At 42.0% G+C, this 60,948-nt stretch overlaps 2 protein-coding genes across 2 annotated transcripts; both read right to left on the reverse strand.

The window, feature by feature from the left end:
* Positions 1 to 14,673: 14,673 nt before the first annotated feature.
* Positions 14,674 to 59,726, reverse strand: LOC101531427 (cytochrome b5 type B). Its single transcript, XM_004583984.4, has 5 exons — positions 59,461 to 59,726; positions 27,532 to 27,660; positions 25,960 to 25,989; positions 18,012 to 18,040; positions 14,674 to 15,796 (listed from the first exon to the last, which is right to left on the reverse strand). Exons 1-5 carry the CDS (start codon positions 59,620 to 59,622, stop codon positions 15,706 to 15,708), a joined length of 441 nt encoding a protein of 146 aa, XP_004584041.1. The 5' UTR covers positions 59,623 to 59,726; the 3' UTR covers positions 14,674 to 15,705.
* On the reverse strand, positions 18,899 to 19,599 carry LOC105941765 (cytochrome c oxidase subunit 7C, mitochondrial-like). Its single transcript, XM_036492571.2, has one exon. It carries the CDS (start codon positions 19,597 to 19,599, stop codon positions 19,423 to 19,425), a length of 177 nt encoding a protein of 58 aa, XP_036348464.2. The 3' UTR covers positions 18,899 to 19,422.
* Positions 59,727 to 60,948: the final 1,222 nt, after the last annotated feature.

Consider the following 60,948-nt stretch of genomic DNA (forward strand, 5'->3'; position numbering starts at 1 on the left):
GTGGTAGAAGGCCAGAGTCTCAACACACAAAATGTGAGCTTAGGGACACCCTCCATGGAATTAACTGGAATGCTTGTAGAGAACCTGTGGAGCCCTGATTCAGGGCAGATGTTTGGTCCTTAAAGGGCTGGTACTAGAACAGAGGAGAAGGCAAAAGAACAGAAAGGTCTTATCAAATGTTATTCAATCTAATCTCTGTAACAATCCAGTGAGGTAAGGTTGATGTCTCCATTTCACTGACAAAAGACTATGAGAATCAGCTTGGACCCAAAGCTTCTCACATTTGGAGCTGAATGTCTCTGTTGGGGATTGGGGTAGCATGTGCAGGAGGGGGCTAGGGTATGTGCGTTACATGATGTTTAGCAGCATCCTTGGCCTCCATGCACCAGACACCAATGGCATTCCTCCAATTCTATCAAGATTATCTCCAGAGGTTGCCAAATGTCCCCTGCGGGTTGAGAACCATTGAAACAGGCTGAGTAAATTGTGCAATACCACTCCCTCAGTGAGCCAGAACCAAGACTCCAACCCAGGCTGCTCTGACTCTGAAGCCTGTTTTCCTGGTCGTTGTCTCCTAAGCGATACTATCTAACTTACCTTGCAAGTACGTAGGATATAAGTGAGACAGAACCTTGAAGAGTTAGGTCAAACAGAAACAGGAGATTGTTTGGTCTGCATTGTTCAGGTACTCCTAGTCCATGAGCTGCTCAACAGAGTAGAGACATCTCTATTAAGAATTAGAATCATCAAAAAAAAAAAAAAAAAAAAAAAAGAATTAGAATCATCTTGTGCCTGGTCACCAACCAATTGTACTCCCCACTTAGCATCATAATGGGACCCCTTCCCATGTGGTCTCCCTCATGACTCTTGGTAGTCCCACATCTTGCCTTTAGAGTCCGATTCCACTCTGATAGTTTACAGTAACTTCCCTTAGTCAGGTTTCTTCTAGCAGAGCCAGGGTCATTTCTGTGGACACTGTGGTCCTCAAAGCTCCACACAGCCTTCTTCCACAAATGACTGATCAACACATTACACCTCTTCTGCTGTGAGATCTCAGGGACTCAGGCTGACTATGTTCACGGTGGCCTTCTTCTTGCCCTAGTTTCCTTGCAGTTAGTTTCTTGCCTGTAGTTTCCTTGTGGTGTAGCCTTCCATGGAGAACTTCTCTTTCTGAGAATGTCATTAGACAAAGGTCTCCAGGAACAGACTCTGACCTGTTTGTTTTTACTCTGGTTTTTAACATTAATCATGACTAGAACCTGAAAAGAACCATTGCCATTTGAAAGGCTTTGAGGCCTTTCCATGCAAACCAAAAGGGAAATTGTTGTGGCTGAGATAAGAGCAGGTTGGCCAGGCACTAGTGATATGAAAGCTTTGCTGTGGGCTCCTGGGTGTTTATCATGAAAGTACATTCCTCTAGCTTCACTTGGCTGCCGAAAAACACAACCGTGCTCCGCATCCTTCTGGTCCAGATGTAAATAATTTGTTTTGAGGTCTGATTACAATATAATATCATTACATAAGCTTTTAAAATTGAAGTACAACTTACAGGCACATATGTATACAAATCATAAGCATTCAGCTCGAAGGATTTATCCCAAAGTAAACACTCATTTAACCACCACCCAGATGGAGAAATTACCAGCATTCCAGAAGCCCCTCTTGGGCCCCTCCCAGGCACCAGCCCTACCCTCTCCTACAGGGAACCTCTATAATTTTGATCTTATGACCTCCATATTTTTATATATCTGATGGCCTAGATAATTATCTCTGGAGGCCAGAGTTAATCAGAAGCCGGCAGCATGATTTCCCTGTGAGTCATTTCTCTTAAGAATTTATTGGTGAGGATGCTTCCAGCTGCAAGTAATAGGAAACTCAGCTTGAAAGGTTTCCACCACAGGGAAAACTAGGGTCTCCTGCTGTGGGGCAGGCTTCAAGGTCCACTGGGTCAGCAGTAGATCGACCAAGAGCCATGTTCTTGCAATCACTGTACTTAGCTATCCTCGGTGTTGGTTTCATTCTTGGGCTGGCATCAGAATATCCATAGCAATTCTTTCCCATGCTTCTCTCTATAGAGAGGAAACACCTCCGAGAAGTCCCTCCACAGATGTCGGATTGGTGAAAACTGGGTCACATGTGTGACCAATCAGACCAGGGGGATGCGATGAGCTCCAGTGTCTGGGACTTATCTGGGCTGGGCTGGGTGTTAAGCCCATTCCAAAGCTCCCCATGGAAAGCCACATAATTCAATAGAATAAGCTTGAAAAAAAACCAATCTGGCTTACATGCTAAATGGTAACAAGGGTTAAAAAGAGTGGAGGTTTCTGGCTGAACATATAGTTGGTGAGTCAAGGTAAGAGGTAAAGTCTCTGTGAGAAAGAATAAATTGACAACAATAAAATAAACACAGCAGCTCTTGCCTTCTCTCCCTCTGTCTCCTCTTAACATCAAGATCCTTCCTCTCTGCTCTGCCTGTTTGGTTCCTGAGTCATAAACATATTTTTCAAAGTTACTGAGATAGAGTCTGTTACTGGTTAAGCACAGAACATAATGTTTTAGTATACACTTGGAACAAATCCTTCCCACCTCTTCACTAATCACCTGATAGACCTGATACATTGGGTATGCCACTGGGTGCTACAAGATGTGGGACTCACAGCTCAAAAACCTCAGATTCCTTCAGCCTCCTCAGTAACACCCAATAGCTACTCAGTCGTTCCACAGGTTTGAATATTGTCTCCGTTTCTCTGAAGGATACTGCAAATATGAGAGCTACACTTGTCTGTGTTTGAATATTCACCTTCTGAAGGTGCTGTGGTATGTATCATGACATTCCTTCCATCCGAGTGACAGTCACAACTATTCTTAGAACACTGGGTGAACTCCTATTAGAAGAAGGCTGTTACTCAAGAGCTGGGAAGGTCAGCTATGCTCATTAGTGGAAGGCAATCAAAAACAGTGCATAGAATGGCCATATTTTTGTGTTAAATGGTAAAATGCACACATCTGTAGATGATAGGACATCTAGTAAATGAATTTCAAAGGTCAGTTTTCTTTCTTTTTTTTTTGAAGATTTATTTTCATTGGAAAGTCAGATATACGGAGAAGAGACAAAACAGAGAGGAAGATCTTACATCCATTGATTTACTCCTCAAGTGACTGCAATGGCCAGAGATGCGCCGATCTAAATCCAGGAGCCAGGAGCTTCTTCCAGGTCTCCCATGCAGGTGCAAGGTCCCAAGTCTTTGGGCTGTCCTCAACTGCTTTTGCAGGGAGCTGGATGTAAGTGGTGCTGCTGGGATTAGAACCGGCGCCCATCTGGGATCCTGAGCATGCAAGGCAAGGACTTTAGCTGTTAGGCTACTGTGCCAGGCCTCAAAGGTCAGTTTTCATGGTATGTATGTATATAATATTTTACACACATATGTGCTATGGATACCAGTACTTTCATATTTTGATCAAGAAGATCTTCAGGGGCTGGTGTGGTGATGTAGTAAGCTAGACCTCTACCTGTGGTGTTGGCATTCCATATGGACATTGGTTCATGTCCTGACTGCTCCACTTCCTATCCAGCTCCCTGCTTACAGTTTGGGAAAAATGGTGGAGTATGTTGTGAACATTTGGGGAATGAATCAGAGTACAAAAGCTCTCTGTCTCTCCTCTCTGTTACTGCCTTTCAAATAAAAACAAATCTTTTAATTTTCTTTAAAAGATTTCCAATCAACTGAAACTGTTCCCAGCACCAAAGAGAAAGCGCAAACTCAAGGGCAGTTCCAGTCAGACAATCAAAAAGCTAGTGGATCCTTCAGGAAAATATTTACCACAAAATTGACATTCCTGAGGAAATTGTTTTTTCTGAGGAAATTTTTTTTCACAAGTGTTTCCAATAGTTTAACTGTACTATATATTTTAAGTTTTATTTATTTATTTGAAAGACATAGTGATAAGGCGAGGGTAAGACAGCTAGAGCTGGAACAAGCCAAAGCCAGGAGCCAGGAACCCCAGCTAGGTCTCCTACATGGGTAATGGCAATCCAAGAACTTGGGTTACTGTCAGCTAGCTCTGAGAATTAACAGTGGCAGGACTCTAGACTGAAAGTGGAAGAGCTGGACTCTGATATGGGATGTGCAAATCCCAAACTGAAGTGGATTAAAGAGAATCATAGTGTGCTGTGTCACTATGCCTGCCCTTAACTACACCACATCTATAAGGCAACATATCCCAAACAGAATGCATTCTATTATGTATAATTCTACTATGCAAAAATATGTCAATAACACACTTGATCTATTTTTTTTTAAAGATTCATTCATTTTTATTGGAAAGGCAGATATACACAGAGGAGAGACAGGAAGGTCTTTCGTCTGATGGTTCACTCCCCAAGTGGCTGCAACGGCTGGTGCTGCGCCGATCCGAAGCCAGGAGCCAGGAACGTCTTTCCAGGTCTCCCACATGGGTGCAGGATCCCAAAGCATTGGGCTGTCGTCAACTGTTTTCCCAGGCCACAAGCAGGGAGCTGGATGGGAAGTGGGGCTGCTGGGATTAGAACTGGCACCCATATGGGATCCCGGCACATTCAACGCGAGGACTTTAACTGCTAGGCCATGGCACCTGGCCCAACACACTTGATTTGTGTGAGCTTCAACCTCTGCATGTCTCAAGAAATGTAAAAATATTACATCTGAGCATCATCAGTCATTTTAGTTGCACTTAGAATATCCAACCGTCATTCAGTATCCCCTGGATGCTTGATTTTTCATTTTTATTTAGATTTCAGTTTTCTCCCAAGCAGAGCCAAGGGTCCTCTAGCAAGAACCATCAACATCTTGAGGAAATCTCTGTGGGCTGCACCTTTAAATGATCAAAGAGGCAGATTTTTAGAATGTTCTTTTTCACCATACCAGCAGAGGGCACATTTTTCACTGCTCTCAGCCCACTGACTACCCCAATCAAACAATGACCCTTGAGCACCAACTATGGATAGGGTGTTGTGCTGGGCACAGAATCATGCCCTCAAAGAAACTCTAATGTAACTGGGAAGACTAACACAAAATCCATTCAAGAGCAAAGAATGAAAGCACAGGAGTGTGTGACAAGCACTTAGAATGGAGAACTGATTTGGAGCAGATTGGAGTAATTTGAGATCTCAGGGGGAAACTGAAGCTTGGACTGGACTTTGAAGTCTGAGCAGGCCCACGTGGCAAACATGTGGTCCATATCCCAGCATTCTCTCCCTTTCTCTGGCAGACATTACTAATAAATGCCTGGGTGGTTCCACTTTCTTTTGAGCCCAAAACAACACAGTACTACAGGCAATCCAATCAATTGGGATCGGAAATCATGAAAAAACCCATTTGGCGGTAGGAACTAACTGGAAATAGGTGCTGGGCATTGGCTCATAGAAAAGGACTCTCAAGGGTACCAGAGCAAGGCAGAAATAGCTGAAAGTGGAAGTGGCTGAGTGAGAGCAGATTGTCAGAAAAAAACCCAATGGGTAACATTCAGTCAAATCATAGAGGATATCAAAAAGTAGGCAGTTCTTTAGTAAAGGATGTCTTTAAATAAAACAACTGCTTGGAAGGTAAGAGCTACAATGAAACAGACACCCTTAGATCTTAGACTATAAACCTGTGCCAGTCTAATCAGAGCGGTTTGGAACATGGTATAGAAAACTAACAAAATGCATATTCCATGACATCTAAATTCCAGAGCAAGATATTTAACAAATGAAAACAGCTAAGAATCCCTAGTACATTTTAAGAATAGCCATTAAAATAATACGAACAGTCTAGCACAATAGCCTCGTAGCCAAAGTCGTCACCTTGAAAGAGCCAGAATCGCATATGGGTGCCAATTCTAATCCCAGCAGCCCTGCTTCCCATCCAGCTCCCTGCTTGTGGCCTGGGAAAGCAGTCAAGGATGGCCCAAAGCCTTGGGACCCTGCACCCACGTGGGAGACCCAGAGGAGACTCCAGGCTCTTGGCCTTGGATTGGCGCAGCTCCAATTAGGTTCAACAAATTTGGTTCTATTCCTGGTTCCCAATTCCAGCTTCTTTCCAAGTGACAGTGCCAAGTTAAGTCCCTGTCACTCAAATCAAAGTACTGGATCAAGTTTTCAGCTCCTGGTTTGGTCTGATCCAACCTGAGCTGTTGAAGTCATTTGGGAAATGAAACTTTTTCAAAAAGGTTTTCCCAAAGGATGATTTTATGTGACCCAGAATAATTTCTCAATGAGAAATGGACTGTGGAACTCAATTCTCACTATACACCATCTAAAGTGAGGATAATAATGACATTCAGCTCATCATGCTGGATGGGCCTTAACTGTATTATGATACATATTCAGTACTCAGCACAAATGATACACCTTCACACATGTTTAAAGGACAGTTTCTAGAGCCAGACAGGCTGGGTGCAGATAACCACTCAGTATTTACTTTGCAACATTGGGCAAGTTAGATTGCTTTTATGCCTCAGTTTCTCTTTATATAAAACAGGGAAGATCAAGTATTTATCTCATAGGATTTTTTAAAAGATTTATTTATTTTTATTGCAAAGTCAGATATACAGAGAGGAGGAGAGACAGAGAAGAAGATCTTATGATTCACTCCCCAAGTGAGCGCAATGGCTGGTGCTGTGCCTATCTGGAGCCAGGAACCTCCTCCAGGTCTCCCACACAGGTGCAGGATCCCAAGGCTTTGGGCCGTCCTTGATTGCTTTCCCAGGCCACAAGCAGGGAGCTGGATGGGAAGTGGAGCTGCCAGGATTAGAACCGGCGCCCATATGGGATCCGGGTGCGTTCAAGGCGAGGACTTTAGCCACCAGGCCACTGTGCCGGGCCTATCTCATAGGATTTTTAAGAGGCCCAAACAGGCAATACAGCAGGGTGGGGTGGAGGAGTCTTCAGTGAGCAGCTAAGATGAAGTCTGGCACACTTGCATCCCATATGGGAATACCTTGATCTAGTCCTAGGTCTTCCACTTCCCACATAATTCTCTACTAATGCACTTCTGATAAGGCAGCAGGTGACAGCTCAAGTTGTTAGGTCTATATTACCCACTTAGAAGAACTGCATGGAATCCCGAGTAGCTGATTCAGCTTGGCCCAGCTCTGGTTGCTGCAGATATGAGCAGATCAAAGATCCCTGTCCCTCTGCCTTTCAAATGTAAAGTAAAAACAAGGATATATGAAAAAGCATCTAGTAGGCACATAATATCATTAACAGAGTGTATTAGCTCAATTAATTGTCAATTCAAATGTAGGCCTGACTCCCCAAGATCTGAATTTTTGGCCAGTGTGTTAACAACTTCATTTTTATTTTCTCAGCACAACAGGTTTACATCTGATTGAATTAAACAACATAGCAAGTTTTCTTCTGGGGGAAGACTGGAAGGTTTTGCCAGGTTCTGGCCCTTCAAATGATTTCTCTGCTCTGAACAATAGTTTTTGGAAAAAGAAGCAAGATTTGCTCATCTCAGGCCTGCTGTTCCTTTGTGCTAGAAGTTGAACAGACAAGGTCCCCTCAACAGGAGGTAACAGTCCTCTGATGCTGACAGCCACTAGGGCCATCTGCCTTGTATGCATGTAATGAAAGGAATCTTAAGTGTCCACAGGTCAAAGCTGAATCCCCCAACCTCATCTTTATCAATAACGTCAGCATTTTTATCTCCCCTTGTCAATTTGGACAAGTGTTGCATCTGATGACCCTTGAAGGCTCTAAGGGCCAGGTGGGTCTTGGCCTTGTCCTTTCTCTTCCCCAGCTCTGTTGTACAAATAGTTTTTGCAGTTACTTCTTCTGTTTACTCACAAACATCTGGAGAACTATTTCTTCAATGTTCAACTTTAGATTTGTTGAGCTTTCTTACACCGTGGATGCCACATGGGCTTCTCAGCAGTTGGTCAGCAACTTGTTCCTCATCTTTATTAGACATTCACATTAGAGCCATTGTAAGTTTGGTTCTGTGATCATATTTCCTCTCTTGAGCCAATCAGCGCAAATTATTGAAATTTAGTAATGCCACACTTGGTTTATTATGTTCGTTCACTATCAAATCACTGGATTTAAAAATCCTTTTTTTTTTTAACTTCCCTCTCCTCATACTCAGTTGTGCTGGTGACACTTAAGTGTTCTCTTGGGATTTCTCTTGACTGTACATCGAAGTGTACATTTATTTCATCCTTCTGCTTTCCACAATTAAATGTCGCTCTTTGTCTGTTTTTACTCCCTCATTTTTGTGGGATACAGCCCCTGGAGGCTCTCTAACGACGGAAACCTATGAGAATGTTTTTCTCTGTTTTTGCCTGTCTGAAATGATTTAGCTCTACACTGGAGCTCGATCTGAAGGCTGGCTGCTGCACTCCACTCTGGGTTAGATTTTCCTTCAGAAGGCAGCCTCTTGCTGCGTCTTGTTTACAGTGCTGCACTTGGGAAGCTTTGAAATCCACTTCCTGATTCTTTGTACATGACCTTTTTCTCCCTGGCAGTTTTCAGGGCAGCGGCTCTCTCAACCCTTCCCACACATCAGATTCCAGTGAAACAGACTGAACTGTGGCAGGGAGAGCCACTGCTACTTTTTTTTTTTCAAGTGTTCCAAGGTGGTTTCATGATAAAACCGCACTTTGTAGTCTTCCCCGAGGCCCAACATAATGCTAGGCCTTTAGAGGATGCTGAAGGCACTTCCTTCAGAGTGCTCTTCCTTGGTTAATACAGACAGTCACACCCACACCTTGGGATCATACCAGCTCTCCTTTGGAGCCTCCTCCTAGGCAAACCTGAGCAATGATTCCTCATGCCCTTGATGGGAACAGAAGCAGATCTTTGCACACTACCTGCTATTCAGTTGTCACTTTTTTCTTCTTCTTTTAAAGATTTATTTATTTATTATTGGAAACGCAAATTTACAGAGGTGAGACACATAGATCTGTCTGCTGGTTCACTCCCCAAGTGGCCGCAACTGAGTTAATCTGAAGCCAGGAGCCAGGAGCTTCTTCTGGGTCTCCTATGCAGGTGCAGGGTCCCTCAACTGCTTTTCCAGGCCACAAGCAGGGAGCTGGATGGAAGTGGAACAGAGGATAAAAAACTGGCGCCAATATGGTATCCTGGTGTATGCAATGTGAGGACTTTAGCACTAGGCTACCGCACCGGGCCCAGTTGTCACTTTTAGTCATTCATCTCTATGAGGAATTTGGACTGCACACAGATGAGGTCACCCACCCCCACCTCGATTCCCATTGTTCTTTTGGGTCCTGACCCTCATCAGGATCTTGAGGGCAGTTGTGCTTTCTGCATCCAACACTCGTTCATCACTGCTTCCTAAGTTTTTTTTTTTTTTTAACCTCTGTAAGCTTAAATAGGTTCCTGTATCTTATTCTATGACTAATAAATAATTGGAGGTGTCTTAAAGTGAAGAGTATTTCTTCTTTTCAAAGATACGGAGAGTGCTGACACAAAATAACAACAAAAAAGTGAATTTCTGCCCTAGGGGAGCTTAAGGATACTCAGAAACAAGTAGCATATATCTATTTAGCTGCTTATTATTAGATTTCAGCTGCAAATTATCAGCAGTGTGTCTCTTACCTTACATTTGTGAAACAGATATCACAGTCCTCTACCTCAGGCTTTGATGAATCAATCAAGATTTGTCAAGCACCTACTAAATAGTCATCATCAGGGAAGACTGCTGTGATAATGAACTCCTCTTAGTATCAAAGATTAAACATTAGATTCAAACACTGATAATAAGAATGGCACTACCCTTTCCTGCTCCTCCACCTGTAATTATGAAATACGCACACTCCGACGACGAATGATCTCATCAGCAACATCACGAATACAGACTATCAATGTCTTTTAAGGGCAATTACAAAATGGCTTAGTTCCCTTGTTTTATTAAATCACTAGAAATTTAATCTCAATGTTTGATTCTCCCCAGCAGTTTAGATATTTCCAAGAAAGACAATCCTGTGAAAACTGGCAATGAAGATAATAACACTTGCTTATTATCTTGCGCTGGCCTTTCTTTATCAAGATATTTCAGTTAAAACAAACCTCTCCTCTCCTCCGCGACCATTCCAAGCCTGCCTCATTCTGACTTCAGATTTATTAACAGGCAAAAGCTTTGATTTGTGTGTGTGTGTGTGTGTCATGATTTTTAAACAAGCAATTCACTTCCAGCGAAGAGCAGCAATAGGAACTCTGCAGGATCACAAATTCCCCACCAACTTACGTTATGTTAGCATAGACACAGGAGACTTTCGTGCCTCACAAATTGTTTTCTTACAAAACCTGAAGGTTACAGGGCCTGGCGCCGTGGTCTAGTGGCTAAAGTCCTCGCTTTAAATGCACCTGGATCCCATATGGGCGCCGGTTCTAATCCTGGCAGCTCTACTTCCCATTCCAGCTCCCTGCTTGTGGCCTGGGAAAGCAATCGAGGACGGCCCAAAGCCTTGGGACCCTGCACCTGTGTGGGAGACCTGGAGGAATATCCTGGTTCCTGGCTTCGGATCGGTGCAGCACCAGCCGTTGTGCTCACTTGTGGAGTGAATCATAGGACAGAAGATCTTCCTATTTCTCCTCCTCTCTGTATATCTGATTTTGTAATAAAAATAAAATAAATCTTAAAAAAAAAAAAACACCTGAAGGTTACAGAATCTAAACATGTCTACAGGAGGGTGGGGGTGAATTTTTTTTCTTTTCTTTTTTAAATAACTAAAGTCTGGGCAAGAAAAGGAAAACAGTATGTTTATTGTGGGTAGTTCTAACAAACATTCACTGTGTGCACATTCCAGCAGAAAGAGACACAGATCTTTGTTCGAAATATGCTGCAATAAAATAGGTAAACAAATTCCATTATTGAATACACAAAAGGAATGTTAATAATGTTCATTCATACTTGAGAGTGAAGCAAAAAAACAAAAACAAAAAACATTGTTGATAGTCATAATGTTTCTCCGAAATTGCAAAATGTGTTCAGGTGAGTAAATAGCAGCAACCACAACTTCAGTAAGATGCTATAAACCAGTGTGGTAGCCTAGCAGCTAAAGTCCTCGCTTTGCACACGTTGGGATTCCATATGGGTACCGGTTCTAATTCTGGCAGCCCTGCTTCCTCCCATCCAGCTCCCTGCTCGTGGCCTGAGAAAGCAGTCAAGGATGGCCCAAAGCCTTGGAACCCTGCTCCTGCGTGGGAGACCCGGAAGAGGCTCCTGGATCCCGGCTTTGCATCGGCGCAGCTTCAGCTGTTGTGGCCGCCTGGGGAATGAATCAATGGACGGAAGATCTTTCTGTCCCTCCTCCCCTCTGTAGATATGACTTTCTAATAAAAATAAAATCAATCTTAAGAAGAAGAAGAAAGAAACATGTAAGGGAAAAGTTGGAAAACGCAGATTTGCCTTTTCAAAACCTCCTTACAAGACCACCCCCACAAATTCTAAACCTGGCTTTTAAAAAAATTAATTATAGGGCCCGGCATGGTGGCCTAGCGGCTAAAGTCCTCGCCTTGAAAGCCCCGGGATCCCATATGGGCGCCTGTTCTAATCCTGGCAGCTCCACTTCCCATCCAGTTCCCTGCTTGTGGCCTGGGAAAGCAGTTGAGGACAGCCCAATGCATTGGGACCCTGCACCCACGTGGGAGACCCGGAAGAGGTTCCAGGTTCCCGGTCTCGGATCGGCGCGCATCGGCCCGTTGTGGCTCACTTGGGGAGTGAATCATTGGACGGAAGATCTTCCTCTCTGTCTCTCCTCCTCTCTGTATGTCTGACTGTAATAACATAAATAAATCTTTAAAAAAATTAATTATATTTATTTTTGATGATAGTTGATAAGGGTCAAGGGGTCTACAGAAAGGTGGGTGAGATCACAATTTTCACATTCTCTTTTTCTCCATCCTGTATCTGGGGGAAAGGTAAGGACAAGCGGAGAAACCACACCCAGCCTCTCAAATGCCTCTGCATCTTGGGATGGAGGACAGCCACCCGACACCACATCAAGGTCGCCTTCCTATGTGGGGCATGCTGATGGTCCTGCTTAAGAGGTTCCATAGTTCAACAGGTCTGAATCACTGCCGATCTCACTACTCCAAACACAACAAAATCACTACAGAACCCTCAAGTTAACGCAGTCCACCCAAGAGTCTCCATTTGCCCAGATATTCACTGCCAACACTTGGCTGGGATAGTCGATCAATTTGTCCTCCATCCTCTGTTATGATACCAGGCATCCACTGCAGGCTCCAATGGGCTGCCATATTCTCCACGTGCACCTGGATATGCTGCCCACTGCTCCATCTGAGCCACTGAGGAGGCTCAGCTTTGACACATGCATTCCATGGTCAAACTATGGAACCTGCAATTCTCTTCATGGATGATGTTCTGAGTCCAGTGATTCAGTTGGGGGAATCACCAAAGAAATTTCATCTGAGATGATACCAGACCTGATTCTTGTGGCACACTTGGCTCTTTAGCACAAGTGATGAATGCCACTAGTCTCCTAAAATGGAATGGAACCAGATGGATATCACTTGCAATTTTAAGTATGAAATACTATGATGGTAAATCTAGTCTAGCTTTTCATTGCTCTGCAGTGGAACTAAATGATAATAAGCTCATGATACTCTTATGTTACAACACATGTACTTCTCATGGCTGCTAAAAGAACTGCACCGTATCAAATTACAGGTTTCAATGGATTTTGTTTTCTCTTAAGAAGTCATATGAGAAGAACTAAATACAGTATGAACTTTGCTTCCATCACATTCTTCATCTTTTTTTTGAAAGATTTATTTTGTTTTTATTGCAAAGTCAGTTATACGGAGAGCAGGAGAGATAGAGAGCAAGATTTTTGTCCAATGACCACTCCCTAAGTGGGCGCAACGGCCAGCGCTGCACTGATCCAAAGCCAGGAGCCAGGTTCCTCCAGATCTCCCACACAGGTGCAGGGTCTCTCAAGGCTTTGGGCCATCCTCGACTGCTTTCCCAGGCCACAAGCAGGGAGCCTGATGGGAAGTGGAGCTGCTGGGATTAGAACCGGTACCCATATGGAATCCAGGCGCCTTTAAGGCAAGGACTTTAGCTGCTAGGCCACTGTGCTGGGGCTCCCACATTCTTTAAATCTTTAAAAATGTATTAATCATCTGGAAACTAAAAAGTTATGAGCTGGGAATATTCTGGGGAATGGGCACCAATATTAACCACTTTGATAACACAATATTTTCCTTAATACTGACCAGCTGCGATGTGTACTCCATGGCATGCAGCAGTTGCAGCGTTTTGTGCTTAATAGTAAACATCAACCAAGCATCCCCAGTGGCTGTCAGTGACAGGGATGTCCTGTTGCTGAATCAGGAGGTGTGGAGAAGTATTTCATTAATGTAATGAATGTAAAGTTCATTTCTAGAATTCCTGTCTACTTCTGAAATAAGTCTTTTCTGCGTTACTTTTTGTTTAGGAAAACCTCTGTGAACTCTCACACAATATCTACCTTTCCATACCTGGCTGCTTATAGAGGTACCATAATCACAGTAAGCGGGCCCCAAAGTGTTCTGTTTGGTTTTTACAATGCAAAGTGACATCACATTAGTTGAATGGACTTCAATGACAACAAACAGGATCTGAAAATCTGTTCTGGCACTCAGTAAAAATATGGCCAGGAAAAGAAAACCAATAGAAAATAGAAAAACATACCTTTTGCACTGGTGCTTACCCTAAAAATATCAAAAACACCAATTTTACGTAAGACTGTAATGCTTTAACATCCTTTAACAGCTTGATGCTCTTAATTCAGTTTGAGACTGCCAACACACTTTTACAATGGATGCAGGTTGCCTCTTGGCTTACTTTTAGCTCCAATGTTCTCTTTCTAGTTCCTTGACATTCCTTTGTTCTTTACCACTCCTGCAAAGTACTCCATGGGCGCTGCTATCTCCATCTTCAAGGTAGCCTTTCTTTTCCTTTAAAGGAGGAAGCATGAAGTCACACCTCTTTTGTTACCTAATAACCAAGATAAACAGCCTTAAAGTAGCATCATAAAATACATTAATAAACACTTTCTAAAGAAAAAAGTTTTACTAAACCCATACCCTTAATACATAAAGTCAGCCAGAAATCTCTGTAAGTTATTCCAAAAATATCATAACCAAGTATGCAAGTACAAGGTTAATATTATTTTGATGAATTAGAATTCATTCAGATGCTAAATCACAGGATACAAGACCTGGGTTGAACTTTTTCTTAAACAGTTTGCATGGGCAGACACTAGTTTGCCGGGCAGTTTCCTGTCTCGTCAAACCCTTGGCAAGATGGAAGGGAGGGAGGAGACACCGAGCAATATGCACAGTCCTTCTGGAACCAGGCTGCTCTCTGCTGGAGAGGATAATGGCTCCGGGCACAGTGGCAATCGCCACAGTGACTGGCAGCAAACAACCAGCATATTATCTCCTCAAGTGCTTCCAAGGGGAAAAATAAAGCCAAATATGCCACCAAGAACCCCTGAACAAGCAAGAAACAGTAACATATTCCTAAGTCTAAATCACAACTGACGTCTCAACAAAAAACACATCTGCAAAAAACTAATAGTTTTATTTTTTTTATTATTATTCTTGATGGGAAAACAGAACAAAACCACAAGCTGGAGCCACGGAGGGCAAAATACAAATGAAATGGAAAACAAGTCTCTTGCCACGATCTCCTATGTTCAAAATGTCATTTTCAAGTTATTTTACTGGGGCAAACAGATCAAAATGGAGTCTCTTACTTTTGTAAAATGAGGAATCAAAAATTTACTGATCAATAAACAAAAAAATACCAAGAATCCCTGGTGAAGCTATTATATGAACATAATTATGCACTTATGTTTTATCAATAAAAGATCGCCAAGGGAAAGTGATGATTAGAAAATGGAATTAAACCAAAGGGAACGCTTTGCAACCTTCCAGAAGCTTCTGTCCTAGAGTAGTGCTCTTCAGTATTTTTCAAAAGAACGATTCCTCTGAACTCACTAGGATCTCAGAATCCCAATTCATCCTTTCCTTCCTCTATCTCTTCCCATCTCCCATCAAAGGGAAGTACAGTGTTGTCCAGCAGCTCTCGGAAAGAATGTGGGCTGGACTCACAGGACAGGAAGAGTTGCTTGCTACCCGGGCATGGGAACATGAGATGACAAGGTTTTCTCCCAGTTTTAGAAAATACAAACAAAAGATCATTTGGCAGTTGTGTTTTCACCAGTAGGTATGCACCTTTACTTCATGAATTAAGCTCCTCTACAATAAATAATAAAGGTCAGAATGTCTAAAAAATTAGCTGAAATAAAAATGGAAAGATAAAGTTTTCAAAAATAGAGCACTGTCCTGTTAAAAATGTCTAATGTTCACTGGAAGTATTGAAAGGCAGGCATTTTTATCAAAGAGCAATTGTCACTATAACACAAACTGTAGTTGCCAACATTAAGTTTTTTAAATGGCAGGGTATTTGTGGAAACCAAAGAAGAGAGGAAACATCAGCAAAGACACAAAGTGAGCAGTGGTGCTTTTGGTATAAGCCTCTGACAGACAAATGACATTGGCCCCAGAGGCAGGAATCTGACCAACTGTCTTGGTTTCAAGGCAGACGAATGTTAACTGGTAGGATCTGAGGACATTGCTATAGCCCCTAAAGCAAGCCTCTAGTTTTTGCTCCCAAGTGGATGTTCTTTCCAGACTTTGGCATGAGTTCCTCAGGAGGATTTGCTTTCCGATGAGTAGTGACGATACAGGAAACCTACAAGAATAGCGCCCAGGATGGGGAAAATCCAATATGCCCAACAACTAGAAGGGAGACAAGGGATGGGGAAGAGAAGCAATAGAGTTGTGAGTATTTAAATAAAACGTCCATTTTCTCTCAACATTTACATTTTGATAGCTAATATAGGAGTGGAGCTTTGGATTAACTCGGGAAGTTTAACAGTTTTCAGATTGGGGTGACAATACTAAAAAGTAATTTTTAAAAAGACAAATATCTTCTGAAAATTAATTTTCAAAAAAGGTTAAAATAGACTGCATAGATGACACCAAAAAAAAGTACACAAACCTCTGTATGTGTGCGCACAAAATCATATGGGATTGGGTACAGTTTAAGATTTTCTCCCCTGTACTTTACACATTGTTTTACACATTTCCCCAATGAATGACTTTAAAGCATTAATATATAGGTATTCATACCATTTTCAAATTATATATCCCATTATAAATTTGGAAACAATAGTATCTGAGACATCTACCAGCATTATTCTAACTGCTTAATATTTAATCCTCTTAACAACTTTATGAAATAGATAGTAATATTTTGACCTTATGATCTCTCTACCTCAAATCACAAGGCTATAAGACAATAAAGGTAGTCTGATTCCAAACCCATCCTTTTAATCTTTATTTAAGCCTGGAAGCTAGTCAGGGAATATGCACACAGGATATTAATAGTTCTAACAGAGTTAAGCTACTGGAAGTAGGCTTATACAAGATACTGCGAAAAAATTTCCTGAAGAAATTCAGAAAACTAATTATTCTCCTTAAAACAATTTCTTTTTAGGAGGCTCAACTGGTTAATTCTCTGCCCATATAGGTACAAGTTCATGCTCCCTACTCCATATCACAAGCTCCATGCTTGTGGCCTGAGAAAGAGGCAGAGAATGGCCCAAAGCCTTGAGACCTTGCACCCACATGGGAGACCCAGAGGAAACTCCTGGTTCCTGGCTTTGGACTGGCCCAGTTCCAGACATTGCAGTCATTTGGAGAAATGAACCAGTGGATGAAAGATCTCGCTGTCTCTCCTTCTCTCTTTAAATCTGCCTTTCCAACAAGAATAAAAATAAATCTTTAAAAGATAAACAAATAAAATAAAACGTAATTTCTCTTTATAATAGTTTATTAACACTGCTAGTTCTAAGACATCATTCTTCCATGATCCAAATGACCTGGCTGCCCTCTCTTAAGACTTATGCAAGTCTTCCTGTTAAAGTTTTGAAACCAATAAAACCATCTGAGATTCATAATAAAAGTGACTTTCTTTGCCTAATTCTGCCTAGTACTTTATATACTTAAAGTATGGGAGAAAGTTACCCAGGACAGATTCAGAATGTCAATCCGGTAGGTTTGCTTAAAAAAAAACCAAGAAAGATTGTAGTGTAACAGCAATGGGGCATATGGGAGCTCTGAAGTACTCTCCCCATATGGGCAACATATTCAGATCACTTGAGGGCCTGGAGTTCCAAAGTAGCATTTCTAAGAAAACATGTAAATAGACAAGTGTTCCAGTATAAGAGACTGTAAATGTTTGACCGGCAGGTCTCATTGACTCTTGCCACCAAGGAGAGAACCAGAGGCAGCTCATCTCTCCTGCACCAAAGGAGACAAAGGTACAACAATCACTAATGTACAACAATAACTTTCTGCCATAAGGCAGAATTCTCGGAGCTTCATCCAAGTCATTCCTCATAGTTGCGATTCATTTATTTTTATTGCCTTATATTTCACTGCATGAATATTTCACAACTGATTTGTTCATTTTATTAACAAATATTTGGCTATTTCCAATGATGGAATAAATTATATAATGCTGCTATGAACATTCTTATACATTTTTCATGAAACTGTGGCCACATTTCTATTGACTAATCCTTAGAAAAGCAATTGTTAGGTTAAAAGTTCATATTGTCTGGATCAGCAGATCAAGCCATTGCCTGTGATGTCTCTTTTAACTCTGACCTTCAAAGGACTGAAATATTTTTTTAAAAAATTGTCAAATTTATTAGCCAAACAATCTCAAAATGCTTTCTAAAATGACTGTACCCATTTACACCCCCTTAGGAGCAATTAAGTATCCTAGTGATCTACTTCCTAACTATTACAGTCTCAGCATTTTTAATATTTAACAACCTGGTAGGGGTGAAATCTATCTGAATTTTAGTTTGTAGCTCTCTGATGACAAATAACATTATAAAAATGAGATTATATACCACATAAGAAAGTATAAAAGGATACTAACCGTTTGCACGTATTCTTTTGTGAAGGGACCTAAAGAAGACATATATTTAAAAAAAAAGCAAAAAAAGATTAACACAGCACATACAAATCTTCTTTACTATTTATATAAGCTCTGTAGCTGATAATAGAACTTCATTTTACATGCACTTTAATGTTTATAACTCCAAAAGCAACCAGTGAACTGGGAATTTTATTTCTGGCAAAACATTCATACTCCTTACTGAAAACTGACTAACAAAGCATAAATATGACCTCAACTTTTTAAAATTATTTATTATTATTACTTACAATATTTATTTTTATTTATTTTTATTTATTTTTTTTATTAGAAAGTCAGATATACAGAGAGGATAGAGACAGAAAGATCTTCTGTCCGATGATTCACTCCCCAAGCGACCACAACAGAGCTCAGTCAATCCAAAGCCAGGAGCCAAGAGCCTCCTCTGGGACTCCCACGCAGGTGCAGGGTCCCAAGGCTTTGGGCCATCCTTGACTGCTTTCTCAGGCCACAAGCAGGGAGCTGGATGGGAAACGGGGCTGCTGGGATTAGAATTGCCACCCATATGGGATCCGGGCACATGCAAAGCAAGGACTTTAGCTGCTAGGCTACCATGCTGGACCCAACCTCAATCTTTTAAGAAGTGAAAAGCACAAATGATACCAATGATACTAAACAGACTAATTTGCAGTCAAAATGACATGCCTTGGTCAGACAGGCTGGCCACTTGGTCAGACATGCTATCCAGTTAGGATAGCATTTCCTCAAAACATTCTTAAAAGCCCCAAAATTCCTCTCTTGTACCACACAAATGAACTGGTTAAAAGCTCTAGAATAGATTACTACTTTCTGGCTTATGGAACTAAACAAGTTCACTCTTCGAAAAAAAATAATTATGATGATGATCTTACGACTTACTCCACCGCAAAAGGGGGAAGGGGAGAATAAAGGCAAAGAAAAATCTTTAAAAAAAGAAGAGGCAATAAAAACTAATGAAATACTGATATGTGCTCCAACCCAGACAGAGCTTTAAAACATTATACTAAGTGAAAAAAGCCAGACACAAAAGATCATGTTATATAAGACTGTTTATATGAAATGTCCAGAAAAAGACAATCAGTAGAGGCAGAAAACAGATTAGTTGTTGCCTAGGGCTGAGGAATTGGAATGGGTGGGAAAACAGAAAACTGCTAAGGAGGAAGAGGTTTCTCTCTAGAGTGATGGAATTGTTCCAAAATTGATTGTGAATGTACTAAAACCCTCTGATTTACACATTTCTTTTCTTCTTTTTTTCATGTCAGAAGTTTATTTACAAACATATCTAGTATGCTCTGAGTTCAAGAGCTTGATCCATCTCTCCCAGACTGCACGTCTTGAAACGCCATCATCTCAAAGAGCCTCCTCTCTTAAGCAGCTACTGTCCGACGATGAGGAAGGGTGAGGCAAATCCAGACCCAAAATACAAAGTCGTCGTGGCCAGCAGCCTCCGCTTGCTTTCCACAGAAAACGGCAGATTCTTCCTTGGGCCCTCTTTGTAGTGGCTCCTACGGACCACTGAGGTCATGAACCTCTGGGCAGCCTGTCCCAGCATGGCGTGGGGCACAGAGATGGAAGGCAGGAGAATGGCTTCTGGGCACCTTCCCTCCGTGCAGGTGAAGCAGATTTACACATTCCAAATAGGTGAATTGTATATTACATGAATTATATCTCAATATACCTGTTATTAAGATGTTTTTACTCCATTATAAGCATCAAATGAGGTTACTGATTCTTATCAATTAGTTGTATAATAGAGTGGATCTGTTAAATTACTGCCAGAGGATAATAACCAACTAGCAAACACTGCCATTACTCAAAATACCATCTTTGCCAATATGTGTAAGTACACACTTCATGAATACAGAGTCAGTTCTGCATAACCACAGTTTTCAGTAATCTGTAACTTCCAGAAATCACACACACTGGCAAAGATGTATTTCATAGCACTCCATGAAAGGAACTCTAATTTTACATAATGCAACACTGCCACACGAATGCAGAAATACCCCAAATTAGTCCGCTGCAAGCAAGTAACACTTCTAATAAAAGGTTTTAGACAAACTACAGAAGAGCCTGGCGCTGTGGCTCAATAGGTTAATCCTCTACCTTCAAGTGCTAGCATCTCAGGGCCACGGTTCACGTCCCAGCTGCTCCACTTCCCACCCAGCTCCCTGCTTATGGCCTGGGAGAGCAGAGGAGAATGGCCCAAAACCTTGGGACCTTGCACCTGCATGTGAGAACAAGCAGAAACTCCTGGTCCTGGCTTTTGATTGACTCAGCTCTGGCTGATGCAGCCATTCAGGATGGGAACCAGCAGATGGAAGATCTTTCTCTCAGTCGCTGCTTCTCTTTTTAGATCTGCCTTTGTAATAAAAATATAAATATATCTTTCAAACAACATTAAAATACTACCATACTGAGACCTTGATGACTTCTAGTTAGGACGCTTCTGCCAGAACTATAGGATTTAGGCCATGATTAAACTGTGTTACTGGTTGGTCATTGAAAAATATAAGTGTTGGCTGTGTTACAAAGAGTTTGGAGACAAAAGATAGTGATGGCAGCAAATTCACCGAATTAATTTATAACACTGCCCTCTTAAATATTCCACTATAGTAGCCAAAAAATTGAAACCCATTTGAAAGATCCACATTTTATGCTCCACATACACCAATGACTTACAGTATAAACAATGTAGTAACTATAAAAAGAACAATTTGAAAACCTTATGAGAATAATATATGTATTACAATATTTAATCTATAATAACATTAAAAATACCATAGTTCACATAAGTCAATGTCTAGATTTCAGAGATTTTAGCTTTTTTTTTTTAAAGATTTACTTATTTTTCTTGGAAAATCAGATTTACACAAAGAAGGAGAGACAGAGACAAAGATCTTCTGTCCTCTGCTTCACTCCCCAAGCGGCCGCAATGGCAAGAGCTGAGCCAATCCAAAGCCAAGAGCTAGGAGCTGCTTCTGCGTCTCCCACACCAGTGCAGGATCCCAAGGCTACAGGCCATCCTCAACTGCTTTCCCAGGACACAAGCAGGGAGCTGGATGGGAAGTGGAGCAGCCACATGAACCACTGCCCATATGGGATCTCGGTGCATGTAATGTTAGGACTTCAGCCACTAGGCTACCGCATCAGGCCCTTTTAGCTTCTTTTGTAACAAAAAGCCCTGTAAATGTGCTGACTAGAATGAATCTTAGAAAATGCAATAAGCAACTAAGAGAAGACAAAAGGATGGGATATGGATAAAGACAAGAACAGGGACAGAGACAGAGGAAGTGAAGTAAAACGAAAAGAAGTCAAGACCACAATATGCTGAAATCATAACTGTTTCTAATAAACAATAAAATATTTTAAACATTGATGGTGTTTCTGAACTAAGTATCCACTATCACTCCATCCCTGTGTGGGAAGGGTTGGCGCAAAGGAGTATACTCACCTAATATATTAGACCAAAAAAAGTGCTTGGATACTGACTGCTAAATAAATATGCCAAACTACCAGGGCCCCACTTCTAATCAATTACAGCAAAAAAGATGTTTAAGGCACAGCTCTGAGCAGCCAACTCCCCAAGTTGAAAAGAAACCAACTAAGTTACTTTTTACTTTTCAAAACTGAAAAGAGCTCTAACACATAACCTTTCTTCACCTCCACCCATCGTTTATGCAAAGTTCTCAATCCTCATTTCCACACCAAAGCTCTGCACTAAACCTGATGGATGCTTAAGTGCAATATCTACAGTTTATAACTAACTTGCTTTGATCCTCTGGGTGCTGAGGCATACCTGGTCAGCTGTGTTCGTGCCCAGACTTGAACGCTCTCAACTTTTCACACAAAGAGTTGCAATTGTGATGCTATGATTTTTGTTATGAGACAATTAGCTAAATTCAAAGTTTTTCTAGCATCAGACCAACAAAGTGATTAATATTCATGCTTCTTTATTTTCCAAGGAATTTAAACTTTACTTGCAAACAACAAAACTGTTCTAAATGTACTTCGAGCTCAGCTCAAAACTATAAAAATTGTTTCAATAAAACTGGTTCCTACACTTGATCTTAGCCAAAAGGTCGAGAAGAAATAAAACTCGTTCCTAATGTTCAAGTTTTTTGAAGGCTTTAACCCCACCAGGAAATAAATACATTAATACACACAAACACAAACACACACACACACACACACAGAGTGGACTCCTCGTATTTTGTAAAGCTGCCCCAAACCAAAATTATGTCTGGTACCTTTAGGCTCAAAACTGTGAATAATTTTTTCATTTGCAAAATGAAAGGCTAATATCAAATGAATTTGAATTTTAAAGACACATGATTTTTGAACCAAAGGGTACTTTAGCAAAAATTATAATAAAATCACTTTCAAAAGGGCAGAAAGGATGCACCACCCTCTCCCATTAGGAAGCCTGCATGAGCACCACTAGAAGCTCACTGTTCTTTCTTTCCCACCAGCTACTACAAGAGTGCCTGCCGGGATACTCTCTTAAGAAGCACAGCGGACTGCATCCAAACCAGTTCTGAAATGTGTATGAGATTTGGTGAATGAAGAAGTATCAGAACTTGGGACCCATGCAGTAGCTTAGCAGCTAAAGTGTTCATCTTGTACACACCAGGACCCCAGATGGGCGCGAGTTCTAATCCCTGCGCCACTGCTTCCTCCCATCCAGCTTCCTGCTTGTGGCCTAGGAAAGCAGTCAAGGATGGCCCAAAGTCTTGGAACCCTGCACCCATGTGGGAAACATAGAAGCTCCTGGCTCCTGGCTTCGGATTTGCTCAGCTTCAACCGTTGTGGCCACTTGAGGAGTGAATCAGCGGATGGAAGTTCTTCTCTGTCTCTCCTCCTCTCTGTTTATCTGTCTTTCCAATAAAAATAAATAAATCTTTTTAAAAAAAGAAACATACAACTTACTGAAAACCATTTCTTTCTGAGTGAAAATACAGCTTAACAGTCACAGTCTTGCAAAGCAGACAATACTTAGAGTCAGGTTAGTAGAAAACATTTCCCTTAAGATATGTCAAAATTCAAATATAAAAATAAAGGGCCGGTACAGTGTTGTACCAGGCTAATACTCAGTCTGTGATGATGGCATACCATATGGGCATAAGTTTTGAGTCCTGGCTGCTCCACTTCTAATCCAGCTTCATGCTTATGAATTTGGAAAGCAGCAGAGGATGGCTCAAAGCCTTGGGACCTAGCACCCGCATGGGAGACCCAGAAAGAACTCCTGGCTCCTGGCTTTAGATGGCTCAGCTCTAGCCATTGCGGCCACCTGAAGAGTGAACCAGCGGATGGAAGATCTTTGTCTCTGTCTCTACTGTTGGTAAATCTGACTTTACAATTTAAAAATTAATCTTGAGCCCGGCGGCGTGGCCTAGTGCTAAAGTCCTCGCCTTGAACGCCCCGGGATCCCATATGGGCGCCGGTTCTAATCCCGGCAGCTCCACTTCCCATCCAGCTCCCTGCTTGTGGCCTGGGAAGGCAGTCGAGGACAGCCCAAAGCTTTGGAATCCTGCACCCACATGGGAGACCTGGAGGAGGTTCCTGGTTCCTGGCTTTGGATCAGCACAGCACCGGCCGTTGCGGTCACTTGGGGAGTGAATCATTGGACAGAAGATCTTCCTCTCTGTCTCTCCTGCTCTCTGTATATCTCACTTTGTAATAAAAATAAATAAATCTTCAAAAAAATTAATCTTTAAAAACAAATAAATCCCATCCAGGATCTGAAATCAGGCTGGAACACTGCTCTGTGTAGTGTAGGTGGCCTTGCATTTTTCATGAAAGGCTTTTCTTTGCCTCCAATACCTGAAATGCAGCAGTGTGACTGGAAACACATACTAGCCACTAGCCAGACTTTACTTACTGGACTCACGTCTCTCCAGTACAGGTGACAAAAGGAAAAGAAAAGTGTGAAAACACTGTCTTGTCACTCTTTAATCTAGCAGGGACTAAATTATTGCTGAACTTGTTAAGCTGAAGTGGTTTCTTTCCTGTAATGCAAAACTAAATAGTTTTAATTTCAGCAATACCTCTAATTAGTTCTTTGGCCTACAGAAGGCAGACAGAGTTCTTCCACAGAAAAGAACTCACTTTCTTTAAGTTCCAATGAGAAAATGGGCCTATCAGTGAGTCAAAAGAATAGTGTGTGGCTCCCTAGTTATTTCCTGGGTTACTTAAAACACAAATTCAAGCCTTACCTCCACAGATTCTGAATTAGAAAACTAGAAGCCCACAAATTATAAACACTAAGGTATTCCAATTGAGATTATATCAGGAACAGAATTTGAAGAACATTCTCCATTCTTAAGCATGATCCCAACTATCTATTATGCAGCAGCAAAAATACTACTTCATATAGTAATAGCAATTGTAAAACATTTTTGTTAAATGTAAAGGGTACTGTCATTGCACAGCAGAAATAAGTAGTATCTTCTAGATTATAAGATTTGTCTCTTACACAAATTGGAATACTTCTCAAATCAAATGTTGACTTCTCAACAGTAATACTTCCCGGTGATGTTCAAACCAGTCATCGAGGCCATACTTGGCTCAGATTTTTCCCTTAATAACGAAAGTGAGGATTCCAGAGTGGGAAGGACATTTGTGAGGAGGGGAATACAAACCACCTGACAGATTTTATAAGGGATCATTTCAGTCCTCTTTTATAAATAATTCAATCTTGCAGAGTCGAAGAGTCTAGCAAGATGAAAGACTTGATTTACACAAAAACTGTGGACTATAGGACAACAGCTGGCAGGCACTGTCAGCAAGCAGTCTCTCCAGGGGAAAGAACAGAGTCCAGACTAATTTAACCGCTGCATCACATCTGTTCAGTAATACTGTTCAAGGAAGAAGGGAAGCAAAAAGCCGTAAGAAGGAAAATGGGGAGGCCTTGTTGCCTCCATGAGATTTCAGGTCACAGTGAAACTGTCATCCGTTTAAACCAGAGGGTAGAGTAACAGCTCCCACTGGGGGGAAAGAAATCTAAGAAAATTAGCAAAGTTTGGAAGAAGAACCATCCAGTTTGGGGGGAAGCAGAAAAGGCTTTCATATTCTCTTCCTGGTGTGAAATTCAGTTACATTAAGGTCTTCAAGGACTCAACCACTTCATCTTTCGTTTCTGCTCTACTACTGTGAAATTGGGAAGAATGAGGGCCTCTTTGGGCCTACAGGACTAGCAGAATTAAGTTTGTGAACTGGGGACAGAAAGGTTTCTGTATTAGATGAAGATACTTGTAAAAGAAAGTCAATTTTCCAATTTCTATATTATTATTATGTTCTGAATAATAAGATTTTTCTATAACTAAACCCATAAAATAATTTTTCAAAGCTATATGGAAGGCCTGGCACAACAGCCAAGTGGTTAAATCACTGCCTTGCATGTGCCAGGATCACATATGGGTACCAATTTGTGTCCTTGCTGTTCCACTTCCCTTCCAACTCCTTGGGAAAGCAGTAGAGGGTGACCTAAAGCCTTGGGACCCTGTACCCGCATGGGAGACCCCGCTCTGGCCATGTGGTCATTAGGGAGTGAACCGCTGGATGGAACTCTTTCTCTCTGTAGCTCCTTCTTTCTGTGTATCTCCTTTCCAATTAAAAAAAAAAAAAAATCTTAAAAAAAATAGATAAAGCTATATGGAGCACAGATTTGAAGTTTCAGTTTAAAAAAAAAAGTCCCTGAACCTATGGAACTGTATCATGAAAAACAAAATTTTCCCTTCTGTTCTCAAGACTCAGCTGTTCTTTTTTCCTGAGATGATATACTGAAACAGAATTTCGCTTGGTGCAATAGATACTTTTTTTTTTAACATAAAAGATAATTTTAAAAAATTCTACCTGTATAAGCAGAAATCTAAACAACTGTAATATAAAAGACAAACTGATGACTTCTTACCTTACTACCATGCCCAGGTTTAAGGTCATTCTGTTAAAAAGAAAAAAAAAAAGCATATTTTAAAATGTAGCCAAATGGGGAGGGTTTGGGGAGGGGTGGGGAGAACCCAAGTACCTATGAAACTGTGTCACATAATACAATGTAATTAATGAATTAAAAATAATACATAATTAAGAAAAAAAAAAAGATGTAGCCAAATGAATTCTCACTGGTTAGGCAGAGAAGGAGTTAGTGACAGAGTAGGGGCCGAGGTCTGATGACACAGTTTTACTGTCCTGCCTGGCCTGCTGTAGCTGTGTACAACCCACTGATCATAGCCCAAGATGAAGAGTGAGGAAGCCCGAGCCAGGCAGCATAGCACTGCCTGATAGTCAAGTCTACACTGCCCAGCCTTCCCTCTCCATGCAGCAGAGACCACAAGCTCCACTACTGCAATTTAGAGTCAGGCTAGCTGCAGGCTGTGTTCAAGTAGCGATCATTTAGGCTATCGTGCATCTGATGTCCCAGTGCACTTCCATGATTTCAAAAAAAAAAGGCAAGAAAATGAATGGTACTCAAGCCCCACCTCAGACTCCATGTTCTTTGAAAACACAATTAAGGCCCCACTGAGACACCATCCTCTCTACTTCCAGATAGTATAAAACATGGTCCAAAACACTGACAATTTTTGTTCATTCTCTATCCAGCTTCCCCACACTATGTACTTTAGCCTTAAATACATCTGGCTTCTCTGCTCACCTTTATTTATGTCTCTTCCTTGAATTTGTTCTCAATGAAGAACATGGAACAAGTCCAGCCAGGAGCCACCTGACATCGTTAGTATGTGTTTGTTTCTAATCCTGGAATAAGAGACTACATCCTGCTGTCAATCACCCAGAAGACCCAGTGTCTGAAGAACACAACTAACTGTCCACCACTTAGGGAGTGAACCAGCCAACAGAAGAGCTCTGTCTCTCCGTCTCTCTCTAATTCTGACTTTCAAATAAATAAATAAATAAATAAATAAATAAATAAATAAATAAATAAATCTTTTAATAATAATAATAATAGGAGGCTGGCTCCACGGCCCAAAGGCTTGGGACCCTACATCAATGTGGGAGGCCTGGCTTCTGGCCCCAAGCTTTGGAATAACTTAATTCCAGCCTTTGTAGCCTTTGGGGGAATAAACCAATGGATGGAAGATCTCCATCTCTCTGGTTCTCCCTCTATCTGTAATACTGCCTTTCAAATAAAAATAAATTAAAACTTTAAAATTAGTTACTACTTTTAGGATAGAAATTGCAAGAACAATCAAGGCACTATTTTAGGTAGACATGCCATTAACTGCATTACAAAAAAGTCAATCAACGAAAAGAATGATGTACTATCAATTCCTTTAGCTTTTCAGAGACACCACATGTGTTGTTTGGCACATAGGAGGTTATACCCTATCATGACAGGTCTAGATGGTTCTGGAGATAGCTTTAGCCTGTCGGCTGGATTGAATGAACTTCTGTGTGAGTAATTCTTCCTCTGGTTTTATTCTGCGACTGGTCAGCAGCCTTTTCTGCTCGCAGCCCTCATGGCTCTTACCGGGTGGACATCGCCAATGTAGTACTGCTTTAGCATCTCCCTGGCATCCGAGGAGTGGCCGACATCTTCAAAGCTCTCGCTTGCATCCACACCAGCTTGTTCCAGCAGAACCTCTTCTCCACCAGGGTGCTACAAGGGAAAGATATTTATACTAAATTAAGGTTTTTCTGAAAAAGCTAAATCATGAAGTTTCTTTCCAATCCCTTTTTTCCTTTCTCTTTTGTCCCTTTTATGGCAGTTGCGGGGGGTGAGGGGACCTGATATTGTCTGCCACCAGGATGCAACAGGAATAACAAAACAGGGTCCGGGTCCGGCACTGTAGCCTAGCGGCTAAAGTCCTAGCCTTGCATGTACTGGAATCCCATATGGGCACCAGTTCTAATCTCGGCAGCCCTGCTTTCCATCTAGCTCCCTGCTTGTGGCCTGGGAAAGCAGTCAAGGATGGCCAAAAGCCTTGGGACCCTATACCCACATGTGAGACCTGGAAGAAGCTCTTGGCTGGTTCACTCCCTAAGTGGCTGCAATGGCCAGAGCTAAGCTGGTCCAAAGCCAGGAGCCAGGAAGCTTCTCTTAGGCTGCGACCCAAGGTTTCAGGGCATCCTTAACTGCTTTCCCAGGAAAGCAGGAAGCTGGAAGATAAGTGGAACAGCCGGGACACGAACTGGTGCCCATATGGGATCCTGGTGCATGCAAGGTGAGGACTTAAGCCACCAGGCTACTGCACTGGGCCCTTATATGTAACTTTGGAATTGCTTCCCCAAGTATTAACTAAAAAAAAAAAAAAAAAAAAAACAAAAAACAAAACACCTCGTTTTAATATTATATTTAGCACAATCCCTGACTCATTCAATAAACATTTACTTACAATTAGTAAACAGAGAATTTGTTATTCCACATATCTAAAAATAGTACTTTTAGAATACTAAATAGTGCTTCTTAATTACTTTTTATAACAACCACTTAAGCAGGAATATTATCATTCCTATTTCAAAAGACTAACTCAAGTGTGATTTGTCATACACTGCCTATGAGCTCCCGGAGGATAAGTTCTATTTTTATCTGTTAAAAAGGTCTCCACACAGGGAGTGGGCCTCTATTTAAACATGCTATTTTAAAGCAAGAGTGAAACAGTCACCTTTCATTTACTATTACATATGAAAACTCTCAGCTTTATTTTTGGTCAGGGAACAAATGTCTCAGATTTGGAACTGACACCTCAATTTGCTCTATACCACTATTCTGGAAGATGTGTTTTCTGTATGACATACCTCAACTATTATGCTGCCTCTGACAAAAATTTATGACTTTGGATATAGGTCTTTCTACAAAGTACTTTCATTTTCAATATTTTATGATTTATAAATAAGCAAATAAATTTTTAAAAATACTGCTTTTGGAAAATATGCAAAAGTGAAAAATTAAACTGTGATAAACTTTGAAAAAACAAAGAAACAATCAGGTCTAGTCATAGAACAGAAATGCTAATAATTTGATAAATAAAACTACATGTTTTTCCTGTGTATTCTTTCATCTCAACCATTATTTTACAAGGTTTATTGTTTTAAGGATTAGGCAATGATATGTTTTATCTTTCTACAAACTGAATTTATAACAGCTATTTTTCATCAAGGAAAGGGGGTTCAGCGTGCTCACAGCAGATCCTTGGTTTAGGAACTCTTGGTCTAAAATGTGGTTTTAAGGCAGAAGGTGGGTACAAGTAAAAAAGACATCAGGGAACTCTGAGTTTCTTTTTTAGGACTCTCAAATACCAGGAGGGCCATGTCGGGTGTCTAGCACTCCAGCTGCAGGCAGTGTACTGGACCTGATGCACCAGCACAGCCCTGGCCCACACTTGGGTCACGATGATGCCCACGCTGAGGAGCATGAGAAGACCTTGAAGAGAAGCCCCAAGATCTCAGCTCCCCAGAGAGAAGAGGCTCAGCAAGCCTGGTGGGGCTAGCCCTAGGGGAAGATGGCAGCTGCTGGACTCCAGCACCACCTATGGACAGTCCTGCCTGTGTTGATCATCCCTCTGAGCAGGCTCCACCACAATGATGTCCATCAGCTACACAGCAACAGGAAGCTCACATGGGCAAATATCTGATTGCTAAGTAATGTGAAGTAGTCATTCTTGACGTGAGAGTATCAATTCAACAACCCAGAGAATGAATTGTCAAAGAAAAGTAAAAGGTAAACTGGGCTGCTTTCCCCTAATATATTCCTGGCATGATGAGACAGAATGTAAAAAAGTCCTCTTGGGTCCGGTGGCGTGGCCTAGTGGCTAAAGTCCTCGCCTTGAATGCCCCGGGATCCCATATGGGCACCGGTTCTAATCCTGGCAGCTCCACTTCCCATCCAGCTCCCTGCTTGTGGCCTGGGAGGGCAGTCGAGGACGGCCCAAAGCTTTGGGACCCTGCACCCGCGTGGGAGACCCGGAAAGAGGTTCCAGGTTCCTGGCTTCGGATTGGCACAGCACCAGCCGTTGCGCTCACTTGGGGAGTGAATCATCTGTCTCTCCTCCTCTATGTATATCCGCCTTTCCAATAAAAATAAATAAATCTTTGATAAAAAAAAAGTCCTCTCTATGACTCTGACCAATAGATGAATCAACATGAAATCTTCAAACTGTCACAACCAAGGTCTGATCTCTACCACCCTGTTTTGTTTTTTAAGATTTATACTTATGTGGGCCAGGCGGCACAACCTAGTGGTTAAAGTCCTAGCCTTGAACGCACCCAGACCCCATATGAGCGCCAGTTCTAATACTGGAGGCCCTACTTCCCATCCAGCTCCCTGCTCCTGGCTGGGAAAGCAGTCGAGGACGGCCCAAAGCCTTGGGACCCTGCACCCACGTGGGCGACCCGGAAGAGGTTCCTGGTTCCTGGCTTCAGATTGGCGCAGCACCAACCGTTGCAGCTCACTTGGGGAGTGAATCATCGGACAAAAATCTTCCTGTCTCTCCTCCTCTCTGTATATCTATGTAATAAAAATAAAATAAATCTTTAAAAAAAAAAAAAGAGTTATGAGAGAAAGGGAAAAAATCAGAAAAAAAGATCTTTTATTTGCTTGTCCTCTCTCTAGGTGGCCACAATGGGCAAGGCTGGGCCAGGGTGAAGTCAGGATCCTGGAACTGCTTCCGGGTCTTTCACATAAATGACAGGGACCCAACCATTTGGGGCATCCTCTGCTGCCTTCCTCCCAGGTGCATCAGCAGGGAACTGGAATGACAGCGGACCAGCTAGGACTCCATCTGGATCCTGGCTTCATATCAACTCAGCTCTAGCTGTTGCAGTCATTTGGGGAGTGAACCAGTAGAAGAAGACCTTTCTGTCTCTACTTCCCTCTCTGTAAAAATCTGCCTTCCAAATAAAAACAAATACATCTTAAAATATATACATATAGCTGAAGTTTTCCTCTTCTGTTGACTCTAGAAATGAAAGAGAAAGGAGAAGACTTAAGCTAGTGATAATAAATAAAACCTTGGCCAAATTTTAATCTTTGGAAAAATATTGTCAATTATCACTAGTTCTTATGTGTTGTCTGTCTTTTAATCACGAAAAATTCTCCTGTTTTCTTGGGACTAAAATACTACAGTTTTACATTTAATTAAAATAATAATTTCATTACCCAAAATTAAGAAATTGTAAATAAGCAAAATGCATCTCTCTCTATGCTGTTCATAGTGAACCTACACAATGACATGGAGAACAAGTGTCAGTATTTTAGTCATACAAACTCTTTTCAGAGTGAAAATCCAGGGCAAAAACAGACTGAGCTAGTCTCTGTTTTTCAATATCATCCAGGAAAGACTGGTGACACCAACACACTGCCAGATTCCTATGTGCTTTCAGGATCATCAGAGATGGGGTAAATCATGGCAGATGCTTTATCTGAAGTTCAGAGTCTTTCAGATTCGTTTCACTGCATATGAACACTCGGCTGCAGTGAAGAGCCAGTTACTCTGGACAAGAGAGTTTACATAACACTGTAAGAAAAGAAAGGTGGCAACTGTTGGCAGACACATAGATGAAGATTGTCCAAGAATTATTCTGCCTGGATTAAATGTCCTAGGGAAGTGGCAAGGAGCCATTTTCTGCAGCAAGAGGTAGATACAATTTGCATGCTGAGCATTATAATCAAGAAAGAACAAATGACTCTTGACTCTACAAGTTAAACCATTTGTTTTTCTTTAAGAAACAAATCAGAAGGGAGTAAAACTGGAGACTGGAGTAAGATCTCTGGATTATATCAATATCAACCCTGATTGTGATACTGAGACATAGCTTGCAAAATGTTACAAAGTGCGGAAACTTGGTAAAGATACAAAGCATCTATTATTGCTCACAGCTGCACATGAACCTACACTTCTCTCAATGAAAATTTCTAATAACGGTGGTAAAGACACTGTTTGGAATGCTACATCTCATGTCACAGAGTTTGGATTCAAGTCCCAACTCCACTTGCAATTCCAGTTTCTTGCTGGTGTACGGCTGAGCACCTAGGATCCTGTCACTCATGTGGGAGATTCAAACTGAGCTCCCAGTCACAGCCTGGCCCAGCCCTGGCTGTTGCGGACAGGTTGAGAGTAAATCAGCAAATGGGAGACTGCTCTCCCTCTCTCTCTGTTGTCCCCTTCCTCTCTCTTTACACCTGCCTTAAAAAAAAAAAAAAAAAACAACCAGATGTAACAAGTATATGCACTTACACATACAAAAACAGGCTAATAGCTTTATTCATTATGGCCTAAAACTGGAAATAACCCAACCGTTAATATAAAATGTATATTGTGAAAAAAACAGTTCATGAGTTTAAAAAAACTTTGTGTGTAAAAAAACATTATTTTCCACAAGCATTTGGGAATGTCCTGATAAAGCCAAGTATGAACAAACTGATATATATATATATATATATATATAAAATCAAGCCAATATTATGGCAGAGCTGCTAAAGCTGCCATCTGGAATGCTGGCATCCCATGTGGGTGCCAATTCAAGTCTTGACTGCTTCACTTCCAATCCAGATTCACAGATTCACTTCGGGGCTGGGAAAGCAGCACAAGATGACCCAAGTGCTTGGGCCCCTGCATCCACCTGGGAGATCTAGACAAAGTTCCAGGCTCCTGGCTTTGGCCTGGTCCAGCTGCAGCATGGCCACTGCAGCCAACTGGGGAGTGAAATAAGGGATGGAAGATCTGTTTCTCTCTCTCGCTCTCTCTTCCTTTGCTTCCTCCTTCCTTTCCTTTTACTCTGTAACTCTGTCTTTCAAATAAATGAAATAAATCTTTTTTAAAAAGCTGAAATATAATTTGGCCTACTGTATAAAAGCCTACTGGCTAAATTCAGGATCCCATATGGGCACCAGTTCATGACCCGGATGCTCCACTTCCCTTCCAGCTCCCTCCTTGTGGCCTGGGAAAGCAGTGGAGGACAGTCCAAAGCCTTGGGACCCTACACACCCACATGGGAGACCCAAAGGAAGCTCCTGGCTCCCAGTTTCAGATCGGCTCAGCTCCGCTCACTGCAGCCACTTGGGGAGTGAACCACAGACGGAAGATCTGTCTCTCCTTTTCTCTGTAAATCTGACTTTTCAGTAAAAATAAGTAAATCTTTTTTTAAAAATTGACATACAATAATTCCATCAAAATCACAGCCATTCTGTATACAACTAACTAACATTTTGAAACACAAGCCACGTAAGATTATATACTGTGGAATGAGTATGATAACGTATCAGGCTAATCCTCTGCTTGTGCCAGCATTCCATAGGGGCATCAATAAAAGTCCAAACTGTTCCACTTCCTGATGCAGCTCCCTACTTACGACTTGGGAAAGCAGAAGAGGGAAGCTCAAGTCCTTGGGTCCCTGTCCTGCAGCTGTGTTGGAGACCTGGAAGAAGCTCCTGGCTCCTGGGTTCAAAATGGCTCAGCTGTTTGGGAAATGAACCAGTAAATGAAAGATCTGCCTCTCTGTCTTACCCAATCTCTCTTTGTAACTCTGAATTTCAAGTTAATTAATTAATTAATTAATTAACATGCAGGGTCTGGCACAATGGCCTAGTAACTAAATCTTTACCTTGTATATGCCAGGATTTCATATGGGCACTGGTTCCTATCCTGGTTGCTGCACTTCCCATTCAGCTCCCTGCTATAGCCTGGAAAAGCGGTAGAGGATGGTCCAAAGCCTTGAGACCTCACTGGAGCACCATGGAGAAGTTCCTGGTTCCTGGCTTCAGGCAGGTTCAGCTCCAGCCTTTGTGGCCACTTGGGGAATGAACAGCAGAGAGAAGATCTTTCTATCTTGCCTTCTCTCTGTAAATCTGCCTTTCCAATAATAAATAAATCTTTAAGTGAGAAGTGTGTGTATTTATAGAAATCTCAAAAATCAAGCAAAATAAATTGATATTTTCCTAATCAAGAGTTGGGACCTCTGGGATGAGAAAGGAAGTACTGATTGTTCCACAGTGCTATCATATTATATGGTTAAGCACATGTGTTCAAGGACTAATGGAACAACTTACAGCTAAGTTTCAGAAATAAACAAGGATAAATTGCAGAAATCACACACACTGATACTACTTTATTTTTATTTATTTATTTGAAAGGCAGAGTTAAGAGATACAGAAAAACAGAGATCTTTAGTCTACTCCCCAAATGTTTGCAACGGCCAGAGCTGGACCAAGCCAAAGCCATGAGCCAGGAACTTTTCTGGGGCTCCCATGTGGACGCAGGAACCTAAGTACTTGGGTCATCTTCTACTGCTTTCCCAGGCAAATTAGCAGGGAGCTGGATAGAGTGGAGCAGTCAGGACTCAAACTGGAGCCCATATGGGATGCCAGCATTGTAGGCGGCAGCTTTACTTACTACGCCACAGTGCCCGCTCCAACACGATACTATAAATAGTAAAGCACCACTATCCTTGTCCATATTGCTCCATGATCTTCAACAATGGTACCAAGATCACCCACTGGGAAAAGACAGTCTCTTCAACAAATGGTTATGTGAAAACTGGACACCCACACACGAAAGGATGGAGGTGGATTTCTGTCTTATGTTAACCCCAGTCTCAAAACGTAAACTCCAAGAAGAAAACACAAGGGGTACAATGATGATTCGGTATTTGGTAATGATTTTGAATATGACACCAAAATAAACAACGGAAGAAAAAACGAAAATGGGTCAAACTTAAAAATCTTCGTGAATTGAAGGGCACAATCAGGGACAGGTGTTGTGGTCTAGCAGACTAAACCACAGCTTGTGACATGCACATTGGAGGGCCTGTTGGAGTCTTGGCTACTCTGTGCCTCTGATCCACTTTCCTGCTGCACTTGGGAGGCAAAAGATGGTGGCCCAAGTACTTAAGTTCCTGCCAACCACAGAGGAGAACCAGACAGAATCCTGGATCCTGGCTTTGGCCTGGTCCAGCCCTGGTGACTGCAGTTATTTAAGGAGTGAACCAGAAGATGCAAGATCTCTGTCTCTTTGTCCATTCCTCTCTCACTCACTTCCACTCTTCTTCCCTTTCTACCTACTAATCTGTCTTTCAAACCAATGAATCTTGTAAAACAAGGGGCTGGCATCGTAACCAGTGGGCAGAGCCACTGCCTAAGATGCCAACATCTCATATGGGTGCTGGTTCAAGTTGCAATTGCTCAACTTCCATCCTAGCTCCCTGAAGCTCTGGGAAAAACAGGGGGAATAGGTCCAAGCAATTAGGGCCCTGCCACACATATGGGAGATGTGGAAGGAGCTCCTGACTTCAGCCTGACTGTTGCCACCATCTGAAAAGCAAAGCAGCAAATGAAAGCCATCTCATGGGCCAAGAGAAGTTGCATAGTGGCTAAAGTCCTCGCATTGCACGTGTCGAGATCCCACAAGGGCTCTGGTTCTAATCCTGGCTGCTCCACTTCCCATCAAATTCCCTGCTTGTGACCTGGGAAAGTGGTCGAGGATGGCCCAAAGCCTTGGGATCCTGCACTCACATGAAAGACCCAGAAGAAACTCCTGGCTTCTGGCTTCAGATTAGCTCATCCATGGCCATTGCGGTTACCTGGAGAATGAACCAGTGGATGGAAGATCTTTATATTTGCATTTCCTTCTTTCTGTAGATCTGCCTTTCCAATAAAATAATTTTTTAAAGAATTATTTATTTTTATTACAAAGTTAGATATACAGAGAACAGAAGAGAAGAGACAGAGAGGAAGATCTTCTGTCCGATGATTCACTCCCCAAGTGACCGCAACGGCTGGTGCTGTGCCGATCTGAGGCCGGGAACCTGGAACCTCTTCCAGGTCTCTACACGGGTGCAGGGTCCCAAGGCTTTGGGCCATCCTCGACTGCTTTCCCAGGCCACAAGCAGGGAGCTGGAATGGGAAGTAGGGCCGCCGGGATTAGAACTAGCGCCCACAGGGGATCCTGGGGCGTTCAAGGCGAGGACTTTATATGCTAGGCCACGGCGCCGGGCCCCCAATAAAATAGCCTTTAAAAATGCTCTCTTTCTCTTGCTCTGACTCTTAAATAAATAGATGTTTATTTAATTTATATAATATATAATTAAATGCAAATTAAATATTTAAATTATGTATCAAATTTTTATATGTATATGTGTATGTCTCACTCTATATGTATATATATATAAAAAGCTCCCAAAACTCAACAACAGAAAAAAGTCAAATTCACTTTCAAAAAGGACAAAGAATCTGACAAGGTATATCTCCAAAGAAGACATACAAATGATCTACAAAGATACGAAAAGATGTTCAACAACACTAATTTCACAAAAGAGAAACTACATTATATACATTTAGATGGCTATGAACTAAAGTACAAAAATTAACAAATGCTGGCAAGGACATGGAGAAATTGGAAACCATGCATACTCTTGGAATTTTAAAACATGGTAGCCAGTATGGAAAATAATATGAAAATTCCTCAAAACATTTAAAGTTTAACTACCATAGGCCCAGTACAGCAGCCTAGCAGCTACAGTCCTTGCCTTGCACATGCCCGGATCCCATATGGGTGCTGGTTCTAATCCCAGGCACCCAACTTCCCATCTAGCTTCATGCTTGTTGCCCGGGAAAGCAGTCAAGGACAGCCCAAAGCCTTAGAGACCTGGAAGAGTCTCCTGGCTCCTGGCTTTGGATCAGCTCAGTTCCAACCGCTGTGGCTGCTTGGGGAGTGAATCAACAGAGGGAAAATCTTCCTCTCTGTATATCTGACTTTCCAATAAAAATAAAACAAATCTTAAAATTAAAAAAAAAGGAAATTGAACTACCATATGATCTAGCAATTCTACTTCTGGGTATATATCTAAAGGAACTAAAGGCAAGATCTCAAAGAGATATTTATATATTCAAGTTCAAAGCAGCATTATTGACAACAGCAGAGAGGTGGAAACAATTCAAATGTTCCCTAACAGTTACATAATGAAACAAAATGTGATATGTATTCACGTATTGGAATATTATTCAGTCTTTAAAAATAAAGAAAAAGTCCTTCTCATGCTACAACACAACCACACCTTGAAGACTTTACACTAACTGAAATAAACCAAGCTAAGAAGAAAAAATACCATATCCTTCCACTAAACAGGAAGTAGAATCTAGTTGCCAGCTGCTTGAAAGAGCAGGAAAGGGAATTTGTTTAGCTAGTATAGTCCAAGTTTGACAAGCTTCTGAGCTTTGATGGACAACATAAGTGCATAATATTGAACTATACCTTAAAGATGATAGCAGTTAAGACATCTGAGTCCTGTATCAGAGTACCCAAGCAACACCCAGCTCTGGTTCCTAACTCCAGCTTCCTACTATAGCACTGAGAGGCAGCAGAATTGACTCAAGTCATCGGGTCCCTGTCACTCATATTAAAGACCTGGATAAGTGCCTGGCTTTTCGAGTTGGTACTGTGGCACAGGCTGGCAAAGCTGCCACCTGCCTATGCCAGTATCCCACTCGGGTGCTGCTTTGTGTCCTACCTGGTCCACTTCCAATCTAGCCGATAGCCTCAAAAAAGCAGGGAGTGGACGGCAGTCAGGTGCTTGGGTCCCTGCACCTAGGTAGAAGACCTGAATGAGTTTCCCGGTTCCTGGAAGCCCAGTCCGGCTGCTGAGACAATCTAGAGAGTAAACCCTTTCTCACTCTCTCTTCATATGACTTTGACTTTCAAGTAAATATATCTTTAAAAATAAATAATTTTCTAGGCAGATGGAGAGTAAACCATCAGGTAGGTTTTCTCTCAAATAAAATTTGCTGGGCCCAACGCAGTAGCCTACCAGCTAAAGTCCTCTCATCGCACATGCTGGGATCCCATTTGAGCACCAGTTTTAACCCTGGCAACCCCACTTCCCATCCAGCTCCTTGCTTGTGGCCTGGGAAAGCAGCCGAGGATGGCCCAAAGCCCAAACCTGCATCTGCATGGGAGATACAAAAGAAGCTATGGGCTCCTGGCTTCGGATTAGCTCAGCTCCAGCCATTGCAGCCGCTTGGGGAATGAATCAATGGATGAAAGATCTTCCTGTCTCTCCTCCTCTATCTATATCTGCCTTTCCAATAAAAATAAATCTTTAAAACAAAAAAAAGAACCACTGGAAGGAAGATCTTCCTCTCTGTCTCTCCTTCTCTCTGCCTTTCCAATAAAAATACATCTGTAAAAAAATTTAATTAAAAAACCACATTTTATTATATACACATTTATAAAAAACCATATTTTATAGAGACCATTATATAAAAAAAGGTATCTGGAATTAAAAAGTCAGCATAAAGTTACTTTGGGAGAGGGGAACTAACTAGGAAAACAGCGTTTTCTTTTTCAACATAGAACAGTGGTTTCACACAACATATAACTTAGAGAAAATTTATTAAATGAGATTTTCAGTACATTTTCCTAGTACAGTTCTTAAAAAGCATTTCTTATATATCATGCAATAGTCATTTGTTAAAAAAAAAAGGTCTGGGGCCCGGCGGCGTGGCCTAGCAGCTAAAGTCCTCGCCTTGAATGTTCCGGGATCCCATATGGGCGCCGGTTCTAATCCCAGCAGCTCCACTTCCCATCCAGCTCCCTGCTTGTGGCCTGGGAAAGCAGTTGAGGACGGCCCAATGCATTGGGACACTGCACCCGCGTGGGAGACCCGGAAGAGGTTCTTGGTTCACGGCATCGGATTGGCGCGCACCGGCCCGTTGCGGCTCACTTGGGGAGTGAATCATCAGACGGAAGATCTTCTCTGTCTCTCCTCCTCTCTGTATATCTGACTTTGTAATAAAATAAATAAATCTTTAAAAGAAAAAAGGGTCTGGATTACTGGTTGTAAGCAAGGCAGTATTTCAGCTTTTTCAGATTCAGAACACTTTCTTCAAGAGGCATTTTTTTTTAAGATTCATTTTTATTTCAAAGGAAGATTTACAGGGGAAGAGAGACAGGTAAAGAGCTTCCATCTGCTGGTTCACTCCCCAAACAGCCACAGCTGAGCCAGTCTGAAGCTGGAAACGGGCGGCCCCTCAAGGGATCTATGTTGGTGCAGGTTCCCAAGCACTTGGAGAATGTCCTGCTGCTTTCACAATCCTAAGCAGGGAGTGGGATCGGAAGTGGAAAAGCTGGCACATGAACCAGTCCCCATATGGGATGTCAGCACTTGAAGGAGGATTAGCCTGTGGAGCCACAGCTCTGACCCCCTTTAAGCAGTATTTTGGATGGAAGCACAATGTACATAATCAAACAGATGTGATTAAAGTATACAGCAATTCTCAAGAAACAATTGTTTTTGTTGAAAGATTTATTTATTTTTTTATTGGAAAAGCAGATTTAATAGAGAGAATGAGAGACAGAGAGTAAGATCTTCCAACCGCTGATTCACTCCCCAAGTGGCCTCAACAGCCGGAGCTGAGCTGATCTGAAGCCAGGAGCTTTTTCTGTGTCTCTGGTGCCGGTTCCAAGGCTTTGGACCATCCTCTACTGTTTTCCCAGGTCACACGCAGGGAGCTGGATGGGAAGTGGAACAGCTGGGACAAGAACTGGTGCCCATATGGGATCCTGGCACATGCAAGGTGAAGTCTTATGGCATTACACTACCATGGGGCCTCAACAAACAATGTGAAAACCACTGACAAAGAAAGACAAAGGAGGAAGATCAGTCTAAATAACACCAGAAGCAGACACGGCAATGCAATTGGAAGGAAGACCAATTTAATTTCAGTCCTGATGGGTGTTAGATAACACTACAGGGTCTTGGCACAATGATTCAATAGGCTAATCTTCCAACATCAAGGTCAGGAACCCATATGGACACCAGTTTGTGTTCTGGCTGCTCCACTTCCCATCTAGCTCCCTGCTTGTGCCCTGGGAAAGTAGTAGAAAATGGCCCAAAGCCTCGAGACCCTGCACCCACGAGGGACACCAAGAAGAAGCTCCAGACTTTGGATCGGCTCAGCTCCAGCCATTGAGGCCATCTGGGGAGTTATCCAGTAGATGGAAGATCTCTCTCTCTCTCTCTCTCTCTTTCTCTCTGTAAATCTCCCTTTACAATAAAAACAAATAAATCTTTAAAAAGAAAAAAAAAGGTAATGCTAGGATAAGGTTACACTGAGGCTAAATGCAGTCACTAGGTCAGAGAAAACACACTTTAAAAAAAACATTAATACACATGTAATACAAAATTTATTGCAGTTTTCAAAATTTAAAATGTACCGAAGAACAAAAAAAATTGGAATAATATATAGGGAACTATACTCTTAAAACTGACCCAAATACTATGAAGCAAAACAATGTGTTTGAACTTTAGCCCACATGTTAAGGCTGATGTGCCAAGATTTAATCTTGGAGATTCGCCTATCAACAAGTTTGGTCCAACAAGCTGCAGTCCGTAAGTACTGATAAATGAGGGCCTTGCTTAAAAGAACACACAGCAGTAAACCATGATATTGGATTAGGAAATATTTTCTTCAAAACACCAAAAGTACAACAATAAAAGGAAAAAAATATATATAAACTGGCCTTCATCAAAACAAAAACTTTAGGACTTCAACCAAGTTACTAATAAAGTAAATGGGAGAAAAGACAAGCACAAAGCTAACAAGACACTTATATCCAGAATACATAAAACATTCTTGAAACTTAACAGAAAAATGACTTAATCATTTAAAGAGGCTTGGAATGTGAACAATTTTTTTAAAAGATGCGCAAATGGTAAATAAAAAGATATTTGATTTCATTAGTCACAACAAAAATGTAAATCAAAACCATAGCAGGTTTACTTCATACCCACTAGACTGGCTACAATCAAAAATTCAGACAACCACAAGGTTTAGGAGGATGTGGAGAAACCAGATTCTTCACACTACTGATGAAAACATAAAATGATACACTGGCTATGAAAACCTCTGGCAGTTCCACAAGCAGTTAATCCGAGTTAGCATATGACCCAGAAATTACACAACTAGGTATATGTGCACCCAAAAGCAATAAAACACTTACACATAAAAACTTTTCTGTGAATATTCATTAAAGCATCATTCATGGGCCAAGCACAGTGGCCTAGTGCTAAAGTCCTCGCCTTGAACGCCCCGGGATCCCATATGGTTCTAATCCCGGCAGCTCCACTTCCCATCCAGCTCCCTGCTTGTGGCCTGGGAAAGCAGTCGAGGATGGCCCAAAGCTTTGGGACCCTGCACCCGTGTGGGAGACCTGGAAGAGGTTCCTGGTTCCCGGCTTCAGATCGGCACACACCGGCAGTTGCAGCTCACTTGGGGAGTGAATCATCGGACGGAAGATCTTCCTCTCTGTCTCTCCTCCTCTCTGTATATCTCACTTTGTAATAAAATAAATAAATCTTTAAAAAAAAAAGCATCATTCACAACAGCCAAAAAGCATACATATGTGTGTGTGTGCATACATATATGTATATGGAGATAGAGAAAGACAGTGTAATTCAGGGCATAGGAGACTCAACAACCAGCTCTTCTTCTAAGACAGGGAAGACAAAAGAAGCTGTGAAAGACAAGTTCAAATAAACTTTTGGAAAGTGCTTTCCACACTCTTACTCCCACCAAACCTCCTGACATGTGACAAACTGTGTGAGAGAGTCAGTGAGACAAAAGGAAAGAGGCAGGATGTTTTGTGTTGTGGTGCATCTTCCTGGTTTTGCCCAGAAACACACTTAGATAATCAAAGATAGTATTTTGAATATTTTTTACCATAAAAAGAAATGCTTAAGTGGATGTTGTAAAATGTACATACGTATCAGGACTTAACACGACACCTTACGAATATGAACAATTTTATGTCACTTTTGAAAGTTAAGGTTTAGTAACAATAGTAGATTCCTTCTAGTTGGACACCATTGTTCCCATCCACCAAACTATAAACTTGGGAGTGTCAGGAAATGCCAACCTCCTCCCATCTGGCATCACCAGCCAACAACAGGTTCTGACAGACCAGACTTTTCAGAAGCTTAAAGTACATAAAAAAAAAAAAAAAAAAAAACAATTCAGAGGAGATGCAACAACCAGATTAGTTAATAGACACAGATATGCTCTCATGATAGTAAAAATCCATACGAATTTTCCAGCTACTGAATTACAAGTATAAGCCAAGAGTGGAATAAGCAAAAACTCCCTGCAAACCATAAGCAACTCTAACTTCAGTCACTTGGACTTGGCTTTCGTTTTACACATAACTTAAACTCACAAAACACATACCAACAATTATTAGCAGAGCAGAAAGTTGGAAAAAAAAAGAAGAGAAAAGGAAAAAAGAAGAAAAAGAGAAAAAAAAGGAAAACAGAAGGGAGGAAAACAAAAAGAAAGTTGGGCATCATGGTGTAGTAAGGTAATTAAGCTTCCACTTGCAGTTCCAGCATCTCATAAGGACATCAGTTCAAGTCCTGGCTGCTCCATGTCCTATGCGACTCCCTGCTTATGGCCTGGAAAAGCAGCAGAAGATGGATCAAGGCCTTGGGTCCCTATACCCAGGTAGGACACCTGGAAGAAGCTCCTGGCTCCAGATTAACTCAGCTCAGCCTGTTGTGGCCATTTGGGGAGTGAACCAGCAGATGGAAGATCTTTCTGTTTCTCTTTCTCTCTGTAAATCTGATCTGCCTTTCCAATAAAAATAAATAAATCTTTAAAAAAAAAAAAAACAGCACAAGCATTAAATTTGCCATCTGCTATGTAAGTCTGTTCCAAAAATCTGGCACTGAAACTGCATGACAAATGTGATAGTATTAAATGTGAATGGATTCTTACATAAGAACATGACTGAGGTTCTTACACAAGAGGCTTCAAACAGTGCTGGGCACTTTCCCTCCTTCCACCAGGTAAAGCCACAGCTCTTCCTCCCCTGTGGAAGTGTCCACAACAAGGCTCAAGCCTGAAAGCAGACAGCAGCCCTGACCAGTTAACCAAACATGCTAGAGCCTTAGTCTTGGACTATCCATCTTCCAACACTAAGAGAAAATAAATGTCTGCTCTTTATATAAATTATCCAGACTTGGGTAATCTGCCAGCTGCACAAATGAATGAGACACCATCTTAATCACTTTAAAGGATAAAGGTCGAGGCCCACATTGTAGTCCTGTGGGTTGGGCTGCTGCCTGGAATGCTGACATTCCCTATGAGCATCAGCACAAGCCCAGGTTGCACCACTTCCAATCCAGTTCCCTGGTAAGGTGCCTGGGAAAGCAGGAGAGAACGGTCCAAGTGCTTTGGGCTGCTGACTGGATACAGTGCTAGGCTCCTGGCTTTGGTCTGACTCAACTCCAGCTCACTGTACTAGTGTGCTGTACTGCATATGAATAGCCCAGAAACTCAAATGCAAAAGTATGATTTCTACTGAAAGTACATTGCCTTTGCACCATTGTGAGGCTGAAAAATTATAATTTGAAACACAGCAAAATGGGGACTGTGTCTGAATATAAAATGAGAACTAAGTATTAACTAAATATAAAAAGTGAAGCAGGAAATGAAAGACAAAAGAAAAGCAATAATGCATATTTGAAAACAGTAAAACGATGGAGATCACTATCAATAATTTGACTGTATTAAACTGTATTAAACTTTCCAATCAGAAATTGGCAAAAGGAATTGAAACAATGTGATCCAACTACAGACTGTCTACAAGAGACTCATTTTAGGTCCAGAGTCACTAAAAGGTTGAAAATGGCACAATGGCTCAGGAGCTGAAGTCGTCATCTTGCAAGCGTCAGGATCCCATATGTGCACTGGTTTGTGTCCCGGTTGTTCCATTTCCCTTCCAGCTCTCTGCTTGTGGCCTAGGAAAGCAGTCGAGGACGGCCCAAATCCTGAGGACACTGAACCTGCATTGGAGACCCAGAAGAAACCCCTGGCTCCTGTTTTCAGATGGCTCAGCTCCAGCTGTTGCAGCTACTTGGGGAGTGAACCAGAGGATGGAAGACCTTTCTCTCTGTATCTCCTGAGACAGGAGATAAATCTGACTTGCCAATAAAAATAAATAATTCTAAAAATGTTACTTAAGTTGCAGTTATCTGAAAATTTAACTCTAACAAAAATTACAATTACCTAAAGATAAGAATAACAGAGGGGCCAGCACTGTGGTACAGTTTGCTAAGCCACTGCCTGTAACACCAGCATCGCATAGGAACACCACTTCCAAGTCCCAGATGCTCCCGCTTCCTGCTTGCTATTGGACCTAGGAAAGCAGCAGGTGGCCCAAGTGCTTGTGCTCCTATACCTACATGGAGGATCCAGAAGGTCATGGAGGCTTAAGTGAGAACAAACCAGCCCAAGACTACTGCAGCCATTTCATGAATGAACCAATAAATGGAAGATTTCAGTCACTGTGACTCTCTCTAAATTTTTTTTTAAGATTTATTTTTATTGCAAAGTCAGATATACAGAGAGGAGACACAGAGAGGAAGATCTTCTGTCCAATGATTCACACCCCAAGCGACCACAACGACTGGAGCTGAGCCACTGACAAGTCAGGAGCTCTTCCGGGTCTCCCACGCGGGTGCAGGTTCCCAAGGCTTTGGGCTATCCTTGACTGCTTTCCCAGGCCACAAGCAGAGAGTTGGATGGGAAGTGGAGCTGCCAGGATTAGAACCGGTGCCCACATGGGATCCCAATGTGTTCAAGGTGAGGACTTCAGCTGCTAGACTATCGCGCTGGGCCCTCTCTAAATCTTTCAAATAAAAAAATTTACAAAAAAAAGGAGGCATTGCTGCCATAGTTTCATAGGCTAAACCTCTGCTGCTCCACTTCCCATCCAGCTCCCTGTTAAAGGGCTGGAAAAGTAGCAGAGAATTGACCAAGAAGTTCTTGGCTCCTGGTTTCGGACTGGCTCAGCACCGACCACTGCAACCATTTGGGCAGTGAACCCCCAGACGGGAGATCTTTCTCCAACTCTCTTTCAAGAAAAATAAATAATTCTTTAAAAAAAATTGGCTACAGTAATTCCTCAAGTGACAATTTTTTAAAAAAAATGTGTAATGGAACATTATTAATCTTTCAAAAAAATTTTTAATTGAGAAAGCTGTTTACATTTAGCTTCGACAAAGAAAAATGGGTGCCAACTTGTGCAGAGGATGAAACTCCCATTTTAGGACCATATGATTGATTATGCTCCACCGGGAACAAGAAATTGTGTAATAACACAATCATTCATCAGAAAGCCAAATGAAAGCCTTGAGACCTACCCAGAGATCTTATTACTCAACATTTGCCCTACAGGTGGCCTCTGCCATTTAAAGCTCTAAATTAACACACTTCTAAACTTGTAATGTAATCCCCAAAACAAAAGGATTTTATTCACTTTGTTCCCAGCAAAGTCAATGACGACAAAGTTAAAAACTTATACCTCAATCTTGATATACATAAATATGTGCAAGCAATGCTAATAAATTGGAAAATACTCAGGTCACATTTTTAAGACCAGAATGTACTGTTTCCCAAAGTTGACAGGAACAAATTTAACTACAGGGTCACCATTACCTAATGCATACCAGCTAGATTCTTAGAAAAATTGTAGAGAAGACGCATGGTAAATACGTGGGGATTCCTTTCCTGCTTGACATTTTGAACACTTGGGAAAAGTCTGTTCATATTTAGAACTTGTAGCAGTGGGAGCAACAGATAACAACTGTACATTTTATATCCCTTAATTTTAAATGTTGCCTTTAGCAACAGGAACAATTTTTAAAACCCTGGTTCAACTCCACTGATCTACTGGTTGATTTCCTGTGCTTAAATAATTATCTGAGACTTTCCTCCTGCAGCTGACAGTAGGGAACGGTATCTACCAAAACCTACATCCAGAACTCAAGGCACTTTCACTGTAAGAAAAAAACATTTAAATTACATTTTCTCCATTGTTTTCATGAAAGTTTTTAAGAATTACAGCCAAATTACTATTTCAGTTATTTGATTAATGTTCTGAACTTTGACAACACATTAAAAAAACAAACAAAAGAAACTTCAGGTGATTTAAGTAGGTAAACAGGTCCTACCCCCTACCTAATGAGTCAAAACATAATAATTCTTTTACGTCTGTGAATATCTTTGCTAGATAATTGTATCATGAATATTTGCTTCCAGCCTGTGGCTTGTCTTTTTATTTTCTTGTCAAAGTTTTTTAAAAATATTATTATTTTTATTGGAAAGGCAGATTACAGAGAGAAGCAGAGACAGAGGAAGATCTTACATCTGCTTATTCACTCTCAAGCGGCTACTACAGCCAGAGCTGAGTTGATCCGAAGCCAGGAGCCAGGGGCTTCTTCTGAGTCTCCCACATGGGTGCAGGGTCTCAAGGCTTTGGGCCGTCCTTAACTGCTTTCCCAGACTACACGCAGGGAGTTGGAAGTGGAGCAGCCTGGACACAAACTGGCACCCCTGTGGGATTCCAGCACATGCAATGCAAGGACTTTAGGGAGCTAGGCCCCAAAACTAACTTTTAAAAGATTTATTATTTATTTTTATTTGAAAGGAAAATTCACAGAGAGAACAAATAGATCTATCTACTGGTTCACTCCCCAAATGGAAACAATGGCCCGAGCTAAGCTGATCCAAAGCTAGGAGCCACGAGTTTCTTCCGGGTCTCCCTTATAGCTTCAGAGGCCCAAGAATTTGAACCATGCTCTGCTGGTTTCCCATTTCAAACGTAAGCAGGGAGTTGGATCAGAAGTAGAGTAACTGGGATTTGAATCAACACCCATATGGAATGCTGTCATTAGCAAGCAGAGGATTAGTATGTTCAGCCACTGCGCTGGCCCAAATAAATAATTTTTAATGTGAAAAATTACAAATGTTGGAGTCAATATGGAGAAACTGGAACCCTGTTACACTGAAGTGAAAATGTAAAAAGGAATTGTCTACTGTGGAAAACACTTTGGCACTTTACGAGGCAGGACACAAACACAGCATTACCACATGACCCAGCAACTCCCCTAGACATATCCAAATGACTTAAATATCTGTCGACCAGGATGTCTGTAGCACTGTCCACACCTGCCCAGACAGCTGGTGCCCAGCAGTAGATGAACACTGCCAAGGGTAGGATACACATATACAGTCTTACTCAGCTTCAAAACTCAACTCAACACAATTCTGATCCATAGTACAACATGGATTAATCTTGAAATATCACACACACTAAGCAAAGTAAAATAGAATGTAATGGACAAATACTGGGTGACAATTTATACTAGGTATCTAGAGTAGCCAAGTCCACACAATCAAAAAGGAGAACATAAACTAAGAGAGGCTGAGAGGAAGAAGAAACAGACAGAGTTCTAGTAGGGGATAATGAAAAACTTCTAGAAATGGATGAAGTACAGTTGCTAACAATGTGGATATACTTAATGACACAGAACGGAATGTGTATAAATGGTTAAAATACTCTTACTTTTCATGTATTTTGTGAAAATTTTAAAAAACACATACACTAAGTGAAAGAATTTAGAAATAAAAGGACCAGCATATGATTTCTTTTACATAAAGTATCAAAAACAGGCAGATTGGACCTGGCACAATAGCCTAGAGGCTAAATCCTCACCTTGAATCATGCTAGGTCCCATATGGACACCAATTCATGTCCCAGATGCTCCACTTCCCATCCAGCTCCCTGCTTGTGGCCTGGAAAAGCAGTGGAGAATAGCCCAAAGCCTTGGGACCCTGCACCCACGTGGAGGAAACTCCTGGCTTCAGGCTTCAGGTCAGCTGAAGTCTGGCCACTGTGCAATCACTTGGGGTGAACCAGCGGATGGAAGATCTTTCTCCCTTCAATTATAAATCTGCCTTTCCAACAAAAATAAATTAAATTAAAAAACAAAACAGACAAATTAATAGTCAGAAAGTACACTAAGAGTTACCGGGAATTTGGGATGAGGAATGTGGAGTTATTTCTTCATGGCTACAGTTTCTTTGGGTCGATGACCCAGATAATGAAGACAGTTGCAACAAATTAGGAACATAATTGAAGTCACTGAATTGTACAGTTAAAAGGAAAAAATATGGTGAGGTGCAATACCTCAGTGGCTAATTCCTCGCCTTGCAAGGGCCAGGATCCCATATGGGCACTAGTTTGTGTCCCAGCTGCTCCACTTCCCATCCAGCTCTTTGCTTGTAGCCTGGGCAAGCAGTAGAGGACAGCCCAAAGCCTTGGGAACCTGCACCCATGCGGGAGACCTAGAAGCAGCTCCTGGCTCCTGGTTTTGTATTGGATTGGCTCAGCTCTGCCATTACGGCCACATGGAGAGTGAACCAGAGGACGGAAGTCTTTCTCTCTCCTTTCTGTAAATCTGACTTTTCAATAAATAAATAAATAAATATTTTTTTAAAAAAGGATAAAACAGGCAAACTATACATATACATTCATTTATATACACACAATTCATTTATGTATATATATAAAATACAAATCCACGATAAAAATAACAAAAAGCTAGGTTATTTACCAACATTTAATACAAGCCATCCACCTGTCTTTGTTTGCATCATGGGTAAACAATACAAGTGAGATAGGACAATGTGGAGATTATCCTTAGTAGTCTACATCAGTAGCCCAAACTATTAAAATCTACTGTACAAACAAAATTTCTCCCGCTCTTTTATTAAAAAATATTCTTGGGGCCAGAGTTGTGGCATAATAAGTTAAGCCTATATCTGTGATGCCAGCACCCTATAAGTGATCTAGTTTGAGACCAGCCTATTCTACTTCCCGATCCATCTCCCTGCTAAAGTACCTAGGAAAGCAGCACAAAGTGCAACAAGTGTCTGGGCCCCTGAACTCATGTGGGATGTCTAGAAAAGGCTTTGTCCTTTCCCAAACCCAGGCCATTTGGGAAATGAACCAGCAGATGGAAGCTGGCTTGCTGTCTCTATTTCTCCTCTCTCTGTAACTCTGCTTTTCAAATAAATAAAAAATAAATTTTAAGACTTTATTTTTATTGGAAAGTCAGATTTAGAGAGGTAAAAACAGAAAGAAAGATCTTCCAAATGCCTGTTCACTCCCCGAGTGGCCACAACAGCCAGAGCTGAGCTGATCTGAAGCCGGCAGCCAGGAGCTTCTTTCGGATCTCCCACATGGGTGCAGGGTCCCAAGGCTTTGGGCTGTCCTCTACTTCTTCTCCAGGCCACAAGCAGGGAGCTGGATGGGAAATGGAGCAACCTGAATACAAAACGGCGCCAATTTGGGATCCCGGCATGTGCAAGGTGGGGACTTTAGCAACTCGGCTACTGTGCCAGGCCCTAAAAATAAAGCTTAAAAAAATTATTCTGCCTGGAGAACTTCCGTGTTTTAATACTAAGGGACCATGTCTGCTCTTATACTGTATCAACAGTTATACAATATTACAAATAAAAAATTTTAAATTAACTACATCCTAACCAAGATTATAAACTCCCAAAGGAGATGAAACAATGATTACGATTACTCATTTCTATTTCAGTCAAGCACTAACAATCCAAGCACTTCACAGCTATAAGGGAAATTCCATAACATCCTCTTGTGAAGAATTTTAGATAGTTGAACTATCCAAAGAACATGTTGTAAGGAGGAGGTGAAGCCTTTCAAGTTTTCCTTAAATTCACTTGCTTTACTAAGTGCTACTGGGAAAACCAGTAGATGTATGCTTGGCTGAAGGAAAGCAAGAAGACAAAGTACTACTGGAAAGTAATACTTCCAGGTCACTAGTTCTATAGGAAAAACAGAAACAGATGAACAGAAAAGAGAATTTGATGAATGACAAATAGTTACATAACAAAAATATAAGGGGAAAAAATACACATCCTTTATGAGTGGAAATACCATGCTGATGTAATTATAAAAATAACAATAGAGATATGCTAGAGATCACCTGACTAGGAAAATGAAATCTAGAAACATTAACATTCAGGAAATTGTGAAATTAGTCTGGGTGATTAAAAAGAGGAACCTCTAGCCAAACATGTTACCTCATTAAAATAAAATGTGGTGGGCCTAGTCCCCACCAGCCACCATCATTGTGTGGTGGATGAGTCTGAGGATGGGGCCACCTTGGGGTGGGGGGGTAGGGGGGTGGTTAAAACTTCCAGCAGCTGGTGGGTGCCAGGCCGGGATCGTCTTCATGCTCAGAACCCCGATTCCAGCCACCATGTACACACAGTGAGCTGTCCTCCAGCAGTGAGCTCTGGGGTTTGGGGGCTTTGAATTGCTGCTTAGGTAGCTTCATATTGAGCCCACTGTGCTTCTGGGATGTGAATCAATCCTAAAGACTCCCAACAACAGAGTAACTTTTCCTTTGAAGGTAAGCCAGGGTAATGAGACCTGGTAGGTTGGAGGAGAGGGACCAGATCATCTTTATGGATAAGACTCATAGACCAACCTGCTTTGAATCCTGTGTAGAACTTGTAATCACTGAACAATGCTGACCACCGAACACCAGTCCATGTAAAAGCTAAGGTTCGGGGCTTGTCTAGCAGGATCATACCCTATTACCTGACATGATGATGGATCACATTAGGCAGGGCCATGACATTAACTAGCACACGAGAGAACCACAACCGGAGATAGATTCTGTGGGGGATGTGTGGGTCAAACCCTGTGGAAATACTAGCCCCACTGGTTAGCTCAAGAGTTGGGGTGATGATGGACTAAGCTAGGTGTGATCAAGGAGACTGCCATCAATCACAGGTAAAGGAATCCACAACAGTCTGGACTGGTCAAGGCAGCAGCACCCGAATGTGCATCCTGAATAGGGTGTGGGGTGGGCCGGGCTGCAACGTTCACCAGCTCATACAAGGCCAAATGGAAGGCCAGACTATGCCAGACACTGGCCTTAAACCCACTGGCATGTATGAGAACTGGGTCTGGGAGTGGCTCAAGTGGAGGAACGTGGGAAACTCCCCTGGCGGGTCATAGCTTCTGCTGGTGAACACATGGTCCAGACCTGCTGGTCAGACAAGCTGGGCAAAGTAGCTCCAATGGCTGGCTAAAATAAAATGTGGAGATTAAAGTTCTGGGCAAGATGAACATTAGTTGCTAAAAAACAGCTTGTCAGGACAGAAAAAGCTAAAAGACCTGGGTGGTGAACAGGTGAACAGAACAAAGAAAGTGATCAGGTCCTCAGTCAGGCATTTATACTAAGATGAGAATGAGCCTGGTAAGACCGGGTAAAACAGAGGAGAAGCAAATTGGCTGATTATCAGAAAAGGTGCAGTCTTGGCAGTCAGCACTGCCCAAGGTCTGAAGTCCAGGTCTGCAGATCCAAATGCAATTTGATACTCCTTATCCCCACCAGATTAGATCCCACTATTAGATTCTCATAACTCTCTCCATGTCATCATGCTATTTTTTATTTATTTATTTATTTTTTACAGCTCACCCATCTGAGGGACCAATGTTACAGCACAGCAAGACAAGCCTCCACTTGTGAGGCTAGCATCCCAAATGGGTGCCAGTTTAAGACCCAGATGCTCCAGTTCTGTTCATCTCCCTGATAATGTACCTGGGAAAGTGGAAGATGACTATGGTAATACCCTGTGGTGTTTATTTATTCAGAACTGCAATTATTTATTTAGTGCCTTTCCTCCTCCACCAGACTATCAACTCCAAAACAGCAACAGAACTCAGCTGGCTTCCTCCCATTGCTTCAGAGTACTGCACAGTTCCCAGAATCTTGTGAGATCCAGGAAGGGCCCAGTGTGCTCTCAGGGGTGTACACATCTGTGAGCATGCATACACTCACACATAAAACGATTAAGTAAGCAACAGTAGGTTTACCCTCGTTTAGGCAGTGCCTAGAGTTTAAGTTTTGTCTCATATTATTTTTACTCTTCTGTTGGACTAACCACTTGGGACCATTCAAGGAAAGACATCGTTCACTCTGCAGATATAATTTTATCGGATGGGTAGCAATCAAACTGTTCTTCATTTTGACCAACCTTTCAAAAAAAAAAAAAACTGTAAGAACTATTACTGAAATTCTCAAGGTTTCAGAGGTACCAAGGGGTTGTACCAAACAGACCCTGTATGTATCCTTAGGCCTTCAAGTACCTGCACTTAGCCCTCATATAGATGCTACAGCCACCAATTTTGTTAATAACAAAAATGACCACTAGTTCTTACCGAGCTCTTTACACAGATACCATTAACTGTTGACACACATTATTGAAAAGGCCACAAAAGTAAGCACTTTAAGATGTGTGTGTCTTCTCAGCACCTATCTGCCACAGGTTACAAACACAACTATTTAAAAAAAAAGAGTAGGAAACCAAACTAGATACGTGGACCACAAAACCAGCACAACCAAAAAACACAACACTTTCAGATTGGTGTCAGTATGGTGGTTCAGCGAGCTGAGCCTCTAGCAGCAAACGCTGGCATCCCACATGGGTGCAGGTCTGTGTCCTGGCTGCTCGGCTTCCACCCAGGGAACTGCTTATGGTCTGAGAAAGCAGTGGAGGACAGCCCAAAGCCTTGGGACCCTGCACCTGTGTGGGAAACCCAGAAAAAGTTCCTGGCTGCTGGCTTCAGATTGGCCCAGCTCCAGCCATTGTGGCCATTTGGGGAGCAAACCAGAGAATGGAGGATCTTTTTGTCTCTCTTCCTCTCTGTAAATCTGCCTCTCAAATAAAAATAAATAAATCTTAACACACACACACACACACACACACTCTTCAAATCAATAATGAGCAAACAGTACAGTAAAATAGATGGGCAGAATTGAACAGACACCTCAAAAAAAGACACAAAAGGCCAAAAACACTGAACATCGTTAGTCATCACGAAAACTCAAGGTCAAAATCACAAATTACAGACAACACACCCATGAAGATGGCTGTAAGATGACTGACACATTCTGTCTATAAAGACACAGAGAAATTGGGCCCGGCGCCGTGGCCTAGCGGCTCAAGTCCTGGCCTTGAACACACCAGGATCCTATATGGGCGCCTGTTCTAATCCCGGCAGCTCCACTTTCCATGCAGCTCCTTGCTTGTGGCCTGGGAAGGCAGTTGAGGACAGCCCAAAGCTTTGGGATCCTGCACCCATGTGGGAGACCTGGAGGAAGTTCCTAGTTCCTGGCTTTGGATCGGCGCAGCACTGGCCGTTGCAGCTCACTTGGGGAGTGAATCATCGGACGGAAGATCTTCCTCTCTGTCTCGCCTCCTCTCTATATATATCTGACTTTGTAATAAAAATAAATAATAAATAAGTCTTTGAAAAAATTAAAAAATAAAGATACAGAGAAATTGGAAAACTCATGAATAACTAGTAGGAGTGTAAAATTATGTCAACACTTTGGGAAAAAGTCTGGAATTGCTCAAAAAATTAAACAGACATATGACCCAGCAGTCTTACTACTATGTATTTACCCAATAAGAATTAAAACATATGTCCACAAAAAGGTTTGTACGTCAAAGTTCACAGCAGCTTTATCCTCAACAGTCAAAAAATCAGAAAGAACCCAAAGGTCAACATGTGGTATAGTCACACAATAAAACAGAAAGCAAATAAAAGAAATAGACGCCTATAAAATACAGACAAGTTTCACCAATACACTGAACATAAAAAGCTAGACGTAACAGTATGTATTCTTCTAATGTAAGGGAAATCAAATTATGGGGGGGGGTAGCATTGTAGCATAACTGTGTTAAACTGTAACCTCAAGCTTTAATGCCAATCGGTGTCTCACCTGCTCCTCTTTCAATCCAGCTGCCTGCTAAATAATAAATGTTTGAAACATAAAATAAAAGCAGGGGCAGGGCAGAGCAAGGAATTGCAAAAGACTGACCAACAGAATCAGCAAGCAGAATTAGGAGCAACTTGCGGTGGTCTACTGTACAACAGGGTGACTATAGAGGAAAATAACACACTATAAATTTATGGGGAAAAAAAGAAAAACAACAACAACTAGGAGCTGGCCTTGTTGTGCAGTGGGCAAAACTTGTGCCTACAACACCAGCACCCCATAAGAACATAGGTTTGCAATCCAAGTGCTGCGCTTCTGACCCAGCTCCCTGACAATGCACCTGGGAAATCAAGAAAAGATGGTCCAAGAGCTTTGGCACCAATCACCAGATGGAGTTCAAGGCTTCAGACTTGTCCTGACCCAGGCACAGCCACTGTAGTCATTTAGGGAGTGAAGCTACACACAGAACCTATTCCTGTGTCTCTTGCTTTCTTTGTAATTCTTTCCAAAAAAAAAAAAACAGAAAGAAAGAAAAGAAAGAAACAGGAAAAACAGAAGAAAAGAAAAAGAAAAGAACTCTGAACATTCTCAACCATGAAGAAATATGTTTGAAGGAATGAGTAGGTTATCTTGACTGGACATTATACAATATCTACATGTATCACATTGTACCCCATAAATGTGTTCAACTTTTTTTTTTTTTTGCAGATTATTTTATTAGAAAGTCAGATTTACAGAGGAGGAAAGAGAGAGAAAAATCTTCCATCCCACATGGGTGCTGGGTCTCAGGGCTCTGGGACGTCCTCTTCTGCCTTCCCAGACCACAAGCAGGGAGCTGGAAGAGAAGTGGAGCAGCTGGGATATGAACCAGTGCCCATATAGGATCCCAGTGCATGCAAGGCGAGGACTTGAGCCATTAGACTATCACACTGGGTCTGATCTGTTCAACTTATTATGCACCAGCTAAAATTTTCTAATAAAATTCACTGGAGTGGGGCCAGGCGTGGTAGCCTAGTGGCTCAAGTCCTCGCCTTGAATGTGCCAGGATCCCATATGAGTGCCGGTTCTAATCCTGGAGGTCCTGCTTCCCATCCAGCTCCCTGCTTGTGGCCTGAGAAAGAAGTCAAGGACAGTCCAAAGCCTTGGGACCCTGCACCTGTGTGGGAGACCAGGAAGAAGCTCCTGGCTCCTGGCTCCAGATTGGCTCAGCTCCAGCTGGTACGGTCTCTTGGGGAGTGAATCATTGGATGGAAGATCTTCTCTGTCTCTCCTCCTCTCTATATATATCTGACTTTGCAATAAAAAATAAATAAATATTTTTAAAAAGAAGCCATGGATAAAAGAAAAAAATATTAATAAAATAAAAATTTTTTAAAAAGAGGCCATGAGACTGGGTAGAGGCAAAGGTACATTTTCACTATATGTGACTGACCTACTTAAAACAAAACAAAAATTAACAGGGTTCCAGATAGGAAGTATCTGTTTCAATGTCCCTAAATCCAAGTCCTATCTAAAGTATGAAAATGTGTAAACAGTCCTGATCCATACTCTGCAGCCAAGAAAAAAAAAAAAAAAAAAAAAAACAGGGTCAGATCCTACAATAATGATTAAGAAGAGCACAGGGGCTACAGAGTCAGAATACCCAAGTTCAAATTCCACCTATACCAATTAATTTTGTGAATGTCACTTCTCTGCTCCTCAGTTTTCTCAACTCTAAATTGGGTCTAGAGAGTTAAAAAAAAAAAACTACACGTAAAGCACTTAGGATAATAGGCACCCAATAAATAGTATTATCACTACTTAGGCAAATCAACAGATACTATAATTCTAGAAGAGGACATCATGGGCGTGGACATTTGTCATGGCTTGGGATGAAGGTATCCCATATCGTAGTACATGTGTTCCAGTCCCAGCTCTGCTTCAGTCTAACTTCCTGTTGACGTTCACCCTGGGAGAGAGGCTGGCTCCCCAGAACCCACAGGGGAAACCTGAATTAAGTTCCCTGCTCCCGGTTTCAATCTGGTCCAGCTCCAAGTGTTGCAAGCATCGGGGACGCAGATTGGAAGGCTTCCCTTTCTCCAACCCTGTCTTTCAAAAAAAAAACCACAAAAACCACTGACACTTTCACCACCCTGATTTGCCAGCACTCTGATCCAAATCATCTTTTGCCTTCCTCTAAAAGCTTCCTACCTGGGTTCTCTGATTCTACCTTTGCCTTCCTTCAGTCACTTCTCAATAGTGAAGTCAGAATTATCCTATAAAACCAGTATATCACAACCTTTTTCTGGTCCAGTGATTTCTCAGCTCAGAAGAGAAGTCAAAGTCTGTCTTAAAACCTAGCAGACGCACTTCCACCTTGAGGCCTTTGAATTTGCTCCCTGGGCAGCAATGCTTCCCGCACCTATCCCTTACCTTGACCTTACACCCTTAAGTGCACTCATGACTCACAGAGCTATCTCTGGCCATCACACTAAAATGTAAATCCTTCCTCCTTACCACACTCCTACACACATATTCCACTTATCTTTTTTTAAGTACTAACCGCTACCTAACATACACTAACATAGTCTATCAGTTACTCACTTTGTCTGCCTCCTGTGGATTGTAATCTCCAAAAGGGCACCCATATTTATTCAAGACTGTACCTAAGTTCCTAGACTAACAGCTAGCACAAAGTAAAGGCTTGACAAATGTTTGATTAAATCAATGAATGAATGAATGAATGAATAAGCTTGCAATGAACAAAACAGGGACAGAGACTATGGAACAGATTATACAAGAACAGGTTAAATGCAGGCAAAAATCCGTAGCTGAAGCTTCTACATGGAAACCTTGGAAATTTGGCTATACCAGCAAGTGGGGAAAGCAGATTAGCAATCTCCATTTCAGAGTGAGACAGCATTCTCCACATGCCATTGAGTATTCCTTCCAAATTCACTATCTATTCTGAACCAATAAAGAAGAAATGCCAGGACTTCCTGTGACACTGGCACCCCATATGGACACAGGTTGATGTCCTGCCTGCTCCACTTTCAACTCAGCTCCCTGCTAGTTGGCCTGGGAAAGCAGCAGCAGACAGTCCAAGTTCTTGGGCCAAGTTTTGGGTGATTAGAAGCTCTTGGCTCCCAACTTAGCTTGACCCAGCCCTGGCTGCTGTGGCCAATTGGGGAGTGAGTCAGAGGATAAACAGCCTGTCTGCCTGCCTTTGTCCCTCTCAGTCTGTCTTCAAACAAACGAATCTTTTTTAAAAATATATTTTGGAAAAAATGAAGCCACAAATGAAAAATGTGACCGCCTATCTACTGTGAACTATGCTCTAACATAAAACTTACTGTAGGGACCAGCAACATGGTTCAACTGACTAATTCTACACCTCCATGTGCTGGCATCCCCTATGGGTGCCAGTCTGTGTTCTGGTTATTCCACTTCTAATCCAGTTCCCTGCTTGTTCCCTGGGGAAGCAGTAGAGGATGACCCAGAGCCTTGGGACCATGCACCTGTGTGGGATACATGGAAAAAGCTCCCAGCTTCGGATTGGCTCAGCTCCAGCCATGACAGCCATTGATAGTGGACAGAAGATCTCCGTCTCTCCTTCTCTCCATAAATCTGCTTTTCCAATAAAAATAAATCTTTAAAAGAGAGAAAAAAAGGAAGGAAGGGAGGGAGAAAGGGTGTGAGGGAGGAAAAAAGGAAGGAACTTACTGTAAGGAAAACACCAAGCGACATAGATACGACTAGAATTTCTCCTTTTACTTCAAAGGCAGAGTTGCAGACACAGAGAGATGAGTTATTATCCCAATGGCCAATAAGACTGGGACTTAAGTCAAAGCTGGGCACAGCACAGTGGCCCAAAGGCTAAAGTGCTCGCCTTACATGCCGGGATCCCATTATGGGTGTTGGTTCTAATCCCGGTGGCTCCACTTCCCATCCAGCTCCCTGCTTGTGGCCTGGGAAATCAGTCAAGGACAGCCCAAAGCCTTAGAACCCTGCACCCACATGGGAAACACAGAAGAAGCTCCTGGCTCCTGGTTTCAGATCAGATCAGCTCTGGCCGTGGCAAGCCACTTGGGGAGTGAACCACTGGAAGGAAGATCTTCCTCTCTGTCTCTCCTCTCTGTATATCTGACTTTCCAATGCTGGTTTAACTGGCTCAATGCCAGCCCCAAGACTAGAATATCGAAGTAATCCAATGCAGACAAGAGAAACTAAGGTTCTAAGCCAGACATGGCCAGTAGCATAATCTCTCTGAACTTTTCCTGTATGTCTGTTAAAATATGGATCACTACTATGAAAGTCAATCTTCACAATTTGTTTTAAGGATAAAGCAATAACGGAAAATAATGGGAAAGTATTTTCAAAAGCATTAAACATGCTACACCAAATGCAGTAAGTTACTCAATTTTGAGTTTAATATACTACCTTCTGGGAAAATTAAACTTACTGCTATTTTTTACCTGAAGTCTTAAAATTTTTTCTAAAATTTTTTCTAGAATGATGTAGATTTCTCCCTAGTTCCCAAATTAAAAGGAAAAAAAAAACACTTTTTTGCTTCAAAGAAAGACTACAATCAGTTTCTACTATGCAAGAGGTTTACAAGGAATTAAGTGCATTATCTATTATTCAAAACAAAAGGATGCACATACACACAAAATCAAAGCCTCCAATTAATCTCAGTGGTTGCCTAGGGCTGGGAACAATGACTGAAAAGGAACACAAGGGAAATTCTAACATGATGGAGACACTGAACTTGCTGTGACTGAGGTTGGGATGACCTGATTGAATACACTTATCAAAACTCACTCAACTGTACATTTTAAATGGACATAACTTATTCTATGTAAATTAAGCTTCCATCAACCCATCAACTTAATAAAAACATCCAGCCCACTTCCTTAAATTAAAATCTTAAAAAGAATCATCACTCAACTGAGCCAGTTTCAAAGGAAAGTTGTGTCATGAAATACAGCACAGCAAAAAAAAAAAAAAAGAGAGAGAGAGAGAGAAAGAGAAAATTCAACACAGCAGGCAAATAAGATCAGCTCATTAACTTCCTGCCTCACATTAGAAAAAGCAGCAGAAGCAGAATTAAGTGGGGGAGGCAGAACACACACACACACGTACACACATACACACATACCTCTCTCTCTCTCTCTCTCTCTCTCTCTCTCTCTCTCTCTCTCTCTCTCTCCCTCCCTCTCTCTCTCTCTCCCCTTTTCCTCAGGAAGATGTAAAACCAAAATAGAATTCCTTCATGGGCAAACTACAAAGCGCATTTCAGACCTAGGGATTTCAATTGGACATGGGCCATTCCTCAGCCCCTGTGTGCCTCAATCTCCCTTTCTGTAATATGGGAGCAAATGGCAGCCTTTGCCCATTTAGCCTGACTCACAGACAAGTGCTTCCCACAGAAGTAACACACACAGGACACAAAGTACCAGAGTTTGGGGTTAGTAGGCAAGTCGTGCAGAAGGAAGGTTCCCATGGTAGGGATTCCTTCAGGGGGTCACGGTCTCCGGGGTAGGATCCCCTCGGGGGTCTCGGTCGCCATGGTAGGGTCCCCTCAGTGGGTCTCGGTCCCCGTGGTAGGGGTCCTCTCAGGAGATCACGGTTCCCGTGGCAGGGGTCCCCTCAGGAGATCACGGTCCCCGTGGTAGGGGTCCCCTCAGGGGGTCACGGTCCCCGTGGTAGTCCCTTCAGGGAGTCACGGCCTGAAGGCCCTCTCGCCCTCAGCAGAAAGGCCTTCCTTCTTTCTACAACCGCCGCACCCCTCACCCCTCCAGCTTCCCAAGGAACCTCCGACCTCGTTGAGAAAACGGGTGATATCGTAGACTCGCCCGTGGATCACCAGCCACAGCTCCTTCGAGGAGTTACGCTTGGCAACCTCCTCCAGCCGGTAGTACGTGACGGAGGTCTCGCCTCCTTGCCCCTTCCCGTCGCTGCCACTGGCTTCCGCGGTCGCCATTGGGCTCGAAACCCCTTCTCCGCTATCCGGGTTTCCGGGGTTAACTTCCTGGAGGCACAGCCCGCGCTCAGCTCACCTCGGCTTCCGTATCGTGAGAGTCTGGAAGGATTTCTAGCAACAGCCAACCACTCTCCCTATTCGTTCGTGGTGACTTTCTTTGGCACCAATGAAACGAGTGGTTCAGTTCTAAATCCCGCCTACTCGCTTCCAGCTCCTGGAGGGCGACAGCCTGGTTCTAGGTCCAGCTGACCAATCAGAGCCGTTCAGCGGCTCCAACCTCGCCTATCAGATGCCGTGATTTGGGAACCCTGGCGTTGACAGGTGTCACTTCGGGAGAGGGTCCCCCTTGTTCTGCAGCGCCCTACAAGAGGGGGCCAAGTCTCCAGGTTCCCTGCTTTCCTTCCCTTCGCCGCGGATCCTTCCTGAGTAACTTCTTCGCCGAATGCTTCAGCGGGCCTCACGCCAAGTCCCTGAGTTCTATAGTTGCCATTCATACGCTGGGATCTGGGGTCAGAGAGGGCCTAAAAACCACCACCTGACATAGAGGGATTTGGGTTGTGCCAAGGGACAAGTAGGAATCATTCATAAACGGTGACCTTAGCATTTTCCATGAATTACAGTCTTAACATCACCATTTGACAAACAGCATCTAAACACATTGTAAATCCCCCTCCCTGGGCTGTCTAGGTAAATGCTCTGTAACATGTCTCAGTTAACAACAGTGTCAGGACTGGTGTGTAACATACTGCTCCAGGGAGTCCATGTTTATCTTACAAGCTCATTTCATTGCTTTTGTATAAATAGTGGGATTAGAACAAGAAACTGCCCAGGCAAATATCGTGCATGCTCTGAGAACACAAAGTAAGAAACAATGATTTTGTTCCATATTGTATTGGGAGGGTTGCAGGACATTCTCCTTCCCTACTCTAGGAGTGAAATATGATAAGATACTGTTTAAAACTATTCTTGCCTTTCTCAAAATATTATGTGTCCTGAAAACCTGCTCTCTTTTTCTGCTAGAGGCAAACAAAACTTTTTGTAAGATTTATTTGTCTTCATTGGAAAGGCAGATTGGCAAAGAGGAGGAGATACAGAGAGAAAAATCATCCACCTGTTTCTTGGGGAGTGAATCAATGAACAAAAGATCTTTCTCTCTGTCTCTCCTTCTCTCTCTCTCTCTCTCTCTCTGTATGTATCTATTTATGAAGATATATACATACATATATAATATATATATAAACTCAGATATATATATCTGACTTTCCAATAAAAATACAATAGATCTTTAAAAAAAAACCTTAATACTGCCGGGCCTGGTGCTGTAGC

Source organism: Ochotona princeps, chromosome 16, assembly GCF_030435755.1.
Source record: "Ochotona princeps isolate mOchPri1 chromosome 16, mOchPri1.hap1, whole genome shotgun sequence".
Lineage (NCBI taxonomy): Eukaryota > Metazoa > Chordata > Mammalia > Lagomorpha > Ochotonidae > Ochotona > Ochotona princeps.

Coding starts and splice junctions, on each gene's coding strand:
- LOC101531427 (XM_004583984.4), bottom strand. CDS start 59,622: ATGGCGACCGCGGAAGCCAGTGGCAGCGACGGGAAGGGGCAAGGAGGC. Junction 27,661..59,460: donor TCACCCGTTTTCTCAACGAG/GTCGGAGGTTCC, acceptor TTTCCCTTGTAG/CACCCTGGTGGAGAAGAGGT. Junction 15,797..18,011: donor CAAAAGAATACGTGCAAACG/GTTAGTATCCTT, acceptor TCTCCCTTCTAG/TTGTTGGGCATATTGGATTT.
- LOC105941765 (XM_036492571.2), bottom strand. CDS start 19,599: ATGCTGGGACAGGCTGCCCAGAGGTTCATGACCTCAGTGGTCCGTAGG.